Here is a 72,089-nt window from a genome sequence, read left to right on the forward strand (position 1 = left end):
TAATCATGGCCATAGTTATGTCTTTGGGGCCAGTCAAAGAGCGTGCAACACCAGTGTGTGGGCACTTAGTTGGGTTGTGCAGGTGTCACAGAAGTTTACTGTCTTGGCCATCAAGGGATGCTGTGGTGCCACTTCCAGTCACTTTTGGATGAGTATGCCACATCACGTGGGCCCCCGCATGACTTTGTCATTCATCTGGGGGGGAGGGGGTAGTGATCTTGGCTTGCTGAAAGGCCAGGCCTTGATTTTGCAGGAAGTTGCTGATCTATGTTTTCTGCTGGCCCATTAGCCAGGTTTGTTGTAGGGATGTGCACGGAATGAGTTGGAGGCCCTTTATGAGCCTCCGAACCGGTTCAAATGGTGAGCAGTTCTGCCGGTTTGAAGGCGGGGGTGCATCTTTAAGGGCGGGGAGGGTGCATTTACCTCCTCCCTTGGCTTTCCCCCCGCTGGTGCTCCATTTTTTCAAAGTACATTTGAGCGGCACCATACCTCCCTGCCTCTCCATTGCCTCCTTTACTGGAAGTATCCAGAAGTATTTGACGCACCTATGTGCACCAGACACGGGCACGTCGCACCATGTGCACACCTGCCTGCAATGTGAGCATGCCCATGCCCAGCGCGTGCAGGCACGTTGGATACTTCTGATTACTTCCAGTAACTAAGTGTGCAAATGGACCCAAAAAGAACCCACCACCATCTAATAGCCTAAAAGGTTATGCTTTAAAGGTATGCATGGAACTTGGAAAACTATCAAGATATAAATGGTGGAAGTATACAATACTTCCAAATACCATGGAATAAAAATATAAAGAGAAACATTTAATAAACAATCTCATTTAGCACATCAATGTGAGCAATGTCTATAAAAAAGGACATGTAACAACAAAAAACATGAGTATAGAACAGTTTGTATAATGAGAATTTACGGTCAACCTTACTACTGAGGTCCTCAAATAAATATAAAAGGAATGTCACAACTTGCAGATCAGACCTCTATAAGTTGACCTTCTGGGCATTTAAATATCCAATGTAAATTAAAGAGGAATCCAGTTGTCCTTGGATAAGGTAAGAATATGAATGCTGTATCTTATGGGGAGTTAACATCAACTGCAAGTCTCATATAGGGAATGTCCTTCCTTATCTAATGTAGCCATATGTGTTTTGGCCTTCTTCAGTGGCATTATTATAAAGGAATCCTTGTAGTTTATTTATGTATTGTTCAATTTATATACCCCTTTTCATTAAAATAATCTCAAAGTGGTTTACAATATAATTTAAAAAATGCATAATTAAAATACAAAAGTACAGATGATCTCAAAAATTAAAATACATAATGCAAAAGTACAGATAATATAAATATAAAAATAATCTCTATATAAAAATAGTTATTGTTTCCAGGTAGCAGCTAAGCTATCATGTGGAACCAGGTACTTCATTCATTCATTCACTTGATTTTGAATTGGTATAATTTCAAAATTTCTCTACAGAAATGATAATACATGCTTATAGATTTTGATATCCTGCCCACGTGGCTGTGGTGTCTAATCCCTAATAACTCATAAAATACTGGATGAGTTTTTTTCAAAGCAACATAAGATTATGATTCAGCATATACCTGAATTTTTAAAAACAGTGAAAGGGACATTTAAAAAAATAAGGTGTGTTTTCTAGAGTTTAAGGATCAGTTTTTAAACTGCTGTATCTAAGCCATTTTACATCAGATAAGCAGCAGATTTGGAGGGATGGTATCACATCACCTGGCTAATGTCTGCAAATGTTTAGGCAGATTGGAAAGGAAGTTTCAGTTTTGTAATCAATAGAATGTTCAGGGCTTATAATGGTAGAATGTTGAAACAAGTCCTCATCTTAACTGTGCTGGGACTACTGTGCCAGTCACTGCCCTTGGTAAGTGGGAAATGCTGTAGGCATGGGAGTTACACCAACAGAGAGTTAGTCCATTCAATTAGAAGGTAGAGATAATTTATTATTCCCCAGAAGATGATCCTTTTAATCAATACAGCAATTTAGGTTTTTAATTAAACAACTTTTTACAGCACTTCTTGAGTTAGACTTGTTTCACTCTTTAGTTATACTTTCATAATGCCTCTGACAGATATAAGCAAGAGGGTTTGACCTTAGAAGCTGTTCAGAAAGTGAATATAAAAGACTTCACACTTCCTTCCACCAGCTACTTTCCTTAGCTCCAGCCCACAATTACTTCTTCTGCCTTACCCTTTATATTTTAACCAACTAATTTCCTTGTCAATCCATCAACATCTTATCCAAACTGTCAGTTGCTTCCTTAGCCACTGTCAATTAACAACCAAGTAATTCTCTCCTGCAGCTGCCGGCTGCTGCCCAGTTCTGAAACCCATGGAATTCCTTCCATCAGACAAATCCAGCCAAGCCCCCTAGAGATCATAACTAGCATGTAAACTAGCATGCAACACCACACTCACCTTCCCACAAAACCTCCAAACTAAGCAGCATACAGAACATAGACAATTTTAAACTAAACTTCCCCTCCTTAAAGTCCATTCTTCACCCAGTATATTCACTCCCTAGATACCAGTCCTGGACACTACTATACAACTGTGCAACAGACAATAAACGCTACCTTGTCAGAAGTCCACAGAAGCCCACAAAAATTTACATGCTTTTAGCTTCCATCCAGAGCACACAACACATGAGCCATAGCTTACGGCCAAGCCCTATGATACAACTGTATTTGTTCCAACTCCTTGGACATTAAGTCATACCTTGAGGACTTATATTATACTTTTAGGCCAAAAACTACAATATCCACCCCATGAACTGAAGAAAGGGTCAGACTGATAATTAGGAATAACAAGAGGCTCAGAAGAGAAAGTGCCAGAATACAGTGAGTTGACACCTACAGCTTCCACTTAATCCACTTCAATGCATTATCAGTTATCTACAGTCCATCCTGGAAATGCTTCTTTCTCCCAGGCCTTGGGTGGTAGGCCTGTCGTTGCTTATAGGGAGTCTCCTAATCTAAAATGGTTACTCAGAAGCAACAGCAGGACTCCTAGAGACACAAACCCAGAGACCAGGACCTGCAAAAAAACAATACAGTCTCCATCAGTAGCGGCTTGTGGGTAGGATAGGAGGGCAGAAAATGAGTCGTAGGCATCACTAGTTCCCACTCTCTTCTCTCTGCCCCAGCTGTCTTGCTCTCCCTCATCTCCTCCACAGCAATGTTATCCCACGGTGCAGGCTGGTCTTTCACCTGCTTCCCCAGCCTGGGCAAATGACAAGCCTGTGCACCTGGGGTTATTGTCACAGTGGGGGACACATGGGATTGTGAGGCAGCCAGGGCAGCAAGAGGAGAGTCACACCTGTGGCTCAATTAAAATTATTACAGAAGATCAACCATAACTTTAGAGACTTAATCATCTGCTCATCCTCCAATGTGATATATACCATCACCTGCCAAAAATGTTATTCTGCTGACATTTTCAATTCAATCTTTATTATGGTCATAGGCCAGCATATTCTGGTGACATAGGACAAACAGGGCAGCCTATGCAGAAGAACAAATGGACACAAATGGCAGCATTCAAACACCAGTGGGAGAACATTTCATTTTCCCAGGACTTCAGGAACACACTGGTGTTTGAATGCTGCCATTTGTGTCCATTTGTTCTTTTGCATAGTCTGAACTGTTTGCCCTATGTCAGCAGAACAACAACATGTTGATCTTTAAATGAATACCGTCAAACCTTTGATAAATTCTAGTTCAGCAGTTTCATGATGGAAGCAGGCACCATTCTTCAGCAAAAGAACTTCAAGGGTATTCCATCATGAAACTGCTGAACTAGAATTTATCAAAGGTCTGACTGTATTCATTTAAGGATCAACGTGTTGTTTTTGCCCCACTAAAGGCATATAATTAACATAGCAAAGCTAGGAAGATTATGTTATCACCAATGATTGCTGTTGTAAGCTTTCACTGTGTTTACACCATAATTCATCTATCAGTCTTCAAGGTATAAGACTTTCTTGTTTTTCTGACAGCTTAACATAGCTACACTTATGGATGACTATCACTCTTATTTACTCGGCTTCCATAGTCTAGGTTTTCAAAGAATTTAGAATGATTTGGCAAAAAACAGAGAAATCAAATGACAAACGGGTATAGAAAATAACAGGACAATGTCATGTGAACAGTTATGTCTGTTCTGCAGTCATGTAAAGTCATTAACATTCTTTAAGTCCTGTATTCTTCACACTGCCTAATCATGCAACAACACTGGTGTGCAGTATGAAAGTAAACAGTGATCATGTGAAAATATTCAAAGATAGCACGATAAGAATTACACAATATTAAAATTCCAGCATATAAAGGGGAAGCTCATAGGATATCCATCCTAGGATATGGAGACCATAGACCACTGCATTCTGATTTTTATCACTGACAGTAAAAATATTTTATATTAATACACCTACAGTAAAAGACATGGTATAATCCATGATTATAAGAATGTTTTATGTATTACAAGACTAAGAAAATAAGTTAGAGTGTGAATAAAAATGCCATGAAAAGGTTTAAGATATAACTAACAAGCTTCAGTTAAGAAGATTATAAAATGTCAATTCTCTAAAGCCTATTAGAGTATTTGCCCAATTATTTCAGAATAAACACCGCAGCTGACATCTGCACCAGCATGATGCTGGTGCCACAGTGCTGACATCCACACAAACATTATGCCATCATGTGAGGGGGGAGGGGCAATTTTCACCTATCTCCCTTTCCTCTGAAACACAATGTGCCGCCAGAAAATTTCCCTGAGGATCACTGAGCCCTGAGGGACATATTTTCAGGATCACAGTAGGCTTCAGAAGGAAGGAGAGATTCTTCATTCATTCATTCATTCATTCATTTTTTAATTTGTTACATTTATATAACATCTTTCATTAAAAAGTCCCAAGTCGGTTTACAAACATTTAAAATAATCCACATAAAGCAACCTTTCCCCCCTCACATGATGGCACAGCATTAGTGTGGATGTCGGCACTGTCGCACCAGCGCAGTGCTAGTCTGGATGGCAGCCAGCCCAAATTATCTATATTTTTGCATTACATTCTTACCCTACCCCCTCAGACAAGCATATGCAGTTCTCTTCTGACACTTTTGGCCTCACAACAAACCTGTGAGGTAAATTAGGCTATAAGATAATACTAGGCCGAGACTCTCTTGCCAGAGTTATCTGGCAAGAGCAGGATTTTGAACCTTGGTCTTCCTAGTCTAAGGATGACTCTGTGCTCATTACACACTTTGACTCTCCTCAGGGGCGTAACTACCATTAGGCAAGGGGAGGCGGCTGCCTGGGGGCCCCCACGCCTCGAGGGCCCCCCCAGAGGCAAGTCACATGTGAAGTGAGTGTGTGTGTGTATCAGCGAGGGGCCCATCTTAAAATTTTGTCTCTGGGCCCACTCCAGCCTCGTTACGCCCCTGACTCTCCTTAGGAGTGAATTTCTTATGAAAACCTCCTACTAACTATACAATACTAACAGCCTAATAATAATCTTCATTTAGCATTGTTTTTGATAGTGTTTTGAGGACTGGAAGTTATTATCTGGTAAGTCATCCTACTGTAAAAGAAAGCCTATAAATTGGTGATCTGCAGGTTCAACTTTCAACATACTGAGGCATCAGAATGTAGTTATGCATGTTGACATACTGTATATTCATAAATTGCAATATTTGTAATGACATTTTATTCCAAGCATTTCCTGGGCACTCTGTCATAGCCTAACAGTAATGCCTCGCCTCTCACTGCTTAGTAAGTACCGTTAGTCCGGCTTCATTCCTTGTACTCTCAGGACTAAAAATGGACAGGAAAATCCCTCTTATGAACATTTGTGGCTGCATCATAGGGTGCATCCACATGGTTTTATTTTCAAGGTTTAGTAGCATTAATTTAATAAAGCATCCTAAAATACGCAATCCTAAAGTACATAGTACATAAAATCCATAAAAGCCAAGAGACATTCAAAACAAAAAAGGGGTGCTACACCAATGTGCACAGCGTCCCAAGAGCACACCAGCAAGCCCCACCCCACCCCAGCTCTGATGGACTGAGCCTCACCCTCCACCCTGTGCTCTCCATGCTTATGGTGTTTGTCTGAAGAGGCAAAAACTACAAGCATGGTGGACCTTGTTTCTAAGCTTGTTGTATGCTAAGGCATCCATGTGGATACAGCCACATACCATATATGTGGATATGATAGCTGTGTTAAGCCCCATAACTGGGAAAAGGAACACCTTTAAAGTGATGGTTTTCTTATATTTAGCAGGGGGAGAGCCCTGCATAGCAACCCTCCAATGGTGGTTGTATCTCCTTTGTGTTTCCTTCTAAACTATGAGCCATTTGGACAGGGAACCATCTTCATATCTTTGCAATGTGAAAAGTGGAATATATAAAGGTAAAGTGTGCCGTCGAGTTGGTGTCGACTCCTGGCGACCATAGAACCCTGTGGTTGTCTTTGGTAGAATACAGGAGGAGTTTACCATTGAGAGCCAGCGTGGTGTATAGAGAGCCAGCGTGGTGTAGTGGTTAGAGTGCTGGACTAGGACCGGGGAGACCCAAGTTCAAATCCCCATTCAGCCATGAGACTTGCTGGGTGACTCTGGGCCACTCTCTCAGCCTAACCTACTTCACAGGGTTGTTGTGAGGAGAAACTCAAGTATGTAGTACACCACTCTGGGCTCCTTGGAGGAAGTGCGGGATATAAATGTAAAAAATAATAATTTTTTAAAAATCTCCTGTGCAGTATGAGATGATGCCTTTCAGCATCTTCCTATATTGCTGCTGCCCAATATAGGTGTTTCCCCATAGTCTGGGAAACATGCCAGTGGGGATTCGAACCGGCAACCTCTGGCTTGCTAATCAAGTCATTTCCCCACTGTGCCCTTAGGTGGCTACGATATATATTTGTTTGTTTGTAATTTCTATGTGTAAACTGCCCTGAGCCATTTTTGGAAGGGCGGTATAGAAATCGAACAAACAAACAAATCGGATAAACAAATATATATGAATCACAATATAAAAATAATGGGCCAGTTTGGGCAATACTTTACAAGCCCATGCAATTAGGAAGGGGGCATGTTGCGAGCGCATGTGTTGTGCCATCCTCCACAAATGTACCTACTATCAACACCCTTCCAGCATGTCCCTTTATTGCTTGGGCAGGGTTGTTCATTAAAACATTATTTAACCAAGTATTTGGAGCCTGTATAGAGGGGCCATGTGGATGAACAGCCCCATCCCACATACTACTACTACAACTACTACTACTACTGATTTATATATCGCTTTTCAACAAAAGTTTCCAAAGTGGTTACACAGTGAAATAAATAAAGGTGGTTTATCTACATACATGAAAGGGATGTGCCAAGAAGGCATTGGGACATCTCCAGACATCCAATGCGCTCTCAGCATATTCTCTTCCTAATTGTATGGGCTGGTAAGGTATAATCGAAACCAGTCCAGCCCAATATGTTGACTAAAACAGAATTTTTTGATGCAGGTCTAGCTATGAAGTATGTATCATCTGTGGCTGTGTGGAATCTTCTTTAGGCAGGGCCATGTATGTTAAAATCCATTCTGAATCAAGAAAAGCAAAATTATTTTCCCTAAATAAATTAACTAAAATATTTGGGCATGTATCTTAATTTGCATTTTGCTTCTGCTGTCTGTTTACAGGAAGAGTTATGGAACTGTGCAGAGCAAAATGGGGGCGGGGAGAGTTGTCAACATCCAGATTAGTTAGTCATGACTAAGCACCACTGAAATCAGACAAGTTAGCCTTGACTAACTGAAGTCACATTAATTTCAATGGGACTTAGTCATTACTTTGAGCCCTTTCTCACGATCAGTGAGAAGGGCTTGGTGGCAAGTGGCAGGGAAAGCAGCAGAAACTCTCCTTCCCCACATACAATATGGCTGCCGGGGCTAGGAAGGTCAGGATGTGTGATCCTGTGCGCTCCGACGGTCTGCTGTTTCCCCCAGCTGTGTGGAGGTGCAGGGATCAGGACGTGTTGTCCCAGCCCCTGGAACTCCCACAAGGCACCATGCAAGTGCGCAGTGCATTGTGGATCCCCCAGGGGCTTGTTGGGAGTCTGCTCTTGTGTCAGTGCCACACTTAGCCTGAGTAAAAGGTGTCCTCGCACCCTTAACCCTAGCTAAGCGGCAGGCTCCCTAAGTGGGTTTGCCACTGCTGAGAGCCGCACAGTTCCCGGCGGTTCTTGTGCTCAGACAAGACCAGGCTTGGCTGCCTTAGTCCGCTCTTGGCTGTGCGTGAGAACAGCCTATTTGTCTGGATGTTCCCCAGTATTTTAATTATATATACCTATGCCAAAAGGCACAAATGTCTTTGCTTTAATTTAAAAGGGGTGTGTGTGAATGTTTAAACTACTACTATTACTACAGACATTTATATTCTGCTTTCCAACAAATGTTCTTAAAGCGATTTACATAGAATTATGAAATAATTAAGTAAATAAGATGGTTTCCTGTCCCAAAAGGGCTCACAATCTTTTTAAAAAATAGACACCAGCACCTGAGCAAGAGAGAGAAAGAGGAGGGAGGAACCTACCACAACTCAAGAGGAGTGGCTGAGTGGTGTGCACAGAGGCCTGAAATCGGTCTGATCTGCTTCATTTGGGAGGAAGGTGAATCTGGGCAAGGGACTCTTTTGCCGCCTTCTCTCCTACTTTCTCCTGCCTCAGCATGTCTGTCGCCAGCGCACCAGCCCCGAGCCCCAGCCAGACTCATATAGTTTGGGAGGCGGGAGAGCTCTCACCGCTGTCCCTGCTCTGGCGCCACACAGCAGCAGCCAGCCAGCCATGATGGTGGTGGTGGTGACCACCACCAGGTAAACGTGCCTGGCGCCTGCCACCTGGGGCCAATACAAGCCCCACCCCTGTGGCCTTGCCCCCACCCCCTCTCAGTGTCCCGTCCTGATTTCAACCAATGCAATGTTGGCAACCCTAGCTTGGAGCAACTCCTCACTTAAATTGGGGGTGTGGGGGAGACATGTTTTATTAGCTTTGGAGATTGAGAAAGACACTTTTGGGGAAGAGATGGGTTACTAGAGTCTGAGTTGAAAGAAGCTTTGGTGGGGGGAGATATGGGTTATTACAGTGGCACTTTTACTCCTGGACTTTGGGGCCAAAGTCGAAGGACTCCACACCCCGGGGAGGGGTCTGAAATCCTTTTTAGTCTGTCCTGGGTGGTGTGGTCACCGCTGGCCCACAGTTTGCTGGGTGGCAGAGTGTGATTATGACCTGTGCTGTGTGCTTTAGAGACAGAGGGGGGAGTAGGAAAATAAATATGTGGGATGAGAATATGTTAAGTTCTGTGTTGAAATGTCTCTGCTAATGCATATTTGCATAGATATACCTGTATTGTAGTCTTACATTCATGTGAGTTCAGTTGCTCTTTGTGCCCTCAAGAAACGATGTATTAAAAATATTGTGTCACAGCGTGTGAATAGGGACAATACTGGAATCGTGGGGGGGGGGGGGGGTTGGTCCAAAGGCCTTTAGGTCCAGACTGCAAAATTATCTAAGTGCACCTCAGGGTTATATGGTTTGGCAAAGGCAGGGCAAGTTCAGTAAAATTAGGAGGAAACTTCTCAAATGCTTAGTGGGGGGATCTGCACCACTGACTGAAGTCTCTTCCTACACCAAAACAATCCATAATAATTGTGCCCTTTGCCTTTGAGACTATTTGTGCTGAAACTTATAAACAAATAATCAATCAATCAATCAATTAAAATACCTAATCATGCGTATTTGGGTTGTGTGGATACTGTTTGGGTCAGGGGAAAATAAAGATTTTCTTTTTCTTTTTTGAGGGGGTAGGTGGGCTAACTCTTTTAATAAATAAATTAAAGTTCTGAATGGAAGGGAAAGAAATAACAATAGGAAAAGGCCCAAGGTGAATCATATGGGGAGAACCCCAGACCAAAAAGCTAAGAACGATGTGTGACGATGATAGTACCGATGATGCAGGTAGGAAGAGAAGAAAAGAATCACGTGCTCATTTGCAAGGCTCACTGCTCGCACAGCGCCACCTAGAGGTTCTGTGTGAGCCCCGGACGGAGTTGTTGCAGGCAACTTGCTGTACGCGATTAAGCAGCTGCTGTTCAGGCAGCAGCTGGTGTCACATGTCGGAAAGTCCCTACTAGCCGTTGTGTGTCTGAGGATGTGGAAATCCCCAGCACCGGGGCTTTTTTATGTTTGTTCCGCATAGTAAAACAGGGAAGGGGGGGAGGGAGGAATATACTCACAACTTGGCGGTATCTCATTCCAGCTTCTAGCCAGCAGCAGGAGAAACAAGGTGGGGGGCAGCTGAGAAAGGCGAACCCAGCCAAACTTGCCCAGTAACCGGAGTCCTACAACGAAAGAGGATTGCAGCAAAATCCGGGTTTCGTCATCCTCGGAAAACGGGGTAGGAGTCATGGCTCGCCTGAGCTGCATTGTTCAAAGCGCAGCTCGTACGAACTGAGGAGGATTATTATTAGCAGATTCGCGTTTGCCAGGAGCTTCCCTCGAAGGAGGTACAAGTAAGTCATTTGCTGTGGACTGATCTTTGCAGTTTTAGGTTGCTTGGGAGGTTGGTGCTGATGGCTGCCTCGGGCTTTGCCTGCAGAAGCAGATGCAGGTCCGACTCCGAAAGGCAAAGATTCACACAGTCCTGTGGTAAAGTTCTAGCTGGGGTAAGCAAGGGTGGATTTAGCAGCGTCCTTTATTTTTTGGAATTAATTTCCCCGGATTAATTGAAACAGAGGATAATGGACTCCTTCGTGCTTCGAGAGTTTCGTTCCACATGTTGTTCTTTGTGTGTTTTCCATTTAAAAAATTATGTCGCAGTTCTCAAGACTTTGAAAATGTCAGCATTATTTACTAAAAATGCCAATTGTGTAACACTAGGAGGGTGCAGAGTACCTTGCGATCCCTGCTTTATTTATCCATCCTTTCTCAGAACAGCTTTGTGAAATGGGTTTTTAATGTGTCCGTTTTACAGACGGAGAGCAGCATAGTCAGCACACACTGAAGCGGGTTTGGACAGTTGATAGATAACATTTAGCCGCAAATTAAGTTAAGGCCTTTGCTCTGTTTCCTTGGGAACAAAGAGGCAAGAATCAATGGCTGATTTCTTATAAGAAAGATGTACAGAAGCCACCCTCAAATGAATGTTAAATGCTCTAGGATCTCTATTTCTTTATCCTAAGTGTGTAGGGAAAAACTGATTCCTGGTGCTGATGGATTTATTATAGATATTACTTAACATATTCCAGCACTTTACTGTGAAAACCAATTTCAGAGCTGAACCTAGTGCAAATTAGGCCCTGGCCACAAGCCCTGCACACATACAAGTAATACTTGTTTGTTGCATAAAGTTATATAACTACATGACAGCTCAGCCAAATAGTTATGAAATTTGTATTATTCCCACCTTTTAAAACAAGGTATGCATAAGGGATGTGAAGGATTATGTGTTGCCATGTCACAGCAAATGCATTTCTAATAAGGGCAACAACTCTTTTGATACCATAACACACTGACATTGAGAGAAAAACATGGTCACAATCCATTCATCCTTATTTCTGATTGCTTTTTAAATGCTTTTGAGATGGATGCACTGCTGAATTGTCAGCTAATAAGAATTCTATGTGTAATACTTTGATCCAGATTTTTTCTAATAGGGATTATATTAATAAAGGTTTGGACATTCATTTTAGGGCCAGTTCACTTGAACACCAACCCAACATGCGAAGGGAATGGCAACGTGCTGTGAGCACACCTGCCCAGATGTCATCTGAAGAATGTCCTGGTGCGCTGTCAGGGCATCCTTCAGTCGTGTGTGGCAGGGGCGTAGCTATAATTGAACGAAAGGGTTCAAAGAACACGGGCCCCCAGCTCCACCCCTCCCTATTTTCTTCATTGTCTCTCTCACTCTGGGGGCCGCCCGAGAAAGGGATGAACACGGGCCCCCTCTCCCCTAGCTACGCCCCTGGTGTGTGGGCAGAGGCACTCTTACCCCTGGACTTCAGAGCTGAAGTCCGGGACCTCCACATACCCCGGGGGCGTCCAAATCCTCTTTAGTCTGTCCTGCGTGGTGTGGTCAAGCGGCCGAGTATGATTGTGACCTGCACTGGGTGCTTTAGAGACAGAGGAAGGAGTGGGGAAAAAAATATATGGGATGGGAATATGTTGTGTGTTAAAATGTTTCTGCTAATGCATATTTGCAAAAATATACTTGTTTTATAGTCTTACATTCTTGTGAGTTCAGTTGCTGTTTGAGCCCTCAAGAAGCCATGTGTTAAGAGTAGTGTGTGTGTGTGGCGGGGTGGGGGGGGGAGATGATGCTTAACTTGCTGAGGGGTGGAGGGTGCGGGCTCCAAAGGCATTTATGTCCAGTCCCTAAAATTACCTAGGTGCACCTCTGTGTGCTGTTCATCCAAACAGCCCCTAAACCTGTTCATCCAAACAGTCCCTAAAACCCTCTTTAAATAAGAGTTGAGAAGACTGGGTGCTTCACAAGTAATTCTCCATTAGTGAACTTTAGGATATACTACTGTATATTTTTAAATAGATCTCCAGTCATGACTGTTGTGGAAGGAGATGAAGCTATTTTACTTGCATCTCAGGGGCAGAGGCGTTCTTACCCTTGGACTTCTAGGCTGAAGTCCAGGGCCTTCACACTCCCTGTAAAGTGAAGCAGTCATCTCCCCAAATCCGTTTTAGTATGTCCCGGGTGCTGTGGTCACATTAAAAATGTGTATGGGGGGCGGGGGCTCCCAAAGCCTTTAGATCCAGGCTCCAAAATGTCCTAGGTGCACCTCTGCTCAGGGGTTGGAAATTTCTCTAGTAGTGTATGAAAACACTTTTATGGACATATTTATTATGTCTTTACAATAGTTTGACACAAATGTGAGAAGTGTGAACTGTGAAGAAGGTCCTGTTAACTTTGCATTTTCCTTGTAGTTATGTCTGGCTGTTCCGGCATTATAGAAATGTGCATCTTGGTTGTCTTATGGCTGCTTCTCTACATAGTTTTTCACAACATAAGGATGGAAACGTTATATTTCCCAACAGTTTGTCTCAAAACAAAAGCCCTGTTCAGTCATTATCAGAACTGGGGACACTGTACTCACATTAAAAGTCTCCATTAGGGTGCTTGGAAGCCCTGCCCCTCACTGACATGCTCGACCACCCACCACCCCATTGTTCACAGTTGCAGCATTGGTCTTCAGAGACAACTGCTGCACTCATGGACAGATTTTTCCTGTGATGCAGAACACTGGGGCTCCCCAGCATTCTAATAACAAGAAGAATCTCTCCATGGGTACAGCATTTGTCTCTACAGACAAATGCTGTAACAGTGGGCATCTGGGGAGGGGGCTTCTGAATGCATCAGTGGGACCTTCAAGTGGTCTCTCAGGGAGCTCTGAGCAAGGACTGGTTCCCCAGCTTTGATATACAGTAGAACAGAGCTGAAGGAAAGGTTTAATCCATAGTTTAGCAAAATATTTGGGAGCTACTCTGCTACACAGCCTTAGATGGTAGTCCTAGACACACTTGTCAGTCAATTCCATTGACATCAATAACACCTTCCATGTATAGGTACAGGCTATAAAGTGTGAGGTATATTTTTGCATGATGTGAACAATTACACTGAAACTGGAGCCTCATTCTGCATAGTGATAAATTTTGGAATTCCTGAAACCGCGAAGTCAAAACCATGGGTGGGTGGGTTGGTTGGGGGCAGAATGTCAGCCAGAGGCACTGGGACAGTTCAGAATAAGGAGTGAAGGCCTGAGGCAGTCTTCCAAGGTGAGAGGTAGAATTGCCTGGTGAATTAGCAAATGTATAATTATGCTGATGGACTTCCCTAATAAATGCTTGAGTCTTCTTGATACTGTCTGTGCAGGGTAAGACTGTACATCCAAATCCAGTTCTACCCCTCCCATTGAGAAATACACATGAAAAGTGCATGGTCATGTGAATTTTGAAGAAGACTCGCAAGTGGGTTCCTGCCTGCTTCTCATAGTTCTTTCTCACAAAATCCATGTAGCTGGTTCATTCCAAATAATGTTTTTCATGTGTAGTTCTCCTTGGACTTTCCTCTGGTGAGGAACAAACAAAGGTATGTCAGTACTAGTACTGTCAACTGACCAGAAGAAATTTGGCTGACTTTCTCTTGGATATTAATAGCAGCTTGATATGAAGAAATTGGGAGTTAATATTTTTACATCATGGAGATAAATGTTACCACCTATACCACTAGTCTACTTTAAAAAGCATAGCTACAATGGCTGCTTGAAAAGTTGGCAGCCCAAAATGCTTCTATTCTACACCAGGTTGGTGAAATAGTTTGAAAATGGCAGACATCTTGCATTGTCATATCCTTTTAAAGTATTACCTACTGTTTAAAATAGTCACAAACAACAACATTCATTATTAGTATTATTATTATTAGTGCTGGTGGTGATTTTCATGTTAGTTAAGACTTCTGTAGGTGAGATGGTAAAATACATGTATTTCACAAATTAAGTGGCTGTGATCCTAAGCATAAGTCTCTGAAAGCAAGTTGCATTGGAATGAATAGGACTTACTCATGAGTAATGCTCAAGATCAGGCTGACTGTTGGACAACTTCTTGATAGACAGCATTCTCCAATCCATGGCATAGGTTATGCTGAGGAGGAGAAGGGCTGTTGGCAGAATAGGAATGCTAATTAGTGTTATAATTGAGCTTAACAAATTGGATACTCCATTATTACTTAATACTGGGAACAACAAGTTGTAATCCCAAGCATGCATCCCGTATGGATATAATCATTCCCTCTTCATGTGAATTTTCCCACTGACTCAAAATAGTCTTTTTTCATTAGGGACTTGCAGTATCAGACTTCTAATCTGAAGCATATACTACAGCTGTTTTTAAGAGTGTTTCTCAACTTTTAAAGAAGCAAATATTTTCAACCACCTTGAGATTGTTTTAATGAAAGGTGGTATAGAAATTTAACAAATAAAATAAAGTACTGTCTGACTTCTAAAAAACTGAAGTACCACCTCAGTTTTCCAAAGGATTTTATGTTTACTGTATTGTGTGTCATATATTGGAAGAATGCCCAAGATATGATAGTTGTTTGACCCAGTGTGGGTAGGCTTCAGTAGCAGCAGCTGGTGGGCATTGGAGCAGTGAGGGCAGGGAACCGAGGGAAGAACTTGGTCACTGAGGTCGAAGCCTACCCACCCCCCTTCCTCCACGCCAGCCAAGCCTGCTAGCTTGGAGGAAAACAGAAAAGGGGAAAAGGCAGAAAACAGGAAGAGCTTGTGGAGTGGGGCGGTGGTAAGGGGAGGCAGAAGCAGAAAATAGGGATGTGCATGGAACCGCGGCTGGGCGGTTCAAAGGCGGCAGAGGTGCCGCTTTCAGGGCAGGGGAAGGTGCACTTGTCCCTCCTGCCGCTTTCCCCTCGCCAGCACTCGTTGCTGTTACAAGCCTTTGGGGCAGCAGCATACCTCCCTGCCGTCCCGTTGCCCTCCTCGGCCAGAAGTGGCCAGAAGTACCCTTAAAGCGGCACCCCCCTCCGTCAAACTTCGAACTGTCCCGGTGTTTGAACCTGTTCAGAGGCCCGTAAAAGGGCCTTCAAACAGGTGTGTGCACATCCCTAGCAGAAAAACCAGGTTAAATAGCAGGGAGAACGGCAGAAAAGGAAGGACAAAAAGCAGAAAGAGAAGTCAGGGATTGCATTCCCCCTCCCACCAAACAAACAAGCTAGTAAACGATCAGATTTACCGGCAGCCAGGGAATCCTCTAGAGCAGGGAGTTTCTTCCAGCCTCTCCTTCCCTGCCTGCAACTTCCTCTTTTGGTCTTACTGGCTGGAACTACTACTACTCAAGCTGCTCCAGCCAATCTGATTCCTAGGGGGCTCCTCCTGGCACTGCCTCCAGGAAGAGGGGGAAATACATATTAAAGATATACTCCCTAAAGCAACCAGGAAGTGCAGTTTTTACCCATTAATTTAGTTCTTCCTGGGGCAGTGCCAGGAGGAGGCCCCTAGGCCTGGAGCAACTTGAGTAGCAGTTGTTTTAGCCAGTAAGACCAAAACAAAAAGTTCCAGGCAGGGGAGGAGGATGGGCTGGAGGAAACTCCCTGCTCTAGAGGATTCCCTGGCTGCTGGTTAGTCTGAACTTTCATTAGCATGTTTGTTTTTGTTGGGGGGCGCAGCCTCTCCTGCTCTTACTGACCAGCAACCACTGGTAGGCTTGCACCTTTTATACCAGGAGTGCACAACTCAAGTATAGGCGTACCCATTACTCGTGGGCGTTCTGTTCCTCACCTACTACCATGTGTTACAAGGCATTGTTCCTATGGAAAACAGAGGGTTAGGTTTCTGGATTTTTAAAAAAGGTCAAAGGGGAGGGCACTCTGAAAGTAATTACTGTACCATGCTCCACAGTGTCTCCTTCTGCCCAGAAATCCCACACACACACACCACAAAAAATGGGGGGGGGGCTTTTTTCTTTTCAGAAGAGCAACAAAGTGGCTGCGTTTCTTAAAATGGTGGCCATAAATGACCTCCGAAGTCATTTCCAGCCGCCGCCACCCAACCCGTGAATACACAAGTCTTAACCTTTTGTGTGCCGTTTCGTCCCACAAATGCTGAGGTTGGGTATCATTCATCTGACCACATATACACAAACCGCGGATGATGGAACCGCAGATAACGAGGCTTGCCTGTATGCACTTGGGCTAACTGCCTCTTTGAATGGGCCTGGCAGGATGCCAGATTATTGCTGGGAAATATAAAGTGATGCACAGTGTACTCTTCTTCTTCTTCTTCTGAGGTGGAACGTGCACAAAAGATGGGGAAAGAGGGTAAGAGAGAGGCAGTAATCTCTCTCTTCTCATTATAGGCAGTAACCTAATATTACATATTAAGAAACTACTAGCTTAACCCACACAGAGCATCTGCGCGCTAGTACTTGATTGCTCCCCTCACCCCCTGCCACAGCCCCCCTCGCCTCAGAGATCTCTCCACCCTTACCTGAGCTGTACTCCTCCTCCTCCTCCTCCATCCAGTTGCTTCCATCCTCCTCATCCCTCTTGATCACTCCTCTCTTCCTTTACTCCACCCCCCTCACCCCTCTTGGTCATGGCTGCTGGCACCTACTAGCCAAGCTGCAGCCCCCTAACCCCACAGATGACCTCACCTGCTCCTCCCCACAGGAGCAGCAGCACTTGATGGCGCCTTTCCTCACTACCTCCATGGCTGCTCATCCCACTCAGGCTGCTGACAGGCCGAGGCCCATCCCTTGCCTGCCTGCCTGCCTGCCTGCCTGCCTCCCTCCCTCCAACAATGGCCTCGGTAGCCCCAAACAGCAGCAGTGGTTGAATGGGCCCTTCCTTGCTGCCAATAGGTGCTGCCATGGCTGCTCATTCCCCTCAGGCTGCTGACAGGCTCAGGCCCATCCCTTGCCCTTCCTTCTTTCTCTCTTTCCCTCCCTTTTTTCTCTCTTCTGTCCATTCACTCTTCCCCTTTATCTTTCTTCCCCTCCTTTTTTTTCTTTCTCCCTCCCTTCCTGGGTTAATAGATCTTGTTCATCTTGTTTTCTCATCTAATTCACACAACGGCAGCCTCCTTCTCCTGAAGAGGCTCTTTCCTCCCTTTGCAGACCCTTGCCCACTATTTCATGTATGTATGTATGAAAGATTCCTCTCCTCTACAATCATTCCTCTCCTCTACTGGTTATCTTCGGACCAGTAACAGTTGTATTCCAACTGTCCTTAACCATCACAGGCTCCTCCCCCTATCTGCATATGGAATCCCCACTGCCCAATCACCATTGTGCTTCTGCTCTCACAGGCTTCTCCTCCCTATCTGCATATGGAATCTCTGCTGCCCAATCACCACGGTGCTTCTGCTTGCAAACTCTCGCGAGAGCTTCCACACACAGGATTAGCCACGGGTATGCCTTAGAGAATTGATAGATAGATAGATAGATGGTTTACCCACACATTCACAACAGTGCTCCTGTTGTTCAGTGGGCCTAAATTTACATACGGTTTTAAATGATGATTACTGTTCCTGGAAGTAAAGTCTTGTGAAAAGGAGAACATTGGAATTGCAGCTACATTCTCTATTACTGTTTCTATATTTTGCTAATGTGTTTTTAACATTCATTCTACAAATTGCAAGGTCAGGGAATATACACACAATATAAACTAATATATATCATTGAAACTGCAATCAAATAACATGCTCTAACCAAGTTAGAACACCTTTCCCCCATTATATTAAGCAGTTACGCTGCGTTTTTGCTCAGAATTTCTTGATATTTTTCACTTGTAGGACAGAGTGCTCAGTTCTAAGTGCTTTTTGTCCTATTATCCTTTAGATCTTGTTTTTGTAGCAGTGATTGAAAAAACTTTACACAATTGGTTTTTTTAAAGATCCTGCTAACTGTAGTAATGTAAATACAGGTGATGTGGCTGTGTTTTAGGCTTTATACACAGGAAAGAATTAACTCAACCCAAGAAACCTAACTAAAGGAAAGCATAGAGAGTTCCAGTGAAAATACTGTCTTTTAGGTACATTCTTTGTTCACACTTAAGTGTAGCAGAGCAAATATGAGGCCTAGCACCCCAACGGAATAGCATTTGGATCCTACAGTTTGTTCTCCAAACTGTCCTTCATCATTATTCCACAAACTAGAAATCTGCTTTACAGAATTGTAAGGTAAAGTGTGCCGTCAAGTCGATTTCAACTCCTGGTGCCCACAGAGCCCTGTGATTATCTTTGGTAGAATACAGGAGGGATTTACCATTGCCTCCTCCCGCACAGTATAAGATAATGCCTTTCAGCATCTTCCTATATCGCTGCTGCCCGATATAGTACCAGCAGAAATTCAAACCGGCAACCTTCTGCTTGTTAGTTAAGCATTTCCCCGCTGTGCCACTTAAAGTGACTACAGAATTATAGGCCTGCAATATTCTAGTAGGTCATCTGGTCCAATTGCTCAGACTTTGAAGAAATTTCTTCATTATAAGCATGGTATCTATGCCATCCAAATTACAGTGTGTGGTACTTTGTGCTACATATTGTAAGAGTATTGCTGTTAAGCTCTGTCAGCTCAAGAAAGTAAGCTACGCCATGAGCTGCAGGGCAAAGGCCAAATTAAAAAATCCCCAGGGTCATAGTCAATCTGATAAGGGGAATATGGAATGGAAAAATATATGGGGGGATTCTAAACTAAGTGGAAATTCTTTGTCATCTGTATAAATTTACAGCTCAGTAATCCTGAGTACACTGTTGGGTACACCCCAGTGTAATTTCTCTCTGACTGACATAATCTGAATGATGTTTCTAAGATACAGATTTCCTTTCCAACAGCAGGTGCTTGTTTGCCTAGAATTTATAACAAACCATTAGCAAATATTACTGTTGTGTTTAAAAGTTTTAAGACAGCCATTCTGGCAAAGAAGCTGACCATTATTCTGCAGTACTTGTATTGGAAGTCACCTAATGGTGCACTGGGGAAGGAACTTGCCTAGGAAGCAAGAGGTTGCTGGTTCAAATCCCCGCTGGTATGTTCCCCAGACTATGGGAAACACCTATATCGGGCAGCAGCGATAGAGGAAGATGCTGAAAGGCATCTCATACTGTGTGGGAGATGGCAATGGTAAGCCCCTCCTGTATTCTACCAAAGACAATCACAGGGCTCTGTGGTCGCCAGGAGTCGACACTGGGTCAACAACAACTTTACTTGTATTGGAAAGGGCACTTCAGACAAACCTCCTGCTGCAGAGTAAACCATGAATGAAGTTTCATGTTGTGTACTGTACAAGGGGTGGGGTTTAAAAGAAGCCTACTCTTACTCTCATTGTTTCCCTCCTAGGTCTCTTCATGTAAAATGGCTGGTGTGCAAATCATTCCTCAAGCTTTATATCTGAGCAACATGCTGAAAGCTGTGAAGATAAGAGAGAGAATGCCTGAAGACCTTGTCAGGTGCTCCAATGGAATAATCCATCATTTTCAGACTATGCACCGATACACCATAGAGATGTTCAGGATGTGCCAATTTTGCCCTCAGTTCCAGCAGATACTTCAAAAAGCCCTTATCGACCAAGCAACCCAGACCTCACTAGAACGTCAGCGGAAGCTGAACTGGTGTCGAGAAGTTAAAAAACTTATGCCATTGAAGACTAATGGTGAGTCAGGCTTATTGTATCATTGCACTAGCGGTACATATACATTTTATTTATTAATGAAATTTGTGAGTGTTGTATTGCTAAAATTGTTCTTTCAGAAAATTAGAATAATGAAAGAGTTGTTAGTATTTCCTTTTTAATTATGTATAATTATGTTTTAAGTATGTCTAATTTCAAACACCTAGGTTTAGGGGTTTTTTCAACTTTCTGCACCTGTCAATTACAAATCTGTTTCACTTTGTGTGCATGTTTGCTGGTCAATGACTGAATAAACTTATAACTAACTAACTAACTTTGTGTGCATGTGCAACATGGACAGTTCCAGACTACAGTGGTATTCTGAACAGCAGTGCAGAACATGAGCAAAGTGGTTTTCTGAATACTGCAGAAGGTTGCAAGTTCCCTTCCTGGCATCTCCAAGATAAGGCTCTGAGAAACCCGTGCCTGAAACCTTGGAGAAGCCGCTGCCAGTCTGTGTAGACAATACTGAGCTAGATGGACCAATAGTCTGACTCGGTATAAGGAACTTCCTATGTTCCTAAGCACCCAGGGAGGATATACAAGTAATCTGAATATCCCCTTTTGGAGATCCCAGTGTGATCTGAAATGGTGATTCGTGCATTTCCTCCCTGGTTTTCATGGTACTTCCTCACAGCATCCAAAACTGCCCTGATTATCTTATTGGGAACTGGAACCAACTGGCTGCAATGTTACCTTTTATTAATGCAACTACTGTATTGAATTTATGTATGTTTCCATTATAGTTTTCCACCTTTCTTCCAAGGAGTCTGAGCATTGTATTTGGGCATTAGCTTATGGGACTTAAAATTAATTTGGGCCCCATTTAAGAAAAAATAGTCTCTTCAAACCAGTTTAAGAGCCAAAGGCTACTTTAAATGGCTCTATGAAGTGGTGGTGATCATGCAGTAAGCCATTCACTTTAGTGGGTCACTTTCACAACTGGTTGTGCTAGTGTGTGAATTGCTATAACTAAGTGGTGAGCCATTCTACACAAACATCTTAATTTGTGGTACTTCATACATGAATGTTTGTTTGTTTGTTTGTTTTTGCATTTATATATCTCCTTTCGTTAAAAGACAACCCCAAGGCGGTTTACAAAAGTTAAAACATACAATAAAAAGACAATAAAAACATCAAGCTAAAAAGTATAAAAACAGGCATAAAAACAATACAACAAATAAAAACACACAGAAGCAGCAGTAAAAATGATTATGTAAAAGCCTGGGTAAAAAGCCAAGTCTCTACAAGCTTTCTAAAAGCCGTGATGGAGTCCGAGGAACGAATGGCCACTGGGAGAGCATTCCAGAGTCCATGTTTACATTTGCTTAGGCCACCTTCCTTGATTTTGAATGCTTGAAAAGAGACATTTCAACATAAAGACAAACAAGCCGGTTCAAACGTTTCATGTAGATAGACCTTATGAATTTGTACACCCTATGAACATAAACTGCCTCCTGAAATGCACTGGATACGTATGTGGTTCTTGTGAAATCAGGCAGAGAACCATCAGTCTCAAGTTAAGAATATTAGATGGTGTTTTATATCTATCCTGGTAGGATTCTTTTTCACAATATTTTTCAGATCAGCACACAAGTGTTAATAGGATTTATAAGATGCCTTCAGATATTCTGTCCCATCAATGTGTTCCAGTTTCAAACGTTTAGGGACCTGTTGTGGAACTAGAATCCATTGTGGAATTTAAGGTCTCCTTCCCCCCCCCCCGCTTTACATTGAGTTTTATATCGTCTCTGACATGACTGTTCTAATATATTAAAAACAATCAGCTGCATTTATCATGATGCATGATTTGCCACTTTAGTTATGAATAGAAGGAAAGTGTTGCTGTGATCACTACTGTACAGGTATTGTCTAAATTGAATAAATGAAATGAGTCCTTCCCAGATGAATTACAACCTAGGTAAGGTGTATAGGCAAATATGGAAGAAAACTAGATCACTCATTGCAGGAAACATAGAATGTGGAGGCCTTGATGGTTCAAGATAGGCTTAAAGAAATAAAAATAGTCATTCTCCAAAGACAACACAACTAGTTCTGCCTGCCCAAGGAACTTTCTGTGTTTTGATCGGCAACCCTCCATATTTTATAACACTCCTTTTGAAACTGAAGGGATTTTGAAAAGCAGCTTGTGATATAGTATGAGGGTTTGCTATTTTTTAAGGAGGGAAATATTAAAATCCCACTAGGAATGTCCAAGGTCTTGGGCATGCCTGAAGTAACCAAGATCCAAAAAGCTAATAAGTTTGGAGGATGGATTTAAAGGGGATGGACGTGGTTTGTAAAGCTGCAGACTTCATTATATAGGAGACTTACACAGGACAATGCTAAAGCTATTTATAAATGTCTTGCAAGGTTTCTAACAGTGCGCCTATTGTACAGTGTGGTACAAAACTCAAGTTAGGCCTTACATTAGTATTGCTATATTCTAATATGTACCTGAAACCTATAGTTTTATTTTGAGTCATAGACAGATGAAAAATTCTACCTGCTTATGAAATCCTAAATTTGCATAGCTAAGTTCTTTCCAGCTATGGTAGATATTCCAATTTATCCTCTTAAATGAGCATTTTAGTGGAAAAGGGAGAGGAAGAATACTCAGTTTCAAATGTTATAGAAATACAAAAAAGATGATGTGTGTGTTGCACATTTTCTTTCTACAGTTGATACCTGTGAGGATCCATTTCCAGTTTTCCAGTATTGACTTGCTCACCTCTGGGGTGGGAAACCACCTTGAATGCACATGCACAGGTTGCTGCTTCAGACATTACATCAGAAGCATAGAAAGAGGATGTGCACAGCATTCGCACATCCTCTTTTTGTTACTTCCTAAAATGTCTGCAGTTACCCATAGATAGAAGTTTCTGTGTATTATTAGTTCATCACATTTTCTTATCTCCCAAATTTTCCAGTAGCCTAATCATGCAAACTGCTGTCTATATATTTAATTCTCTTAGCCGGCATGCATGTCCTGGATTTGGCGGCGGAAATCTCGCGACACATTGCGAGAGTTCCCGGCCTTGGGCGAGAGTTGTGGGCAAGAGGCCATGCCATCCCAAGTGAGGAGGAGGCAGTGGTGGCCCGGCCTGGCCTGGCCGCCGGGAGCAGGAGGCAGCGGCGGGACAGCCAGGCACCGGCGAGAGGGCAAGGGGGTGGGGAAGCGAGTGAGGCAGCCTGGGGCCAGAGGGAAATGGGCAGCGGGACTCCCCAGTTCGCCTCTCAGGAGGAGGAACTGCGGTGGTGGGGCCCTTTTCAGCCCTCCACCACCCAGTAAGGAGGACCCGGCAGCTCGCAGCCTAGGGTGGGAGGGAAACAGGCAGCGGGACTCCCCAATTTGCCGCTTGGGAGGAGGAACGGCTGCAATGGGCCCCTTTTTGGCCCTCCGCCGCTCGGTAAGGAGGACCTGGCTGTGGCAGCGATGAGGTCCGGCTGTAAGTTGATCAGTGCGGGTGGGAGTGTGGGGCAGGGAGGAGAGGAATGGAAGGGAAGGGAGGGCAAGATAGAGTGGGGAAGGGGGCAAGAGAGGGGGAGGGGCAGGAGGGAGGGGGCAAGAGATAGTGGGGTAGGGGGAGGGAGGGCAAGAGAGTGGGACAGGAGGGAGGGAACAGCCGGCCCCTAAGAGCACGCAGATGCTCTGTGCGGGTCGGCTAGTTTGTAATTAATATGGGCTAAATGTTACCAAAACTAAAACAAAGCTAAGAGAACTCAGGGGCGGGGAGGGAGGTGCACATGCACACGAGTGCACATGCATATGTTCCCAACTTAGTTCCCAAACTCATTGGACTGTGGAAGTATTTTGAGTGGGCTAGTTGTCAACAGTGAGTGTGAGGGAGAATGCAGCACAAGCAGTTAAGAAGGCTTCACTTCCAGGTTAAGGGTTAGAAGTTTATAACTTCCAACTTAGAACTGACAGGTGGGACCCAACGGCCTTTTAATGTGCCACATTATTTAAATGTTTGAAAGCCACTAGTCTGTAGTTCTGTTCCCTTGCTTTCCTGCATTAGGAGATCTCTTCATCTTTCAAAGCAGTGAGAGAACAACAAAGAGAGAAGCATAAAAACTGGATTTTGGGATGAATCTTGGAAAGCAGGGAAATGGGCTTGTAACTCACTAAATCTCTTGTGAAACAGTTTTCAGTATAATCCCCCCTCCACATGGTCTAAGGAAGCTTTTTTCCATGCCTTTTGAGAATGGAAAAGCAACATAAGAATTGACAAAATTGCATGATCAAATAGCATGACAAAATTGCATGGAAAGGCACCCGATCAAAGGCGTAGCAAGGTTGGAGTGGGCCCAGAGACAAGATTTTAAAATGCCTCCCCCCGCCCCCGAAGCTCAGCTCATGATGTAAAGAAATCTTAAATGAGGCTGAATAGTGGTAACAAAAAGCATAGGAGATATAGATATATATATATTTGATCTATATATATATAACCTATGCTCCTAAAAAGCATAGTTAGGAGAGAGAGAGAGAGAGAGATAACCTATGTGCCACAATAGAACATCATCCTAAATTATTTTTTTAAAAGGTTTGTAAATTGTGGACGATGCAAGTCATTTAATGGTACTAGGGAAAGACATGCTGTTCTGGTAGCTCCAGGTCTTAACACTCGCATCAGTTTCAGAGGATGAATACAACTGAAGGAAGCCCGGGCGGATGCGTGGCTGGGGGAGTCAGTCATGTGACTTGCCTCTGGGGGCCCCCCAAGGCAGTGGGCCCCCAGACAACTGTCTCCCTTTGCACTATTATAGTTACGCCCCTGCACCTGATTGCACATGCATGGCCTTCTATGTATGCAGCTTTGTAGGAACATAAGGAATCACCATCAGCTTTCTGTTAAGTCTTCCTTGTTCCTCCCTGACTGCGTATGCTTTTAGTATACCCCAGGAGGAATGGAAGAAACCGTGTAATATGGCAGTGGCTGGGTGTGCGGCAGTGCACCTTATATAGGGGTAGGCTGATTGGCTGATGAAAAGTTCTCAAAAGAATATATAATGGCAGAGCTGTGTGTACAGAAGGTTCTGTGCACTTTTTGGGGGGTGGGGGGCATTATTTATGCCATACATTAAATGTCTAAAGACATTTTTTTATCTTAGCCAAAACACTTGAAATTTTTCATTTTTACAATCGCAGATGAATCTTTAGAAGGCACATTGTTGATTGTCCTTTTTTCCAAAGCGAGGAAATAAATGCACCTATGATTTCCTGTGATTTAAATAAATACACCTATGATTTCATAACAAATAATTGTAACGTAGGTGTACAAAATGTAGTTGTGGAAATTAGGTTGATTCATGCACCGAGGATATGAGGAGGGAACATTGTTGTTGATTTTGTTTTGTTTTTTTTAAACAAAAGGATTGAAACTATGTCATTTAAAATTCCAAAGTCTACTGACTAGCAATTTCACTTCTATAATGAATAGGCATTCCAGTTTACCCTAACCACACCCACTTGGAAAGTCCAGTGTGTACTTTACAGTTCAAATGTCTCCACATCAGAACAAGAAGTACAATAACTGTTACTCAATTGCTAGGCAGTATCTTAATACTGGGGAATTCCAAGTGCTGCTTAGGGAATTTTGAACTGGTGGTTCTCAATAAAGAACTGAAAGCAAGAACACACAAGAAAAAAAAGCACTCTTATCTTTGCTCTAGATTTTGCAAAGGGAAAATTTTGGCAGGATATGATGATTGTCCTACTTGTAGGCCATTTTTTCTTCTTGCTGAGCCAGACAACTGCAAATCAGACTGGTCAATGTCATGAGTTTTTTTTAATCCTTGCATGAATCATATCATTCAATATCTTTTGTTTTTAATGTGATTGCTCCAATATGATTCAGAAAGGGAATTCACAGCAGTGGAGTGGATTTACACAGTGCTTTGTGAAATTAAGTATCTGGCTCATTATAGAAAATGTTTCGACCTTGAACTGGTTTAGATTACGTCTAAGTTATGCTCAGACATTTGGACCTCTGGCAGTCTGGTCAGGAGGAGTGTAAAAATGGGATCTTATTAAGGTACAATTCAGGCATTTGTTGTCTTGTTTTTAAACAGAATGAAAACCATCTGTATGTGTTACTGCAGTGCAAATAAATGGCTGTTTAAAAGCAGGGGGGAAATCAAATTGAGGTAATCATCTTTCCATGCTGCAAAGGCCTCTTCTGTTCCTGACCCACCTTTGGCCAAACAGCAACCCCAAAACATCCAGTTAACTTCTGTAGGCTTTTTGTGTCCCTTTTACAATCTGAGATTGCAGCTATAATGGGAAGCCCCTTTCATGAAACAGTTCACACACACCCCTCTCCTTTATGAAATGGGGCCCTGCCCCCACTTTTGTGATCTTTACAGGAGGAACTGAGCAGGGTGAAAAGATTCCCCTCATTGCAGCTACTTTTAAGGGAAGCTTTCCACAGTGTAATATGCTGGTTAAAATTCTCCCCCTCCCTCTTATGCAAAGTTACTCTTATCAGAATTGTGCTGGGGATCTTTTTGATGTCACTGCAGCAGCAACATTAAAAGGGGGAGCCCTCCCCTTTGTCAAGAAGTGTCCTGCCAAGAAGCAAGGGAGATTCCAATTCTGTAGTAAAAGGCAACTTTTTAAGGGCAGAATTGCTCCTTTGAAACAGACTTTGGACTCCCTTTCTGCAGTCCCAGCCTCCATTTGCTTATCTCTTCACACACTTCAGGCAATCCTTTCCAGGGGGAGGTCATTATGTCCTTTGCTTCAAGATTTCCCCCTGCATAAATAGTTCAATAGTTTAGGGAGGAAAGCCGGTCTTGTGGTAGCAAGTATGTATTGTCCTCTTTGCTAAGCAAGGTCTGACCTGGCTTGCATTTTAATGGGAAACTACATGTGAGCTCTGCAGGATATTGATGGGGCCACTCTGGGAAGAGCAAGAAGGTTCCAAGTTCCTTCCCTGGCATCTCCTTCCTGCAACCTTGGAGAAGCCCTTACAGTGCATACATAGTGCAGCAAGAGTGATTGTATTGGGGAAATACTGCTAGACCCAGGCATGCATTACAATCTATTTTGTGGGGATTTCCTTTGCAACCATGAGAGCTAGAAACTTGCATGTTTGTATTATATAGGAATTAGAAAACTGAAATTCTCAAGATTCCAAACAAATATCTTAATTAGCAAGAACAAAAATGCCTAGTCCTTGGGGTGACTGGTCAAGAATATTTGCCTTTTTATTTCCATCATACTGAGGCTATAATGAAGGAAAATTTAAAATGACAATTTCTTACAAAGTATTTGATTTTTCTTTTGTTTACCCATTTGTTGTAACTCCTCTGGAAAGGAAATGCAAAACCTGTATAGACTAGTGCTGATTATGTGCACTCTGAACACCTTAGAGGAAGCTATGTCCTTGTGGCATCCAGGATATTTTCAGTCCCTACCTGCTGGGCTAGTGTAAATGGAATTGAAGTATGGGGAAATACATCTAGCCATGTCACTAATTAAATGGCTTGTTGAGCTTTATAGTTGTGTTGAAAGCTAAGATACTTTTCTCCTTGAATATGAAGAAACCAGCATATTAACCTTTGAGAAATGGCCAAAAATTAAACTCATAGGACCTGCACAAACCGGCACTGAATGCTCTGTGAGAGTGTCTTTTATGAGGATTAACCTTTTCATCTGTAATAGATGTTAGTCATTAGAGCGTCATTGGATTAGAACAGTGATCCAGTGATTTGCATAATATTTTAATCCCCAATCTGTGTTCAGTTTAATGAAATAGAAGAATATTTGACTCTTACCATTTGTTCCCAGGCTGCAGAGGATACTGTAGTGGACAAAAATAGTGGACAAAAATAGACAAAAAAAACACTCCCCCCGCGCATGCGCACCTTTTTTCCTCTCTTGTGTGTTTGGAGAATGGATGGTCCCTGGGAAGCTTTAATTCTTTCCGTGGAACTCCAAAACCATCACTAGTTCATATGGTATGGATGCCTGCAGAAGCACAGTTGTCATCCACACAGGACAGAGCCTACTCTGTGGCTGCCCCAAGATTGTGAACTTCTCTATGAAGTCCCATGCTCCCACTGCTGCCTTGGTTTTTGCAGGCCTATGAAAACTGCTCTATTCAAATTTTTTGGCAGTAACTATTGGCCTGCTGAATGTGGTTGTCCTGCTGTGCCTGGTTTTAGCAGCTACTGTTTTGCTTTGTTGTCATTTTCTTCTTTTTAGTGGCTAACATCCAGCATAGCATTATGGGGGTGGAGCACAACCTTCGCCTTCAAAGAGAGGCTGCTTCAGAGCTGAGAACAGCAGGGTGTATGGGGAGTAGGAGTGATTGTTGCTACTCTCCCCTCCTTCCAAAAGTACTTTTTGGTTTTCAGGAATATCTCACTGAGGTTTGTGCTTCCTGGAAATTAAAAAATACTTTTGGAGAGAGTAGCTAAAATGTCCCGTCCCCCCCGTAAACTCCACAAGTGGCTGATCTTAAAGCAGCTAATCTGATATCGTAATGCTGCACTGGATGTCAGCCACTTATTTTATTGTCCTTTTTATATGTTTTGCATTTTTTAAATGCAAAATTTAATTATGTTTTGCATTTTTAATGCAAAAAAAAAAACTAATGCAAAAAAATACTGCCTGGGGTCCTGGACGAAAGGCAGTTTAAAAATATATTTATTCATTTTTTAATTTGTCATATTTCTATACCTCCTGATATGTACATCTCTAGGCAGTGCACTCTAGGCAATAACAAATTAATTAATATAGAATGGAGGTAGTGCTCTGCAGCTCCGTGGCAGAATACATACTTTGCATACAAAAGGTCCTAGGCTCAATCCCTGGCATCTCCAAGTAAAGTTGAGAAAACCCCTGTCTAAAGAGAGCCCTGAGGATCCACAGACAGTCAATGCAGATCTGTTTGCTTAAAATATTTATATCTCATCTTTTTGAGATACAGAGCCAGACAGACCAATGGTCTGACTCGTAATAAGGCAGCTTCATATGTTCATATGGAGCTCTTATCTTTGAAGTATCTAATTTGAAATGTGTACACTACATATGACCTGTGTTTTGTTGTTTTTTAAATGTATATTTAAATCTATCCCATTGTCTTTTTTTACAGGTGATGGAAATTGTCTGATGCATGCTACATCCCAATACATGTGGGGTGTCCAAGATGTTGACTTAGTCTTGAGAAAAGCCCTGTTTAGTGCACTTAGGGAAGTTGATACACGTAACTTCAAACTGCGTTGGCAACGAGAGACACTAAAATCACAGGAGTTTGTGGCAACGGGACTCTGCTATGACACTAGGGTAAGTCAGTCTGATTTTTGTAGCAAAGTATGTTTCAAACCTTCATATGGTTGGGTTGATCTTGATTTCCTGTGTATAATTACAGGATGGGAAGCAATTATCAAAACAAGTTAAGAAAGTAAAATTGCAGGGCTGTCAACCAATTAAAACATTTTATTGCATTAACTGTACTGCATTGCCCAATCTATTAACAAAGAGTTTCACTACTGTGGAGTTTCCAAATTAAGTAACCTTCACAGAGATGGGTGATTTCCATGGACCACCCACGTCTCCAAAAGATGGCATATCCCTATTCTTCCTGTTATGGAAAGATGCTCTTGGGAAAACTTCATCTCCTCTCTTAGGCAAATGTAAATAGGCATAGACTTTTCTGCAGAGAATCCTGCCATGTGGTGCATCTTCCTCTTATTTATTTATTTAATTTTATTTATTCGATTTCTATACCACCCTTCCAAAACTGGCTCAGGGTGGTTTACACAGATAAATAATAAATAAATAAGATGGAATACTGTCCCCAAAGGGCTCACAGTCTCTTGGCTTTTGGATGCAACATGCTGGTTAAAACAGAAATTGCCCTCTGTATATTTAGTCCTGTTCTCTTCTGTCCTCACTAACCTACCCTAAAGCAACAGCCCAAGTTGACAGTAAACCCTCCCTTCTCTGGCAGAGTGTAACAGAAGTAAAGATGGAATAAAGTTCAAGCAACAGAATTGCTTCTCAGTCCTACACTTTTTAAGCTTGCAAATGACTACATACCTGGTTACTGTGGTGAGGCAGAATCTCCTTCAGGCAATCAGTTTCAGAAGCTTTTGTAAACTGGAAGACCTTTTGAGAAGGGGTTTCTTTCCCTTTTAAAGGCATGTCATATTGAAAATAGATTGTGTGGGTAAGCAATCAAGTAAACCTTGTTGTGAGCTAGTAAGCTTGGGGGTTTATTTGCCAGGCTGCAACAGGGGTAGTTCAAAAGCCCATATGGTTGGCTCTGATTAAAAACTCCTGGTTCACATACCATGCCAAGCAACAAACGCTAAAATCATGCAAGGGAGTTGCACAATCACATTCATTCATTCATTCGATTTCTATACCGCCCTTCCAAAAATGACTCAGGGCGGTTTACACAAAGATATAACAAACACATAAGATGGAACCCTGTCCTTGAAGGGCTCACAATCTAAAAAGAAACATAAGATAGACACCAGCAACAGTCACTGGAGGTACTGTGCTGGGGGTGGACAGGGCCAGTTACTCTCCCCCTGCTAAATAAAGAGAATCACCACATTAAAAGGTGCCTCTTTGCCAAGTTAGCATGGCCATTGGAAATAATGGCTATGTGATCATACAACTCCCTCACATGATTTCAGCATTTGCGCAAGTGCTATCTAGCACAACTTGCATTTGGAAGACATAGCAGCGTCTGCGGTGCACAAAGCACCCATGGAACACTATGCCATTATTGAGCCACTGCATGATTTAATCTGTAGTTATGCCACTAATCAGTTATAGTCTTTCAGGCTCCATACAGCTAGAATGCAGGTAATATAAATTAACTTAATTCAGAAGCAGCAAAGGAAAAATACTTTTGCAAGCTGTTTTGGCATGTAGGACTCTAATCTTGCATAATAACTGATATCTCTTGTTTTTCCCCATTAGAACTGGGAGGATGAATGGGAGAACCTAATCAAGATGGCATCAGCAGAAACATCAGTTGCCCACAGGGGGCTTCAATATAACTCATTGGAAGAAATCCATATATTTGTCCTTGTTAACATCTTAAGGCGACCTATCATCATTGTTGCAGGTAGGCACTCAAAGATTTAACAGGAAACATTAAGATTGCATCTTTTTTTTAAAAAAAACTTCACATTTTTGTTTTATTTTTATTGCCTATTTTTTGTTTGGCCATATCACACTGACTTCCCTGAATGATGCTGTTCAAAAAGATTATTGTGTTCTAGAAGTACTAAGCCCAATGGATGGCACATTCTAGTGTGAGACAGGCCATGCCTCTAGGAACAGAGTTTTAATGCCGTTTAACTATGGTAGAAAGGAAACTGACAGCTTGGCAGAAGAACCTGCCATTCATAGGAACAGGAAGACACACAATCATTTAATCTGAACACACATTTGGGCTGGATAGGGCCAGTTGCTCTCCCCCTACTAAATAAAGAGAATCACCTCTTTTAATAGGTGCCCCTTTGCTCAGTTAGCAGGGAAACAGCAATTATTTTTATAGCAACTATTGTAGCTTTAATATTTTCTCACAAAAACTTGTTGATGTTTTTGTGATAATGTAGACATCAAAACAGAAATATCTTATTTGGTCTATTACTGGCTGCAGACTTGTCTTTAACTAAACTTCTTTTTTCCTTTTTCAACTGAAATAGATAAAATGCTTCGAAGCTTGCAATCGGGTTCGAGCTTTTCACCTCTGAATATTGGTGGGATTTACTTGCCTCTTCACTGGCCAGCAGAAGAGTGTTACCGCTATCCCATCATCCTGGCCTATGACAGTATGCATTTCACACCACTGGTCATTCTGAATAACAGTGGCCCAGGTAGGTCTCAGAAGATTATTCCTGTGTTCTGTACTTTTTTGTTCACTGCTATGTTATGTCTGTGACTGTCCCCATTTCATTCCATAAGAACAATGTTTCCTTTTCCACAGAATTCCGGGTAATCCCATTGGTCAGCTGTGAAAGAGGCCAGTTTGAAGACTTGAAGGTGCACTTTCTAACAGACTCTGAAGAAAGGGAGAAAGAAAAGCTGTTAAGAGACTACCTAATGGTGATAGAAATTCCTGTGCAAGGCTGGGACCCTGGGACAACAAATCTCATTAATGCTGCAAAGTGAGTCTAATGCTTTGAGTAATGTATTCAGTCTCTTGCTTCCAGGTATTCTTTGTGTTCTTTTCAGAGAGTGAATTCTCTGCATTTATTTATTTGTTTATTTGTTTAGTGCATTTTTATACCGCCCTTACCCAAGGTCTAAGGGCGGTTCACAACAAATAACAAAACATTAAAATCAATTAAATATTAAAAAACAGCTTAAAACAAATCAATAAATAATCCAAAATTTAAGAAGTTACAAAGTTAAAAAGCTAAAAGGCCCGAGTAAAAAGATAAGTCTTTAGACTCTTTTTTAAAAGCCGCTTGAGATGGGGAGACCACGCCCCATGGGAAGCACGTTCCAAAGTCTCGGGGCGACAACAGAGAAGGCCCGTCCCTGGGTGGCCACCAGATGACATGAAGGTAGACACAGAAGAGCCTCCCCTGATGTATGCAGTGGACGATGGGGATCATACAGTGCCACATTTAGTCCTGGAGAATTCAAAAGTGTCCACTACCAAACACGTACAAAAAAACTTTGATTCACTCTTGAAAATACAGTTCTAGTGAACATTTCAAAGAAAATCCAGATCTAGCGAACATTTCAAAGGCCTCAGCTTGAAAATTATATGATTTCGTTTATATAATGTATATAATATATAAATAATTTTTCAGGCAATTCATCACATTTGTATCCTATCCTTCCACCAGGGAGCTGAGGGCAGGATGAGGTTACTCTATTTTCTGCTCACAACATTCCTATGATGTTGGATCACTGATCCAAGTCCAGCACTATTCACTGCAGTATATCCAGTGCTTCACAAAGCTAGTATTCCCATGACTAGATCATCCTTTTTGCTTCAGCTGTCTTGTGTTCCATTGTTTTTCTGGTGCAATATGGAATAGCTTCCTGTTTTGCTGGCCTGTGGAAATTAATAAGGTTTTGTATTAGTATTTGAATAGCTTCCTACTCTTAATTGCAGTTTGGGAACTCAAAAGAGAAATTCAAGGCTAAGTTCTGATCTAGGCTGATGAGCATTATGCCTGTTTACTTCCAGAATCTGATATACACATTACTAACTAGCACATGAGTGAGGAGAAGAGAAAAAGGCTTAGCTAAACACTCTTTCTGGATGTGTTATTTTTAAAAAATGTGTATATATATTTTTTTAAAAAATGTTTACTCTGCCTTTCAGCACCAGCTTTCGCTGCAGAGAACAACATGAATTAAAAAGAAGTGCTCACATTCTCTGCACTGCTACTGCAACAGAAGTGGCTAGAGCCTGGTTGCGCTTCTTCCTTCTTTCACAATCCAGCAGCAGCAGAGGGGCATGTGATTTTTGCTACTCCCTGCTCCCTCCTAAAGGACTAGTCACTTGCAGGAATATGTCCGTGCGGGCTGTCAACGCTGGGTTTTGATGGAAAATGCTTTCCATGTAATGGGAGAGAGATCCAGCAGTTGGGAGAGGAGTGAAGGAATGCTTCATGGAATCACAGCATTTTAGAGGTGGAAGGGACTTTGGAGGTCTTCCAGTCCAGCTCCTACTGAGTGCAAGAATGAGTGAAGGGCCCTTTAAAAGGACCACACCCTGCTTATCCCCAGCCTAGTACTGAGACAGGGTGGTGTTAATTACTAAAAGTTACATGAAAGACTAGTGCAGGCAGTTTTCCTTTTCCAGAAGCATGGAGATGGTACCCTCTCCCCTGCTCCCCTTTCCCCGCTTATGTTAGGTAGCAATACCCTGCATTTAAAAATAGGAACTTCAGCTTTTAATGATACACTTTTGATGATATAGGAGAGCAGCTATTTCTCCTTTCTAGTTTTCTTCCAGTATGTTAAGTTTGTTACCTTTACCAGTTCCTTGTTTCTTTGTCTTGAAGGTTGGATGAAGGCAACTTGCCCAGAGAGATTAATCTTGTGGAGGATTACTTTCAGCTTGTGCAGCATGAATACAAGAAGTGGCAAGAAAATGTTGAGCCCGCTGGAAGAGAAACGGGTGCAAGGAACAGACTGGAATTGTCCTTATCCCAGCTCTCACTTGTGGAGGCAAAATGTGAAACTCCCAACTGCCCTTTCTACATGTCCGTAAGCACCCAGCCCTTCTGCCATGAATGTTTTGAACAGAGGCAGCAGAGGAATAAGATGAGGAGGCAGAACTTCCAAACAGGGTCTGAGAAACCCCTGGCGAGTGGATCCAGTTCACCTAAGGGGGAGCACCGTGAGCTTAGTGTACGGACACCTGAAGACCCAGTGACAGGGCCTCGCTCTGCGCCCCCCACAGCCCCAAGCCTTTTTCTGTACAGCGAAACCACTGCAATGAAGTGCAGGACCCCAGGCTGCCCATTCACCTTGAATGTGCAATGTAACGGATTCTGCGAACGCTGCTACAACTCCAGGGAACACGACCCTTGCAATAACCCAAATGACCCAGGACATTCAGGCTGTATGACATGTGAATTCTGCCTCAAGGATACCAATAGGACCTTCAATGGCATGTGCAGTACTTGCTTCAAAAGGACTAGAGACCTCTTGTCAAATGCCAGCTCAGGTGTTGTGCCTTCAGGTCATCAGAGATCCTCATCAGATCCTTCCCATCTATCACAGAGCCTCCTTCAACATTCATGCCAGGTAACAGCTGGCAGCAATCTGGTGGAAGCACCCCCACAAATTCAGCCCCAAAGATTTGAAGAGTGGAAGGGGAGCAGTAAATGTAGGAAACCTGCGTGCCACTTTTTTGGGACTCCTCAGAATGAAGGCTTTTGCACACTGTGTTATTTTGAGTACCGGGAGAATAAAGGTGAGCAAGTGAATGCACTTTTTATTTTACCTCATGGCATCCAGGTGGAAGGAGCTTCTGTTCCACCTGAAATTTCAAAGGAAGGGCAAATGCAAACAGAGTGAAGCAGCATAAATTGTCCCTTTTGCTAAGCAGGGTCCACTCTGGTTTGCATTTGAATGGGAGACTACATGTGTGAGATGTGTAAGCACTATAAGATATTCCCCTCAGGGGGTGGGGTTGCTCTGAGAAGAGCACCTGCATGTTGCCTGCCAAAGGTTCCAAGTCCCTTCCCTGGCATCTCCAAGATAGGGCTGAGAGAGGCTCCTGTCTGTAACCTTGGAGAAGCCACAGCCAGTCTGTGTAGACAATACTGAGCTAGATGGACCAATGGCCTGACTCGGTATAAGGTCGCTTCCTATGTAATGTTTGTGATTCTGATAACAATGTGGAACATGAAGCTGCTGCAGAAATGCTTGTAACTTCAGACTATTTTACAAAACATCAAATTCCAACCCTTTTCAAAAGTTTCTGAGATAGACAAGAGAATCCCAAATTGCACACACTTTGTAATACTGGGGATGCATTTTGTTACTGGGACACGTGAGGTTGATTCTGGTTTTCTAAGCCAGACTCTTGCTTGAACAAAATATGTAGTTTGAATTCAAAAGCGAGTGTGTCACTATAGTATGGGTTCTGTGGTATCCTGTGTAGCTGCTGTCTGATACAGTTAATCCATTACTTAAGCCAGCGTGGTGTAGTGGTTAGAGTGCTGGACTAGGACCGGGGAGACCTGAGTTCAAATCCCTATTCAGCCATGATACTTGCTGGGTGACCCTGGGTCAGTCACTTCTCTCTCAGCCTAACCTACTTCATGAGAAACTTAAGTATGTAGTACACCGCTCTGGGCTCCTTGGAGGAAGAGTGAGTTATTAAATGTAAATACGTAAATGGTCAGTCTGGTATTGAGCACAACAAGCATTTAAACTGCCAGGGAAAAATGGTCCTTCTCTGAGAGATCAGTGCATAGGGAGGTGGAAATAACTTCCTGTGGCTGAGAGTTTAATGTATAAAACCTGGCAAATTTTGTGGGTCTGGCTTGGTCTAGGGAGGAAATCCAACAAGACTAGCTTCAGATGGATGATCCATTTATTTGTGAGACTCTGGAATGCACTCTCTTTTGATAACTTTTTAAAAGTCCCTAAAGACTCTTTTTTCCCCCACCCAAGCTTTTTTAATTTGGCTATGGTTTTAAATTGTTCTAAGCTTTTCATTTTTTAAAGTTATTGTAAACCTCCCAGAGATGGAATTTTGGGGCAGTCTACAAATTTAATTTAAAATATAAAATTAGGGATGAAGCAAATATGAGTTTTCTGTTGGATGTGCGACATCATCAGCTGTGCCTTTAATATTTTGAGCACAATTGATCTGCTGGCAAACCACAAACTTGGAGGGAAAAATTAAAAGACAATTCTATAAAAATTCATAGCAACTCTAAAGATATTCTATGTCTTGTTTATTTTTTTACAAAGCCTAAAAATTGTTGGGCAAAAGCCTCTTAGATTAGTAACATAATCATTCCAAACATCTTTCCAACCAGCTAATTGGCAACACTGCCAGTAGGTACTCTTCACCCAAAAGAAACCATCTTCTGTTTAAACATATATCATACAAAATATTGATTCAAATCTTCTGCAGTTTTAGGAGGGTGGAACAGGATCTTCATGTTCACAAGGGGCTGCTACAGAGTCAGCAAGAGCATTGCTGAGCTGCATACCACGTACAAAGGAGGGGAGAGCAATTTTCACTGATCTCCCCTCCCTCTTAAAGTGGTGTTTGGCATCCAGAAATATGTCCCTGAGGGCTGCACAGCCGTCAGGCATATATTCCTGGCAAACAAATAGGGAAGGGAGATCAGTGAAAATCACTCACCCTCTATGTGCATGTTTGGCTACACTTTGGTTGAGCTCTGAAGTAGTCTTTTGCGAGCACGGAACTCCTGTTATGCTCATCTAACAGTACAAAATTCAGGTTCTAAAGAAGGGGAAATCAAGCATTGGAGTGAAGCAGGACAGTGGAGGGAGGGAAGTTTGAATTAGGTGTAGATTGAAGAGTTGGAAGGCAGGGGTTTTAAGGAGTTAGGGACTACTCATGGATCAGAAATAGAGAACTGTCACTCGCATGAAAGCAACCATTTATTGAGTAACTTAGTTCACCACTATTCAACAGTGTTTTGAAAGTGGACGTTGTTGCTTGTTAGGGTTGTCATCTCTGTGTGTCTGTCTGTCATTCCTGTAGCATCATCTATGTCCATTACATTTTTCAAAGAATTAGAGAACAAGTCCCTGTCCTGACAGACTTACAAGCTAGATACTGACACAAGAGAGAAAGGAAGGGAAATGAAAGCAGGAGGAAAAGAGGAAGACTATTTTACTACTCATATTTTACCTTAGTTACAATTAGATATGGGGACTAGTGGTGTGCATGAACCGGTTCGGCAGACCACTGAAACGGTTCGAAAGACTGGCGTTTGAACTGGTTCGGAGGCAGGGAGGGGGTTGCTTTAAGGCACAGGGTGGGTGTCCTTACCTCCCCCACCACGTTTCCCCTGCCAGTGCTGCCAGCCATTTCCAGTATTATGCTGACCAGGGTGGCAAGAGGGTATACAGCCGCCTTGCCGCAGCAATTTTGGCAGCAGCGCTGGCGGGGAAAACATGGTGGGGGAGGCAAGGACACCCTCTCATGTCTTAAAGCAACCCCACCCTCCCAGGAGTGCACGAAACTGGTTTCGTGCACATCCCTAATGGGGATTAGGGCTTGTGCCAAAGACTTAATGAAAAGTGAGCAGCAAGAGAGAGCAGAATTGTTTGAGAGCAAGAGACCTTCAGATAGCTGAGGGTATTGGAGCTGGAGGAGCGAAGGTCATGAGCAGAACTTGGACAGGTTCTGTTGTTTTCTGTTTTAGTTGCAGGACATGTAGACATTCAGAAGGTGGAACTGATCCCATCACTGTCTCTCCATAAAATGTTTGCTCGCCACAGCTGTTATAAGGTACAGGAGCCCTGCCAGGGAATACACAGTCAACCTATTATCTCATATTTAAAAAGGGATTGTGCTTTTGAATATTGCAGCTTATGCATCATTGTATTTTAATGATAGTCAAGGGATGGGGAACACAGGCCACTTGACTCTGTGACTGCCTCTGCCTTCAGAGTTTGCTTGATCATTGAAGTGAACATTTTTCTTCCTGTTCTGTCATAACAGATGCTTCACTACTTCATCACCGAAGATCTCTGCGGAATTCTCCTACCTCAAGGCATTCTGGAACCTCAGCTGCTGTATACCAGAACACAGTTTCCTGCCTGGGTCAAGAGTGTGGCACCATAGGAAGCACAATGCTTGAGGGATATTGTCAAAAATGCTTTATTGAAGCACAGAGTAAGCGGCTGCATGAAGCCACAAGGACTGAAGATCAACTAGTTAGACAATCAGAGGTCAGTGAATTTATGGAAAGCATTCCTCAACTGTTAACCTTCAACCTACCTTCTTCCCAAGAAATGTTCATTACAGGTCGAGTACCCCTTATCCAGACATCCAAAATCCTGAATGCTATAAAATCCGGACACCATGCCGTTTTTTTGGTTTTTTTAAAAGCCTCAGCTTACTTTAAAACTGCAGTCAAGCCGCCTTCCTCAGGGCCAGGCCTGTTCACTGCCTTCTGCTGGGCCAGGCCATCCTGTCGCCACCAGCGCCTCCCGCCTCCTCTGCTCGCCCACCTCCTCGCCGCTGCCGCCACTGGTGCCTCCCGCCTCCTCCACTAGCTTCCTCCACTCGCCCACCTCCTTGCCGCCGCCGTTGTTTTTTGCCGCTGGGACTCTCGCGAGAGTTCTGCCTCACTGTCTGCATTTATGGACGATTCCAAAATCCGGAAAAGCCCAAAATCTGGAACCTATCCGGTCCCAAGCAGTCCGGATAAGCGATACTCGACCTGTAATCCATTAAACATTCTAAATTTGGGAACCATCCATTTTTAAGTCATTAATTTATTGTCTAGGATTCTAATGTGAAGACTACACACACACACCCCATCCCAATCTGTTGTTGAGTCAAAATAAAGCTACAGCCATATCAATTACATGCAATTGTTTCTGTAATGATTTTCAGTGACTTATTCCTAGTTCTGTTTTCAGTAGTCAGTGAATCACCCCATTACTAGTGGTACCTTGCCACAATACAATGGGATGGAAAATATATGAGTTTTATGCAAGGGGGAAACCCATCCTTTAGTCAATTTGGAAAATTTGAGTTTTATTCAGTTTGGTTAGCTGAACACTGAACACATTTAGAAAACCTGGTCCATGTGACTGTGTTTTTAATGGTACCACTTTCAGAACTTTCAAGAAAAATCAAACATATTTATGATGCACATTTTATTATCTAATTAGAAGGGAACAGCCTCTTAGTTATATACACACACTGTAAAGATTTGGTCTTGTCTAGACAATTGCATGATGCTTGTATGGTATAATTTAAAATGTATATTTTAAACTATAATGTGTTTTTATCTATTATGATTTTTATCTTTTTATGATTTTAAATGTATTCTATTTTATGTTTTAACTTTATACACCACCTAGAGATGTTTATACTAGGTGGTATATAAATTCAATTAATAAATAAAAAATAATAGTATGGTTAGAAACAATGTATATCTGTTCTCTACCTAAAAGGACAAGCATCTACAGTTAATTTCCCCTCCCTTGCTTTATCAGGGTAACCTCCCTGTCAATCAAAGCATTAGCATTCATTAAAGTAGCAAAAGTATAGCCAGAAAGCCAGTAAAGGCCAGGGCTGTTGCTACAATTAGAAATGATAATGTGTTTATTATTTTCAGCGAACAGGACAAGGCAGAGATTTACGCCAGATGACTCCAAGCTCTCAGAAACGGAAGTGTGCCGTAGCTTCTTGTAGGAATAACATGGTCTCCAGAAATGGGGAACTGTGTCAAGAATGTCTCCACACCCATCAGCGGCCACCACCCAGGGGACTTCGAGGAGACCCTTCAGCAGACGAGCTTCCAAAACAGCAGTGCCGAGCCCCTGCCTGTGATCATTATGGCAATAACAAGTGTAACGGCTACTGCAATGAATGCTACCAGTTCAAACAGATCTATGGTTAGTGAGAGTGGAGGAAGAATAATTGCTGGTTGGTGCTACATCCAAAACACTCAATTGTCCTGCCATGGCGCATGGTCTGTTCAGTGTGTGAAAAAGACATGTGACTTTGGGAGGAAAACAATAAGCTGAATTTTGTACACATATACATAAATATGTATGTACATATGTGTACACACACACTCTTGCACAGATTGTGGCACACAGAACAATAAATTTTGTGCTCCAGAATTCTTCATTCTGGGAAAGAAAAGCAGTTTGATTTCAGTACAGATGAATACTGCAGGAAATGCATACCGAATACTTGACAACAAACTCCTTTTCCCCGTTCTCTTCAGACTTCGTTATGAGCTGAACATACAGTCTGAAGCAATTAATATAGACTGTGCTTTGCTTTCCCTTTTTGCTGCTACCTCCTTTTTTCCCCTTCAGATTTTTATACTGCCTAAAACGCAAGTTCTCTGCAACCTGTTCCAAATACTGTGTGTTTGGACTACAAGGAAACCTGGCCAAACATCTGGAATGAAGAGCCTGTTGCATGACAACCATCATACAGCATGAAGCTGGTTGCCCTAGAAAATGCTGATTTCTCTTTAATGTGGAATCTGGTAGAAATTAAGAATTAAACAAGGTTATTACAAAACAGTGGGACAAATATTTAACTTCTCCTTGGTTGCCTTTTTAAAGTAGCTGGTTTGTTTTTTAATATTCCCAAACCAAAGCCAACCCTTTGTGTATGCGGGACAGCAATAACCCCTTAAGAACTTGATTAGCTAACAGTGTTGATCAGTGTCTCTCCAATCAAAAGCATGTACTTGTTTGAACAAGATTATGAGGCTGTTCTCACACATGGCTCCTGGGTTACCCCATTCAGCTCCTGTCATCTGGAACGCCAGGAGTGGAGGGCTCCCAGCTGTTCTAGACTGCACTAGCCTCACTTTGTAACCTGGCATTTAGCTGAGGTTAAGCGACTCTGTGGTTTGCTTAACCTCAGCAGGCTATCATCTGGGCAATCACTGCTTGGTGAAGAGACTTCCCCCAGACCTGCCACCATTTCCAGCAGCAAGCTGGGGGAAAGGAGCAGCTGTGCCGAGTGTGGTGGTTGCTCTAAGGAGAGCAGCTGGCACACTTTTAGCGTGGGGCACCCTAGGATGCAGTGAGGGGAGTCCTCCCACTCCCAGATCTTGCCATCACCACGCTGCCACTCATGGGTGTGTGGTGTGGTAGAAGGGAGGTTGGCCGCTGCTTGTCCACTGGGGAAGGCAGGTGAGCTCCTGCCTTCCCCACAGCCCTTTGCGGTGGCCACCAGAGGTCATGAGTATGACCTCATTATCTGCTGATCCAGATGGTCAAAATTTAGGAAAGAGCTTGGCTATGTTTCTGTTCCTTCCAAGTATCTCAATATGGGAAAGTAATCAGAACATATCAAACACTTCCTTAAATATAGCAATAGCACTAGCAATAGCACTTACATTTATATACCGCTCTCTAGCCGGAGCTCTCTAAGCGGTTTACAATGATTTAGCATATTGCCCCCAACATTCTGGGTACTCATTTTACCGACCTCGGAAGGATGGAAGGCTGAGTCAACCTTGAGCCCCTGGTCAGGATTGAACTTGTAACCTTCTGGTTACAGGGCGGCAGTTTTACCACTGCGCCACCAGGGGCTCATTATGTGTGTTGACACATACTGATTTGAATAGAACAGGGCTGACAGAGGAGGTGGTGGTCTGGTCTTTTTCTGCATTGATAGGTCCTTTCATGCCAAACATCTTGAGTGAATGGGTACGTTTCCTGTGAATGGTTTTGTTTTGTTGCCAAATAAAACAATATCAGGGGTACTCCATGCTGCTTTCTCCTCTTTGTCTGGCGTTGAAGTTAGGATCCAGTTAGGAACTGAGCTGTCCTGATCCTTGCAGGATTCAATTGGGAAATCAGGCGGAGCACCTGCTGCTGCACTCAACGCTCATACTGTATTGTCCAGCTGCAAGCCTCTCACTGTCCTGGCTAGGCCAGGAGCTGGCAAAAAGGGACCACGGAGCTCAGCCCAGTTTCCTCTTTGCTGCCCTCCTCTATATCTGACTGCTACCGTGACAGATGTCTGAGTGGGTCTCATCTGTTATGGGAAAGGAGTATATTGAGTGCCATTTGCAAAGTGCTGCTCCTGCTCAGAACCCATTTATTTCAATAGTATTTGGGATCAGCTTTCAGTAGATTGCCCTTCCACCATCATCTCAAGGTGTGCTGTCTGCCAGATCTGCATGTGTCCTTCTGTGTTGGGTACTAAGAGAAACAGTTATCACGAGCCCTGCAGTTCAGCTCTTCATTTCTTTCCTTGCCCACAAGCCTCATACTTCTGGAATGGCTTATGAAAGGAGTGGACATAAATTGACACGTGTGTGTGTGTGTGTGTGTGTGTGTATATATATAATTATTCTTTAGATCTCTCCTTAATCACAAACCATTTTAAACCTCTGCCTATTGCTATTGAACTTTCTAGATGTAATTTTGTTAATTTGGTTAAATGTGAATGTTAAAATATTTATATTATTTCTAAAGTGCAATTTGAAATTTGCACATTTTTAATACAATAACTTACTCTTGTTTCGTTTCCCCCCTCAAAACTCTTGTGTAATTGTATAACTGCAAAATGAAATCCGATAATAAAAATAAATTATTTAAAGAATTGAATTATTTTATTTACAGTTATTAGGAAAGAACTACATCCACCCCTGTCCAGCAAGAGTGGCCCACAGGTGCCTGCTCATGCATCTGCCCTGCTAGGGAGGGAGGGGCAGGCAGCACCACTCCATAACAAATTATTAATGATATCATGTCCAAAAGCACTGTTCATTTGTCCAGACAGAAGGAAGCAGGTAAAAGATTCAAGCCAAGAATATGTTTTTATTACTCTGACCTCTTGATCATGTTTTAGGTGGGAATTTGCAACAGTGAGTAAGGAGGCTTCATCTCTGCTCCTGGGTTCAGGTCCATAAAGTTCCAATTAAGAATTTATTTGTTGTTTGTTGGTGTTCCTTTCTTCGGGCTCTAAGATAGAGATCAGCAACTGAAGGCCTCAGAACCAAATCAGCACCCCCACACCCCCAGTGAAGAATAGAGGAGCAGATAGGAACAACATAGGAAGCTTCCATATACTGAGTCAGACCATTGGTCCATCCAGCTCAGTATTGTCTACACAGACTGGCAAAGGCTTCTCCAAGGTTGCAGGCAGGAGTCTCTCTCAGCCCTATCTTGGAGATGCCAGGGAGGGAACTTGGAGCCTTCTGCTCTTCCCAGAGTGGCTCCATCCCCTAAGGGGAATATCTTACAGTGCGCACACATGTAGTCTCCTATTCATATGCAACCAGGGCGGACCCTGCTTAGCTAAGGGGACAAATCATGCTTGCTACCACAAGACCAGCTCTCCAGATCTGCCATGCCAACCAAAATCATGAGCGAGAATGTGAGCACACAATTGCTGTATCAACATGACTCTCTGTTAGCTTACTTTGAGAGGCAGGAATAAGACCTGGCCTACTGCCCTCTGATTGCTTCTCAAAATGATTAACAGGGAAACCTCATTATCTGCAGATTTACGTATCCATGGCTGCGGGTGGGGGGAGACACCAGACCTCAGCATGCACAGGAGAGGAAAAAGCCCACGCTGACCTTGTGTATCTGTGGGTCAGGGTGGCCAGAAATGATTGTGGAGGTCATTTCCAGCCACCATTTTGTTTATTGGAGCCTCAAAATGGCTCTAAGGGGGAAAACCCAAACCCAGCTATTTTCAGCTGGTTTGGGGGCATTTCGAGGCATAATGCACCTCAGGGAGCAGCAAAGCATAGTAAAGAGCTCCCCCTCATGCGTCCCCCCCCCACCAAAAAATTTCACCAATGTTTAGCAATTTTCAAGCTAACCAGGAACCTAACCCCAAAATCCCATAGCCCCCAATGTCTCAAAATTTGCAGTTTGGTTATTCATGGCTGCAGCCGGGAACAGAACCCCCACAAATATTGAGGTCTGCCTGTACTTGACCTTGTTGCAGCATTAAAGGGTAAAGTGTCGTCAAGTCCTGGCACCCACAGAGCCCTGTGGTTTTCTTTTGGTAGGAGGGGTTTACCATTGCCTCCTCCCGCGCAGTGAGATGATGCCTTTCAGCATCTTTCTATATCGCTGCTGCCCAATATAGGTGTTTCCCATAATCTAGAAAACATACCAGTGGGGATTTGAACCAGCAATCTCTGGCTTGCTAGTCAAGTCATTCCCCACTGTGCCCAACGATGTTATAGCATTGGGATTCCCTTTTTACCTTTATTGAAATAAAATGCCTTTTATAGTATCAAATTATGTTTATTTTTTAAATGCTTAAAACCAAGGCACTGTATTTTCCTTTCCATTCATCAGCCATACTTCTGGCTACTGTTGTTTGAATTGATTCTTCGTCGACATCTCTACTCTCTCATCTATCTTCTTTTCTCTCCCTTCTTTCAGATTTTGGGTTTTTTATGCTTCTTTTTAAATCCCATGTTAAAGTAGTAATTTGCTCCTATTTGCAAACTTTTATACCATAATGTACACTCCTCAACAAAGGAGCATATTGCACATTCTAGCCATAATACAGAACAATCAAATGCATAAAGCACATCTAAGAAAACAGTAACAGAATAACTCTTAATATAAAAGTTACCATAAAAATAAAATATAGTAGGTCTGAACTGCACACTCCCAAGGAGATACAGGCAATGTTCTCTCTAAGGAACATTGATAAATGTGATTAAAAAAATCATATTCATGATTTGATAAATGTGATAAAAATGAGTGCATGTGCATGCGCCCACACATATTTTGATGGCTGCTCAGTGAATTTTAGATCCCGCTCAGGTTTAATCAGGAAGGCCTCACTCTGAATGCATGTGCGCACATACTGCCTTGATACTGCCACCCAGAACAAAATTCATTCCGCACACAGATGAAAAAAATTGGAGAGTATACTGGATACAGGGCAGGTTCACATATAATGGCGGCACCTGAGGGGTGTGCCCCCCATTCCCCCTCCACATATCAAAAGGTTATAGTATATCAAAAGTTGTAAGTTTGATATGCCAAGATTGGTTATGTCGTCCAACTTCAGCCTATCATCAACTTCAGCCTATTTCCCTCATGGAACTCAACATCTGTAACTGTAAGTGGCAGATTTCAGGTTCTCTGAGGGGGTAGGGCAGGATATGCCAAGAACCCAAGATGGTTTTGGACAACACAAGCAATTTCAGTGTATCGGGACCTGCAACAGAAGTAGAGTCTTGCAGGCACTCCTAGGGTGCTCAGGAACTGCTGTTACCTCTGAACCTGCCCACAACCTCAAAAGTTATTTACAATGTCCTTCTTAAAAAGGAAATCCGAAATTATTTCATTTAGTATATATCCATTTACCAGAAACTGCCAGCATTGATTTAAAATTGCATTAGCCCAATAAATGCTCCAAACTTTGAATGATCACAGTTGCTATTACAGTACTAAAAGGTACTGGAAAGGAAAGGAGCTCAAGCCTGTGTGGATAAGATGCAATGTGCTGATGATACTGCTGTTCATATCACAAAGCATAAACCTTGGATTATATCAGGGTTCTGCAATGAAAATGTCCTCACTACTCCAAGTTTGACAGCAAAGAGGAAAGGGGAGATTTTTTAAAAAAAAAAATCATTGTTCCTTCCTTTCACAATGGTACAGCATTCATTTGGATGTCAGCCACTATTAAACTAGTGCACTGCTAGTCTGGGATGTCAGCCAATGAGTTTGTAAAATCAGAATGGATTGTTAAAGCTTCATCAGAAGCTAAACAATTGTTGGATGTACCAGTGTTGTATCCCAATCTATTGAATAATTTAAAATGGTTAATTTTTAAAAAAAAAAAACTTTGAACATTAAAGGACTTAATTCAGTAATAAAACCATTAACACATTCTCATCTATTGCATAAATAAAAGAATGGTATGGTATTTTTACAAAAAACGTGTATAAGAGAAGGAAGAGCACCACTTTGCTCAATTAAAATGAGATGTACAAGAGACCCTTGTTATTTGCATGGGTTCTGTTCTTGTCTACATTCATGAATACAGTAACCATGAATAAAGAAACCTTAATTCTATGGGAATTTGGGGGTTACGGTCCTGCAGTTTCCCGCCCCCCGCCCCCCACCCCCACTGCCAAAAATCACCAAAAATAAAAATGCTAGGGAAGCAGAAGTAAAAGTAGAACAGCATAGTACCTTACTTTCCAGCTCTCCAGCAATGCCCCCCCCAACCTCCAAATTGGCTGATTTTTTGCTGATTTCATGGGTTTTGTGTGTGTGTGTTTGTAAACACAAGCCACAAAATGGCTCCATGCTGTCTCCATGAACAGTAAATGCCACCGGAAGTCACTTCAGGTGGGCCAGGAACCGCGAATAGCCAAAAATTGCTTATTTTTAATACCAAAGATAATGAAACAGGGTCTCTAAGATCCTTCTGCAGATATGTGGAAACCATGGATAAGGAGGGCCATCAGGGAGTCAATATAAGAAAAGGGGGTTGCAATAGTAAAAGGTTTTTTGAAACTTCAAGAAAAAATCAAAGATAATCAATGGAGATAATATTATTGTGTTTGGTAATTTAGCAGGTCAGAAGGTTGCATTAATGAATCAGATCACATATTCTATGCACAATTAATGGCACTTGTAGAGGAAAAAAGCAAAGGGATATATTATCTTGGAAGGTGATTTTAATGGAGTACAAGATAAATTCCTAGATAAAAATAATGGCAATGTAACTACAGCAATGCTCCCTAAAAAAAATTTAAGGGTCCAGAACGGAACACTTTAGTTGCTAATCTGGAGACACTGAGTGATATCCTGACTAACACATATATCTTTCCAGTTACAGCATGCAAACAGCACTAGCCTCTGAGGTGTAGGCACTCTTGTACAAAAGCTCAACTACTTTTTGGCATGATTCCTATGCTCTGGAAGTGCTTTGTTGTAGACCCTGTCCCTTCAAAACCTAAGAGTCAGAGCAGCAGTTTGGGGGTCTGTTTTGGATCTTACCCAATTCCAAAGAGGCCTGCACTGCCCAATCAACCACATAAATGGATTCTCAAGAAAGAACTTCCATTCTATCCAATCCTGTGTCCTCTACCCAATGGAAGACAACCTTCTGCTCTTCCCATGATCTTGGCTGCACCAAGGAAGCGCAACAGAAAAATTTAAAGGACAACAATGGAGAGCTATGTTATTGGTTAGTGAACCCTGAATACCGCATATGACAATCGATGAAAAAGAGATGTTCATTGCTGAAAGAATTTTCTTTACATCAAATCCCCTTGACTTTTATCTGCTCAGCCATGCAAAAGGGATTACTCATATCTCTCAGTCACAAGACAGGTTCCATATCATGCTGAAGTCCCTCATGCAAATGACGAGTCTGAATAAACCACAAATCAAGCATTTTAAATATGCTGGTATTTCCCTTTCTCTTTGGGAAAGGGTGCACTTGAATGACTGGTATAATAGAGAATCAGGTTTCATACACCCAATTCAGACACCTGAGCTGACAATCCTGTTTTTGGAAAGGAGGGGAGGAGTCTTGGGAACCCACATGCATAGAAACCTGAATCACACAATTATCCCTCCAAAAAGTGAGGGAGACATTTTCATAATTGACCCTGTGCTGGTACGGGTACTAGTGTGAGTGCCTGTACCATATATTCTGTACTTATCCACACCCACTCCATCATGAGAACAGGTTCTTCAGTCTGGACAGTATCTGACCTTGGCCTTTGTTTCTTTTGTTGGGGTTTGTAATTATTTTGTAAAGCACCAAAAGAAGCTACCCACTCCAGTTACAGAGTAGAGGGCTGAGTTCAGTTGTTGCAGTCATTTAAAGAACACACATGGAGATTGTTGTACAATCTAAACTAAATAGGTTTATTAGTGAAGTACATTTGAGATAGGAAAGACCTAGTCCTATCTATCAGCTACATAATGAATAGGTAGGGAGAGAGAAATGTTTCCATCTACTCTCTAAGAGTAAAGGAAGAGGACTAACTCACGACAGAAAGTACCTGAGGAGTCAAGTCAAGGGTCATAGAGTAGAGGCAAACAGGGACAAGTAAGGAGACCCTCATTGACTACCTCTGCTTCCAATGCCCCTAGTGGTCATTAGGATAGTTGGTGCAAAAGGTCGACGCACTGAACTGAAACTCCATCTCCAATATCTTTTGTACAGTGCTTCCGAAAGAAGAAGTGTACTGTATGTAAGGTTTTTTGTTTCTTTGGGACAAGATCTGTGTGAGAACCTCATGACCCATCGCTTCCAGTGCATTGCAATCACATTTTTTCCAGTCAGCCATGCAGCCTTTTTGCCAGAGAACTGATTGTGTGAGTTTTGCTGTCACATTCCCAAGGTCAGTGCAATTTTGCTTTTTCCCCCCATTCCATTACTCAAAAAACTGCTTGTGCGATAGCATGCAAAAAAGCCAGTTTGCCCACAACTTCAGTGCAGAGTTATTGTACCAGAAAAGGCCATTACATAGCAGCTAGAAGTCACCACTGACTGACTTTAGTACTGACTTTAGTGTTGCAGCATTGTACAAGACTGAGCTACAAACCAGCAAGTCCCAGTTCAACTGTTGCCTCTGCTAGGGTCTGACTAGGCAACCATAGGCAAGCCATGCTTTCTCAGTCTCCTACCTGCTTTATGGGGATAGTGGGGGCCAACATGATGGTCAGCCCTACATTGACATTAGGGACCCATCAGAGTTGCTGCACAACTTGAAAGGCAGCCCTGATGGAGTATTGCAACGGGGCTGGTTGTGGAAGGACTTAAAGCCACTTCCATGCAGCTCAGTGAAAGTAGTGATTTTATGTCTTTCCTCAGCAGGGCACTTTCCAGATTAAACCCTACAACAGTGACACTGCGGGTCTGCTAAGTGTGCTTCCGTACTTCCGTGTGGTGACACCACAGTCCCTGTGCTGACAGCAAGGTACCATTCACATTTCCGATGCCTTATTTCAGATTTTATCTTTGCGTTGTATTACTACAACATTGCATGTGCGTCGCAAAAAAGTAACTGTATTCCCGTTGTAGGAGTTTGAGATTCTGGGGATTGTTTTCAATGTGATCTTGCCAAACCGAAGCATTTTACCCCTGATGTAGTGTGTAATCTGGAAAGTGCCCAGCCCACTCAAACTACACCAAACTACACTGCTGGGCGGCACGTTGTGGCTCTGAATAGCGTTCAGGTGCCACGGAGGTGAGTCCCGAATTACTTTACTCTTAAGGCTGCCTCCCACCGCCCCGCCCCCTTGTAGGCACATTCACGGGCTGCCACTGCCCCAGCCTGACAGTCTGAATGTCCAATTTTGGAGGAAAATGGGGCGAAATCCCCCTCCCCCAAGGCACGTTCAAGGGCCGCCACTGGGCAGGGGGCATTATGATTGGTGGACTCAGGAAGCTGGGAGTGGGCGGGTGGGCTGTGTGCAAGGAAGTGCCAGGCTTAGGGGCTGCTGAGGAGTAGATCTGTGATTACAAGATTTGGTGATTAGTAGGCAAGTTTACAACAGACCCATATTTTTTTTAATATTTTTTTTTTATTTTACATTTTATATCCCGCTCTTCCTCCAAGGAGCCCAGAGTGGTGCACTACATACTTAAGTTTCTCCTCACAACAACCCTGTGAAGTAGGTTAGGCTGAGAGAGATTACAAGATTTGGTGATTAGTAGGCAAGTTTACAACAGACCCATATTTTTTTTAATATTTTTTTTTTAATTTTACATTTTATATCCCGCTCTTCCTCCAAGGAGCCCAGAGTGGTGCACTACATACTTAAGTTTCTCCTCACACCAGCCCTGTGAAGTAGGTTAGGCTGAGAGAGAAGTGACTGGCCCAGAGTCACCCAGCTAGTTTCATGGCTGAATGGGGATTTGAACTCGGGTCTCCCCGGTCCTGGTCTGGCACTCTAGCCGCTACACCACGCTGGCATATATCACAGCCTCATGAGGAAGTGAGCCCAGAGACTAATGGTTTGTCATTCCATGAACAGGTATTGCACCTTGCCATGTCATGTTAGCTTTTGGCTGTGCACACTCTCTCTTCACATCTAGAATGCTTTTTTATTCATGCATATTTTATTATAATAAAAACTAACTAAAAACAAGTTAGTTATATTAATATAAACCTACCAAGCGTTCAAATGTATCCCTGGCCCTATTCTCTGGTCTGCCACCTACTCAGCTTGGACTGGAAAGTAGATTCAGGGTTTTTTCAGTGGAATGCTGTGTCTATGGGACTCTCTTGCTGGGAGGGGCATCAAGCTCCCACTTTTGTAAGCTTTAAGTAGGCTTTTAATATGGCTTTTACTTAATACATGTTACTTAATACATACAAGTAATAATATTATTATTACTTAATAATGTGTGGTTTTACTAGGATTCCATGCTTAATGTTTTTTTTTCTTCATTTTAATTTTGTCTAGGCTATAATTGTTGTTCTATTGCTTTACTGTTTTATCTACTCACCACCTTGTGAAGAGTTTTTCTTTGAAAAGGTGGACTCTATATATATTAAATAATATGTATTATTTTATCTTGCCAAAATAGGGAAGGAATTAGGGTTACCCCATGTCCAGGAATCAGATGTTCTGACCAGAATGTAGAAAAGTGTCAACCTGGACATGAAATGTCCAGAAATTTGAGCAGCAAAATTGCTTTAGCAAATGTTACCCATTTTTTCTCATGCTTCTCTCCAGGCATTGTAACTACATTGGGATGTGCACGGGTGGCTTGGGCAGCTGCCGGCGATGCAGGGAGTAGTTCCCTTAAAAAGCAAGTAAGTAGCACCTGGAGTGCCCTGCTGCGCTCACTGGGCTCTCCCCGGGCCAGCTGCCCAGCTCCTCTTTCCCCCTCTACCTGTCTGGAGAGTCCCATCTCCTTTCCTTCCGATTGGTCGTGAGAAGCAAGCTCGGACTGCCCTACAGGGGAACAGGGCATATTCCCAGTGCACCCTCCCCCGCCCCAAACCACCCAGTGCACCCCACCCCATCCGGTCCACCCCACCCCACCCCACCCCTGTGTCCCGACTCCCACCCTTAAGCACCCATTCTGCTCAAAACCCGGCACCCTCCTCACATACATTCCACCACCCTCTCAGTGCCTCCAGGGGGACGAGCAGGTAAGGAGATGCTTACCTGATTTTTAAGGAACTGTTCCCCCCACTGAACCGGTTTGAATGCCAGCGCCAGTTCAACGCTTCCCAGAGGACACACCAAACCGGCTCATCCACATCTCTAACTACATGGAGTCAATATTTAAAAGCTCCATATTCTTACCCTTTAACTGGCACCAGTGCTGCTAGCTTGCTAGGTTGGCTCTCTGTATGGCTCAATAAACCCCTTCCCCTCCTTTCTGGATCACCTCTAGAGTTAGCTACTGCTGGGTTAGCCTTTAAGTATTGGGACAGAGAAAGCTCCCTTTTCTCTAGTAGCATTGTTGGGGTCCCACATCTCTAGTACACCCATTGCCTGGTGTACCTAAGGGCCCCCCTCTTAGGTAACAGGAAGTATATCCTGTGTGGAACAGCAGGAACAATGCAAGGAACAACAAGCCTTAAAATACAACTGCCCTTTATGGTTACAGCATTAAAGGTAAAGCTCAGCAGAAGCTCCACCCCCAACTTCTGCTCCCAAAACTATAGGCGCTCCTAATTCTCTTCTGTGCAAAGAAAACTATAGGGGGAAATGCACAAAACAGCTGCCAAGCTCCACTGTTGAGCATCCCTTCTAATCCTGGTTCTTAAAAAGTAGGGTTTTGAAATTTGCACCTCTCCTCCTTTGCCTGTTGTGTCCAGGAATCTCTCAAATGAATGTGAAAAACCCCGGAATATTTAACCATACAGTCATACATTTGCTAACTTACATAGTGAAAACATAGGTAATACTCAGTGAGGCAGTCCCACGATCAGTGGGAACCGCCGAAATGGAGTTTGCGGGGAGAGCAGGCTTAGCCCACTCTCTCCACAGATGAGCAGTCAGTCTGCTCCAGGAGGCCGCAGCGGCTGCCCACACGACTGCCGGCTCAGTCACGGAGCCGGCGGGGGCTAGGGAGTTCGGGGGCTGCATGGTCCCCGGAAGCTCCAGCATGCCCTGCGCAAGTGCGCAGGGCATACTGGAGAGACCCCCGAGCTGGGAAGTGGCTTTTCGCCTCCCCTCCAGGGGTCTCCTCGTGAGCAGCCATGCTGCGTCTTCTCACGTTGGCCAAAACCAGATTTGCAGAGCTCTCTGCTCTGCAAACCCAATTTAAGCAGCGGGCTACTTAAGCGGGTGACCTGCTTAAGAACCACCAGGCTCGCAGCCAAGCCCGGTGGTTCTCACAATGGGAGAAAAATTGGGCTAGCCTCCACTAGCCTGAATTTCTCCCATTGTGTGAATAGCCTCAATATTTATTACAAGAAGATAGTCAACTCAAATCCACCTGTCTCAACATTTAGCAGAAACTGTGCAAATTGCAAGGCTCAAGGGTAATGGAAGCATCTCAGGAGTTCCAGGGATGAAAGGAACTCCTTTCTAACTCCCATGAGCCATAAATAAAACACCAAATCCAAAGTAAAAAAATACACTTCAGAAATGCGTTTGTCTATCTCTTTAAACAAGCAAGGTTCATTGCACACACTTTTTATTTATTTTATTTATCAGATTTGCATGCCGCCCCAAACATCTTTCTCTGGGTGGCTCACAACAACTTAAAAGTTAAAACACAGAAATAAAAACCTTACAACAGTTTAGAACCACAATTAAAGTAGAAAGTAAAGTAAAGTAAAGTAAAGTAGAAAGCTTGGGTGAAAAGGTAGGTCTTTCCGGATTTTTTAAAAGTTGTCAGAGAAGAGGAGGCTCTCATCTCAACAAAGAATGCATTCCAGAGTCTTGGGGCAGCAACAGAGAAGGCCTGCCCCCGCATAACCAACAGACGGTGTCAGGTGCAGACAGACCTCTCTGGATAATCTCAATGTGCGATGGGGCTTGTGGTGGAGGCAAAGTTCTCTTAAATACGCAGAGCCTAAGCTGTTTAGGGCTTTATAGGTTATAACTGGCACCTTGTATTTTGCCTGGAAACCTATTGGTAGCCAGTGTAGCGCTTTCAGTATAGGAGTAATATGCTCATTTGATTTTAGCACCAGAAATTAAACAATTTCCGTTGCAACAATGCCATGAATAAGGTTAAGCCAAATCTTTAAAATCCTGTTGAATTTCTTTTTGGATACTGTCTCAGAAACTGGAATGTAGTATTTGATCTCATAATGCACCCAACCCATCTCAGGAGATTCCCACAAGTTTCTTCATTCCCCACAGTCAATATGTTTACGGAATGCAGGAGGTAGTTCCCCTGATTAAATGGGGTTTTCCCCCTATCTCATCCAGAACAGGCATGCAGTTTACCAGAGGGTAGGTACCTTTAGGTTAAAAAAAAGCTCTAAATATTTCTTAAAATTGATTAAAGTATATTTATTTCTTCTAACAAGTATTATCAAAACTACAATATGCCCTTGGGAAAGTGGAAAAAATAGAGTTCCTAGGAGGAATCTAGTACCGGCCAGTAGGGATGTGCACAAACCGGTTTGTAGGCCATGTTGGAGGCCTCCGAACCAGTTCGGAAACAGACCGGTCCGGCGGTCTGGCACTGAGGGGGGTCTACCTTTAAGGGTGGGGGGGTAGAACTTACCCCGTCTGCCGCTCTTCCCCCCCCCGGCGCTGCGTTTTAAATTGAAGTTTTTTGGGCGGCAGCGTTCCTCCCTGCCGCCCCTGCCCCCGTCATTGCCCGGAAGAAGGAGTAAGACGAGCACGCATGCGCGTGGCGCGCGCGCGCCTGTCGCCACCATGAGCGCGCCGCATACGTCACACACACGCTGCATGTGACTATGCGGCGCACGCACGCACAGTGGCAACAGGCACGCGTGCACCATGCCGCACGCATGCGTGCTCGTCTTACTTCTTCTTCCGGGCAACGACAGGGTCAGGGGCGGCAGGGAGGAACGCTGCCGCCCCCAAAACTTCAATTTAAAATGCAGCGCCGGAGGGGGAAGAGCGGCGGGAGGGGTAAGTTCTACCCCCCCGCCCTTAAAGGTAGACCCCCCCTCAGTGCCGGACTGCGCCGCGTGGTTCCGTGCACACTACTACCGGACAGGTCCAGCAGAGGAAGTAACAGAACACACCACTTATCATCACCAGCAGCCCCCAGCTGAAGCATTTTCAGCACATCAAGGCTGTACAACTCATCCTGGAAGATAAAACTTCCTTCTCACGCTGCATGGAAAGCCTTCCTTGCTTACAGATACATCTCCCAATGCAAAGCAAGTACTTAACAGCAACGATTAACCACTCATTGGGATATAAATCCAAGAACCAGCCCTACAGCAAACCCAAGGGGCAACTTTTATATATCATTCAATTAAAGCAAAAGACCTTTGGTTTACAGGATAATTGTGGGTGTGGCCGCTCCAACTAAACTCCTAAAAGCAAGGAGATTGCTCCAGTACACTTCCTGCCATGTGATAGCAATGTTTAAGAAGAATTTGTTAATGTGTGCCTCTGAGCTTATGGTGAGCACTGTTACCTATGCAGCCTATTCAGATAGTGCTGGTTAGCCACACATACCTCGCATGGATGTGTCCACAAGTAATACTCTCAGAAGAGAGCACGTTAAGTTCTTGGCTTCAAGGGGTAATGCAGTGCTGAATAGGGGTGGGTACCTCCATGTGATATGAAACATCAGTTATGTGGAGCAATCCTCCCATGTTCTATGTTGCCCTTTGCAGATCAGCACATGTGCAGGTGCATGGGATTCTGGTTAGTGGGTGCAAGGTGTAGCTAGTTGGCATATTTCCATTTCCCCTTTCATATGTTCAATGAATGGGGTGGGGGGTAACTTTTGAACAGGATTTTATTATCAAATGTATTGGGTCAGTTCAGATGATATGTTCACCAGCCCTCTCTAATACCTTGGGAAGGAGCATGAGCATACACATTCCTCCCATCTGGTATACCCTCCTCCTGCCAGCTAATTGCATGGGAGTAGTTCATCTAAATCTAAATAAAATCCTACTTTGAGTGGTATTTCATATTACTTTGAGAGGCAGTTCAGCTAAACCTTTCCCCTTTGATGCTGGGTGGGGGAAAGATGTCCATGGTCACTTTGCTTGCTCACACATTTAAGAGGACTGGCAGATGTATTGTCCTATCTAACCCATTGTTTGTTCTATTATTCCTCCTCCTCCTCCTCCTCCTTTCTTAGGCTGTTGGCTCTAGGGGTATGTGTGTACTGTGTTTTGGCAATTGAAACTTTGGAAGAGATTGCCAACGATTGATAATTTCCTAAACAACCAATTCCTAACTACAACCAACAATTTATTGTGGCTGGGGAAGATGTGAATTGTAGCTCAAAAATAGCTGGAGGGTTAAGTTTTTCCACCCCTGACCTAACATTCCCTGACAGGGATTTTCTTGAACTCCAGACAGTTCCCTTCTTGAATGTTCCCTGACAGTTCAGGAAAAAAAGAGAAAGTTACATTTGGGTGCTATGAGCTCATCAGTGGGGAGAAGGCTGAGGAAGAAATGGGCTTCCTGAAAGTTCCCCTCAAGAGGCAGATGAGCAGTGGCACTCAGCCTTTTCAGAATAGACATGACAGAACCATGCAGTAAAATGAGTATGAAATACCCTTGCAGACTCATTGCTTATTCTCTTTACAAGAGACACTGAACGAAAATATTTGCATAGGGCCACTTTCCTTATTAGCAACGGAACAACATTTTGGAATCCCTACTCACTTCTAGTATTGGTCTTCCCTAGAACTTACTGGCAAACAGCAATAAAGGGACAAAATGCTATTAAAAACAAAATCACTTCAATGCTTGAGAAAGTTCCCTACAACACGCTAATGTTAGTGTAGCTTCCACTTTACATCATCTTAAATACATACTAATTTAACCTGTCTTGACATTTATCACCGAGCAAATGCTTCTGCATTCCATCCCCCATTCAGGACCGCAGGAGAGGCTAACCCTTTCCCGCGATGCAATTTTCCTGCCTCAGATTGCTCCCTCACACTGCTATTTGCCAACCAGGCATGGTAAATAGCTCTTTCAGAGAGCACTCCCCCTTAAGGATCAGATACGTAGCTTGGGAGTGTTTCTGGACCCAGGCCTCACTCTGGTTTCTCAGGTTGAGGCTATGGCCAGGAGCGCTTTCTATCAGTTTTGGTTGATACGACAGCTGCGTCCATTCCTTGAGGATAATTATCTCACAACTGTGGTGCACTCTCTATTAACCTCTAGGCTTGACTAGTGCAATGTGCTCTACGTGGGGCTGCCTTTGTATGTACTGTAGTTCAAAAACTTCAGTTGGTCCAAAATGCAGTGGCTAGATTGGTCTCCAGGGTTTCTTGGAGAGCCCATATTATGCATGTTTTAAAACAATTGCATTGGCTACCAATAGTTTTCAGGGAAAATACAAAATGCTGGTAATTACCTTTAAAGCCCTAAACAGCTTTGGTCCAGGTTACCTGGGAGAATGCCTTCTTCTGCATGATCCCCACAACACATTAAGGTCATTGGATGAGGTCTGTCTCTGTATGCCGCAGGCTTGTCTGGCAGTGACTCAGGAGCAGGCCTTCTCTGTGGTTGCTCCTGGGCTGTGAAATGTGTTCCCTATAGACGTTTGTGGGTTAACATTTTTACCAGCCTTTAAAAGAGCCCTTACGACACAATTTTTTAGCCAGGCTTTTAGTAATATTTGAATGTTTTACATTGTTTTAAAGTGTTTTAACAGTTTCATATTGTGGTGTTGTGTGGGTGTTTATTTTTGTGAACCACCTAGAGCCTTTGGAGTCAGGTGGTACATAAACTGAATTAAAAAATAAAATAAAATAAATGGGGGGGGGATAGAACTCTTGGTGAGCAATTTTTGGTGAGAAAACAGTGCTAGGGGGAGGGTTAGTTCCCTCTGCAGTACCTATCTCAGTTGGTTTCCCCACAGCTGTTTCTACTGGGTTTAAAGGAAAAAAGGAAAGATTGTGCTGTCGAGTCAGTGTTGACTCTTGGCGACCACAGAGCCATGTGGTTTTCTTGGTAGAATAGAAGTGTGGTTTACCATTGCCTTCTCCGCAGTATGAGACCTTCCGATATTGCTGCTGCTCGATATAGGAGTTTATCATATTCTGGGAAACACACCAGCAGGGATTGGAACGAACAGCCTCCTGTTCTCTAGGCAGACTGCTTTCCTGCTGCGCCATTAGGTTTAAACATGCCTCTTAAAAATGCAGTTAAGCAAATGTGTAATTTGAACCTGTTCATCTTTGCACCTCAGCTAAAATTCTGGTTAATGCTTTGGACCTCTCCTGCCTTGACTACTGCACTGTTGTCTGTCAACCTTCTTCTCATTTCTCTCTAAGCCTCTGTTGTCAAGTTCTTCCCCAATCCTGACCGCTTCATCCATGTGATGCCCCACCTCAAATCCCTTCACTGTTCAGTATAAACTCCATGAGCTGTTCCAGGTGGTGATATATTCGAGTTTCAGCAGAAATTATGACAGTAGATAAAACGGGAGAAATCCACATAATGTTTCAGGATGTTGCGTAGTGTTCATAATGTATTCTGTTGGCAATCTGTGATAACAATCCACAGATTGTTATTCTAGCCTGGGGGGGGGAAGCCACAGCTTTTTCACAGATTGTGAACAGCCAGCACTGAGAATATTACATCACGTCCTTGAGTGTTATGTGGATTTCTCATTTCATCTTCTGGCATAGTGTGTGGTGGAAGCTGTAATATATTGTGTCTGAAGAGCCCCATATCTTTACTTTAAAGCTATTAACTTGGCCCACCCTATCACAGCCCCTGTTTCTCAATATATCCCTGAACATGATCTCCACATCACCAGATCTGTCACCATCAGCCAACAGAATGTCTCCTGATTCCTTAAATAACTTTCCTCATTCTTTCTTCTTGCCCCCTCTGCATGGAACTATCTACCTGAACATGTATACTGTGCCACCTCTCCCTTCAATCTCTCCGAAAAACCCACCTTTTCCATGTGGCCTTAATTCTCATTCTCAGGTGAAGCCAAGCTTTGATTGATTGTTTAAGTGGCGTCAAGTCAATGTCGACTCTTAGAAACCACATAGATTCTCTCCAGGATGATCTGTCTTCAATTTGGCCTTAAGGTCTCTCAGTGGTGCATTCATTGCTATTGTAATGGACGAGTCCATCCACCTTGCTGCTGTTCGTCCTCTTCTTCTCTTTCCTTCAACCTTTCCCAGAATTATGGGCTTCTCAAAGGAGCTGGGTTTTCGCATAATGTGTCTGAAGTATGATAGTTTGAGCCTGGTCATTTGTGCCTCAAGTTTCACTTTACCAAGAAAACCACATGGTAGCCAAGCTTTAAAGGTAAAGTGTGCCGTCAAGTCAATTTTGACTCCTGGCGCCCACAGGGCCCTGTGGTTTTCTTTGGTAGAATACAGGAGAGGTTTACCATTGCCTCCTCCCATGCAGTATGAGATGATGGCCTTTCAGCACCTTCGTATATCACTGCTGCCTGATATAGTAACAGCGGGAATTCGAACCAGCAACCTTCTGCTTGTTAGTCAAGCATTTCCCCACTGCTGTGAGAGTCAACACAGTGTAGTGGTTAGAGTGCTGAAGTAAGACTGAGGAGACCCAAGTTCAAATCCCCATTTAGCCATGAAACTCACTGGGTAAATCTGAGCCAGTCACTTCTCTTTCAGCATAGCCTTACCTCACAGGGTTGTTGTGAGGATAAATATAACCGTGTACACTGCTCTGGGATCCTCAGGGCTTTTCAGATAAAGGACTGGATTTAAATGTAAATCTTGTAAAATGTAAAGGAGCATACAAGCGAAAACAGATAGTGGAAAAACAACAGAGGGGAGAAGAGGAGAGAGTTACTTCTGGGATAGACTAGGACTGGGGAGATTATTTGTTTACATACTTGTATTTGTAAATACTGAAAGGTCTGAGAGAATTAATAAGGTCACACTCCCTCATCTATCTCCTGGCAAAGGTAATATATATCGATAACATATATTGGCTTCATTATAGGCTTTTTGGTTTTCTGTTTTTGGCTCTGCTTCTGTACTTGTGTAACAAGCTTCATGACAAGTAGACCAGCAGGTGAAGCTTTTATTGACATGTAAATGTAGTGATAGGAGTGTGCAGAATCGGTTCAATTCAAACCAACTCAGTTCAACTGGTTCGAGATTGAACAAGACCGGTCCAAAAGGGGGCTGGGCAGTCTGAGTTGGAGGCAAACTGGGCCTGGCTCTAGTCTAATAGAACCAGTTCAGCCCAGTTCAGCTATGCTTATAAAGGAGAATCCAGTAAGGATTCTCCTTTATAAGCAAAGGGGATTCCCTACAAAAAAGGGGTTCAAATGGCGGGCAGGGCGGGCAAGAGGGCACCTTACCAGTGATAGTGGTGGTTCCTCTGCAGCGGCAGCGGCTCCACAGCAGCAGCCCCTCTTGGCCCTGCTGGCACTCCCCCTGCAAACTGCAGGCCGAACCCAAGCGCCATGGATGGTTCCATGCCCACCCCTAGCAGTGACAGACGCTTCAGGGGCTGAATATCTGCTTAACATGCAGTTGTTAAAAGCACAAGGGTCCAGGCAGCCAGAAAATAAGAACGGCAGGCAAGCCGGGTCCCCCCCCCCCCCCCGCTCTTTCCACAACCTTATCTTAAACCATGTCAGTGCCTGAATGCTTTTCTTTCTTGTCTCCACCTCTGAGTTTCTGTTTCATTAAGATAAGATGAGTCAAGAACATTTAGGACAGATACTATCCTTTAGTTGCATTTCACCCTACTTCCTTTTATAACCCTGTACTGCCATCTAGTGACAATTTCAGCTTATAAACTGTATTCTTTAAAACTTATTAATCACCACCACCTACCCCCCACCTCCCAAATTCAACCATTTTGGGTATAAGAATGTGGATTTTAAACAGTGGTACATAGAACACTGAAGCTGACATATGTATGCCAAAACGTATGTTGTTTGTTGCAACTCCCCCCCACCCCTTTAATCTACTACTACTACAAAAATTTAATTTACGCAATAAAAAGGTCTGGAGAGAAGTATTGTTGCAGATCCATTATGCATATTGCATTACCAGTATATCAACTTATAGTGCATCATTAGTATACATGGAACTTTATAAGAGGACAGATTCCTGATCTGAGGATCTTGGCTAATAAATTCCTGTTTAGGTTTTAAGAACATAAGAACAGCCCTGATCAGGCCCAAGGCCCATCTAGTCTAGCATCCTGTTTCACACAGTGGCCCACCAGATGCCACTGTAAGCCTACAGGCAGGAATTGAGGGCATGCCCTCTCTCCTGCTGGAGGTGGCCTATAGCCCTCTGACTAGTAGCCATTGATAGACTTCTTCTCCATGAAATGATCCAAACCCCTCTTAAAGCCATCCAAACTAGTAGCCAACATCACATCTTGTAGCAGAGATTTCCACAAGTTGATTACGTTTGTTGGACCTAATTTTTTTTTTTTTTTAAAATTATTTTATTGATATAAGAAAAGAATACAGGAATACAGAATACAGAAAAAGAAAAATACAAGAGTACCATCTCATATATGTTTTTGTACATCAAACCGGAAAACAACACCTCCTCCTAACCACCTATCAACATCTCCTCCTAATCACACGTATTCTAATTAGATCTTTCAACCACCAATCTTAAATGTTCATACAGAACATCCAACTGAATAACTATCAAAATATAAATATCAAAATTAAACAATATCAAAATTAAAATAAACTCAGTCAAGGATTCATTTGCAGAGAAAATCTTAATCTCGGATGAGGTATCTGACCCTGTGACAGATTATAACGTATAAAGGGTTCCCAAGTAAAGCCAAATTTATCTTCTGATTTATTTTTTTTATATGGCATAATCCTAGCCATTTATGCGTTTTCCCAAAGTTTAAGATACCACTCTTCTAACGTTGGTAACAAATGAGTTTTCCACATTTTAAAATTTTATTGATTTTAACAATACCTTAACAATCAAGTTGCACTTAAGTAAATATTGACTTCCCGCTTACCAGTCTGCGCGGTTCTTGTTAACTATACATATAAGCCATTGCTATAATAATACAAAACATATATATTCAGTCTTACAATTCAATTTTACCCTACCCAACCTGCTGTAATTACTAAATTTCAAACCCTGCTGAAAGGTCCATGTTAAAAAAATAGTTCTTTAAGTAAAGCAAGAAAGGTTCCCAATCTTCTTTGAAACATTCCAAGTTTTCGTCCTTTATAAATGTTGTAAGTTTTGCCATGTCCACATGTTCCAAAATTTTTATCAACCAGTCTTCTTTTGAAGACTGAAGGCATTTTATTGTCTTTCCATTTCTGCTCATATACTATTCTAGCTGCCATGGTTGCATACATTAAAAAAGTTAAGTTTCTTCTAGAGAACTCTCCTTGAATTATTCCCAGCAAGAAGGATTCTGGCCTCTTAGGAAATGTCATTTAAAAAATTTTCTTCAACTCATTATATATCATATCCCAAAAGGCCCTTGCCTTCCCGCATGACCACCACATATGAAAGAAAGTTCCTTCACATTGTCCACATTTCCAACATTTATTTGAAACATTTGTATACATTAATGCTAATTTTTTCTGTGTCAGATACCACCTGTACATCATCTTATAACAATTTTCTTTTAAAGTATAACAGGCAGTGAACTTTAAATCGGTTTTCCATAATTTTTCCCAAGCTGCCATCTCTATATTATGACCCACATCTGAGCCCATTTTATCATAGTCGTTTTAACCACTTCGTCTCTTCTCTCCTCCAAAAGCAACAACTTATACATCTTAGAGACTAATTTTTCATCATTTTCACACAGCTCCTTCTCAAATCTCGACATCTGATCCTCAAATCCAGCTTTAAGATCCTTCTTGTAAATTTCGTTTAGCTGATGGTACTGAAACCAGTTGCTAACCAAATTTTGGACTTCAGCTAGATTTTTTAATTTACAGCCCTTATCTTGAAAACATAACAAATCTCTATAGGTACCCCATTCAGACTGCATATTTATCTCTTTACATGCTAAAGCTTCAATCGGGGATACCCATAATGGAGTTTTAGGTTCCAGCCATGTTTTATATTTTACCCACACTCGCATTAGACTCCTTCTTACATAGTGATTAAGAAAATCTTTATGCACTTTAGTATTATGGTACTACAAATAAGAATGCCATCGAAACCTTCCATCAAATCCTTCCAAATCAAGTATTCTGGGATTTCTTAATGTTATCCATTCCTTTAACCACGTCAAACAAATAGCATCAAAATACAACCTTAAATCCTGCAAGGGAAGACCACCTCTTTCTTTAGCATCTGTTAAATTTTTAAATTTAATTCTTGGTCTTTTCCCTTGCCAAACAAATTTAGTTATGTCCTTTTGCCATTGCTTAAAACAAGTTAACGTATTAATTATAGGAATAGTCTGAAAAAGAAACAACATTTTAGGTAAAACATTAATCTTGACAACTTAAATTCTTCCCATTAAAGATAAGTTCATTCTAGTCCATCTTTGCAAATCAATTTTTACTGTATTCCATATTTTGACATAATTGTTTGAAAACAACAAAGAATTTTTATTTGTCAGCCAGACACCCAAATATTTAATTTTCTTCTTCACTTTCAATTCGCTTATTTCATAGAGTCTATCCTTAGATTTCTGGTCCATATTCTTTGTCAACACCTTCATTTTAGTCTTATTTATATAAAACCCAGCCAATTGGCCGAATTGTTCTATTTTTTCCAAGAGCCTTCCAATCTTCTCTAATGGAGTTTCAAGAAAAAACACCACATCATCCACAAAGGCTCTAAGTTTATACTCCTGCTTCCCTATTTTCAAGCCTTGTATTTGATCATCTTCTCTAATATTTCTACAAAGGACTTCCAAAACTAATATAAAAAGTAATGGGGAAAGTGGGCAACCTTGTCTGGTTCCTTTTTTGTATTTTACAATTATTTGATAGTTCGCCATTTATAATAATTTTAGCATATTGCTCCAAATATATTTTCTTAACCACTCTAGTGAAATTCTTGCCAACTCCCATTGCATCCAGTAGCCTCCACATAAACTGCTAGGAAACATTATCAAATGCTTTCTCTGCATCCAGAAAGATCATAGCTATTTGTTTATCATTGTGTTTTTCATAATACTCCAGTGCATTTGGGACTGTTCTCACATTGTCTCTTAATTGCCTTTTTGGCAAAAAGCCTGCTTGATCTTCATGAATAAAAGCTCTTAGTACAACCTTCATTCTCCTTGCCAAAATGGCAGCAAAAAGTTTGTAATCATTATTTAACAGTGAGATTGGCCTGTAATTCTTAACTTGCGTTAAGTCTTGATCCGGTTTTGGAATTACTGCAATGTTGGCATACTTCCAAGACTCCGGCATATTTCCTCTTTGCAAAATATCATTCATCGTCCATTGCAAAGGCTGTAATAATTGATTTTTAAAGGATTTGTAGTATGAAGCTGGTAGGCCGTCGGGCCCTGGAGCTTTATTGGATTTGCTTGAGTTTATTACTTCCGTTATTTCCATTATTGATATTGGTGCATTCATAATTTCTATATTTATTATTATTATTATTATTATTATTATTATTATTATTATTTTGCATTTATATCCTGCTCTTAAGTTTCTCCTCACAACAACCCTGTGAAGTAGGTTAGGCTGAGAGAGAAGTGACTGGCCCAGAGTCACCCAGCTAGTATCATGGCTGAATGAGGATTTGAACTTGGGTCTCCCCGGTCCTAGTCCAGCACTCTAGCCACTACACCACACTGGCTGATCCTTGATATGATCCTTGGAAAGTTGTGGGATATTTTGTGTCTTCAGAAATTTATCAATTTTTATATCATCTACTTTGTTTCCTTTGTATAATTCAGAGTAGTATCTAAAGAATTCCTTTTTTATTTCCCTTTCATCATAGGAAAGCCCATGTTTTGTTGATATCTTGGATATGTGCTTATTCTTTTTCTCATTTCTAATTTTCCAAGCTAATAACTTGCCTGGTTTGCAAATTCGAATGACTTTTGCTTTGCATATTTTAAATTCCGTTCAATTTCATTTAATAGCAACATAGAGAGTTGCTGCTGAAACATTTTCATAGCTTGAATAATCTTCTGCTTGCCCTTAGTCCATAGCAGTTCTCTTTCTTTTTTAGAAATCTCCATCAGTAGTCCCTCTTTTTTCAATCCTCTTTGTTTCTTAAGATATGTGTTCTGTTGTATAAAAAAGCCTCTCATAACCACTTTTCCTGCGTCCCAAACTGTTTTATTGTCCATTCTTTGGTTTAAATTCAGTTCAAAATAGTCTTTTAACTTTCTTTTGGCTTTCTCCACAATTTCCACTTTTTTCAGCAAATATTCATTGAGTCTCCAACAAAAGGATACCATTCCCGTCTTCTTCCATGTAAAGCAAATTGCATTATGATCTGATAAAGTTCTAGGTATAATATCCATTCTTTTCATACACAACATGATAGATTTGGATGTCCAGACCATATCTATCCTTGAGTGGGATTTGTATCTTTCAGAGAAATAGGTATATTCCTTCACGTTTGAATTTTTAATTCTCCACAAATCATAGAGATCCATGTGTTCTACTAAATCAAAAAAGGCTTTTGGTAGCCTACCTTCCAAAATCCTTTCAGACGTATCAGATTTTCTATCTAAAGTTGTAGAGACAACCCCATTAAAATCTCCCAATAGGACTAAGTTAGCATTAGATAACTCAGCCATCTTCTGTTCTAAATATTTATAAAATTCTACTTTTTAAAAATTGGGTGCATATATTCCGATTATCACCATTTTGAGTCCAGAAACTATAATTTCCAAAGCTATCACCCTGCCTTCTTCATCTTTAAAAATTAACTTGGGTTCAGATTGTTGCTTCACATAGAACACTACCCCTCTTTTTTTTCTTTTTTCTTTTTGTCAGAGGAAACAAATTCTTGTCCCAAGGCCTTATTAACCAAATATTTTCTATCTTATTTTCTAATATGTGTCTCCTGTAGGCATATAATGTCCAAATTTTGCTTTTTAAGAAAATGAATTTATTTATTTATTTATTTATTTATTTTTGCCCTTTTGGTTCTATTATTTAAACCATTGACATTCCATGAGACTATTTTGTAATCCATTTTGACTAGTTGGAATTATGTGTTGAAGGCACTGGGTGCTCTGGAGTTAAAGTCTTTTTGTATTTACGCCAAAATTCTTGCGCTTTGAGGAGCTCTGTAAACCTATTCCTCTTCCCTTTGTAAAAAAAGGAGACCCCTTCAGGCACTTCCCATCTGAAATGTATTCCATTGCCATTTAAGGCATCTGTTAAAAAATTGTAATCCTTACGTTTCGTTAAGATTCTGGATGGTATTTCTTTCAAAACTCTAACCTGTTGGCCTTCAATGGTAAGGGCTTTAGCAAAATGTGCTTGCAGTATCTGCTCTGTGATTGATTTGGAGTTAAATTGAACCATAGAATCTCTTGGTACCTTGTTCGTTGTGGCATATAAAGAATTTAGATGAAAATCTGAATCTATCTGCTCATCCATCTCTTCACTTGAGGTTCCCAAAAGAAGTGCAAGTTCTTCCCTAAGCACTTTTCTAATATCTTGCCCAGTTTTTTCTGGGATTCCTCTATACCTCAGAAAGCGCTCTTTTTGTCTCAGTTCTAGCAAAGCCATCTGGTCTAGTAATTTTTCCCTATAATCTCTTAATGATCCCAGGTCCTGCTCCAAACTTTCTACCCTTCTTTTACATTCTTTATTGTCATCAGCTAATTTTTTCACTGTCTTCTCAATATTTGATGTTCTCTTATTCAGTGTTTGTATGTCCTGACTTACTTGTTGTAAGATCCCAGAGTTAGCTTCTAGTAGCTGTTTCATAGCAACTAATGTCTCATTCAGCTCTGAGGACATTTTCCCTTCCCCCAAGCCTGGGTTTGGGACAGAAAGCCTTCTGGCTTGTGTTGGATTCTGTTGTTTAACTTTTTGCATTATTTTCAACTCTTCTTCACATAAAGCAGTATATAAATAGTCAAACCCAGAAACACAACTCTTAGAGCAAAATTCAGTCTCCTTGTTATCAAAAAATGTACAGGCCTCCGATTGTTTCCAAATAGACTCAGCTCCAGACCGCAGCCCTTCTGTCTTATCACCGCAAATTTATTTTCCCACGGTTCAATGGACTGCCGCCTTCATCTAATTGGTGCGGTTCTGATACACATATTCAACAGCAAATAGCACTTGCTTCTTAAATTTTACTCTCTCTGGAGAATTCACAGAATAGTCCCAACTACTTTACTTTTTAAGTTTTGGAATTTTTAACCATCAGTTCAATACTTGAATTGCAGCATTTAATACACAGATTCAGTTCCCAAACTTAATTTATGGTTGACAGACTCACATGGAGTCTGTCAGCCACGGCTTGACGGCAGCCCAATCGTTACAGCAACAGCAGGTAAAATTCCAGCAATTTATCACTGATCACGCTTCGGGGTAAGCTTCTTGACCTATAACCATTAATTATAATCCAAACCAAAAGAAATTGGATGCCGGAGAAGCTTCTGTCCTTGGATTTCTAAAGGAGGAGTATAGCTTGATGAATCCCAGCCCCCACTGCTTGACTTAAATCAAAGCTGTACTTTCCAGTGCAATTTGAGATAAGGAGCAGGTTCCGGGGGATGCAGTGGGCAATCTCAGTCCAAACCCTTTAATCCAGGGTAGTGGTGGTGGGGTTAAGAAGGCTCAACACCCCCGCCCCCAAAACAACTCCTCCTTGGTCTCCCCTGTCGGGAAGCATGCAGCCTCTTCAGCCATCCAACTGGAAGTCCACAAATGAGTTTTCCAGTAAGAAGCATAAAGAATTCTAGCTGCAGTTATCATGTATAAGGACAACTCCAAATATTATGCAGGTATATAAGGCTTAGTAATATTTAACATAAACATCTCTGGAGAAAAATGAAATTCTATTTTAACACTTGTTGCATCCTACTATGCATTAACTTTCAAATTTCTAAGCTTTAGTACATGTTCCCGGCTGATTCATACACTTCCAGCAATTTCCAGGATACTTATTGTCTATCTTTGAAATCATCATTGGAGTAAATATCAACAGAAATAAATTTTGTACAAATTTTCTCTTAGCATACTATTCACTTTAAATTTAATGTTCACTTTCCTTTGATGTTCCCATTGTTGCATATCAGTTGTTTTATTCATATTCTGCATCCATTTAATCATACAGTCTTTAACTTGTTCTGATTCTGAGTCATATTTCACTAACAACTTATATATCAAACCCAGTAAGTGTTCATCATTTTTAGTTATTAATATTTCAAATTCTGTCAGATCTCTGATGTTTCCATCTTCCTTTTGTACTTCCTTCAGTACTATGATATTTGTGAATATTGAAACCAAGAAGGCTTACTTGTCCATTCCGACAGAAGAACCTGAATAGATTTCATTTCTGTTTTTCCTGTAGTCAAACTTTGTAAGTTATATGCCATCTCTCTCCAGTGTTCAAATCTTTTAGTATGTTCTTCTTCATGGAAAAAAATGTTTAATATTGACACCAAAGGAGATAAAGCTGGGCTTATTCTTTTTTTTATGTTTATCCCAAACACTTAATAAACTACTTCTAATGGAATGACCTTTTATATCCACCACCAATCTTCTTATATCAGTCCATAAATATTTATGCAATCCTTCTGAAAGACCTGTTTCCTCCGTGGACATAATCCAGCCGCATGGTTCTTTAATCCATTCTGTAATCCATGTAAGGCTACTAACCTGATACTATAATTTTAGGTTCAGAATTCCCAATCCTCCACATTCCTTTACATCTTGCATTATCTTGAACTTAACTCTTGACTTTTTAGAGGCCCAGATAAAATAATGTATATTTCTTTGCCACTCATTCAATGTCTTTTCTTCTGTTTTTATTGGGATTGTTTGAAATAAAAAAATTATCCTGGGAAGAATGTTCATTTTAATTGCTGATATTCTTCCTAGCCAGAAAGATTTAACTTCTTCCATCTAGATAAGTCTGCCATTATGTTCTTCCATGTTGGCAAATAATTATTTTGAAATAAATCTTTATTAGAAGCCAATTTTATCCCCAAATATTTAATTGGATTACTAGTTATATGAAATCCCATCTTTTCTTTCAAATGTTGTAAGTACGATTCTGCTAAGTTTCATGTAATGATCTGCATTTTATTTTTCTTGATCTTATATCCAGAAACCATTCTATAATAATGTGTATGTTCCATTACTGAGTCTAATGAATCCTTGGGTTGAATAATTGTAAGTACCATATCATCTGCATAAAGCTTTATTTTATGTTCTTGTCTGGCCATCTTAATTTCAGAAATTTTATTCTCCAAGTGAATTCTCCTTGCCAATGATTCAAGTGCCAGAATAAACAATAATGGCAAAAGCGGACATCCTTGTCTTGTGCCCTTCTGAATGGAACACAATTTGGATAATGTCCCATTCACTATTATCTTTGCAGTTTGTTCCTGATAAATACTTTGAATCTATGAAAGAAAGTTCACCCTGCAGTTCATCCTTTCCAAAACCTTAAACATAAAAGACCAATCCAAATTATCAAAAGCTTTCTCTGCATCTAGAAAAATCATCGCTGCCTTCTTGTTTCCCATATCATGGGATATAACATACATACATATACAGTATATAGCATCTATGGCAGTCAGTATATACCTCAGATTATCCTTCATGTATTTCTTCGGCACAAACCCTGCCTGGTCAAAATGTATCAAAATCAGTTAAAAATCCCTTCATTCTATTTGCCAAGATAGCAGAGAAAAGTTTGTAATCCACATTCAGTGAGGAAATAGGTCTATTTGATTCTGGATGGGTTGGATCATTTCCTTCTTTATGTATCAAAGAGAGAAATGCTTCTTGCCACAAGGATGGCAAGGCACGACAACATTGTATTTCACTCATCACTTGGGTTAGTGATTTAATTAAGATTTTTTGAAACAATTTGTAATAAGCTGCTGTAAGACCATCTGGCCCCGGTGAATTAGGTTTTAACTTACGTATCACCTCTGTGACTTCCTCTTCGACAATTGGCTGATTCAGTAATTCTTTCTGCTGTTCTGTAATGATTTGTGCTTCCTCTAAATACTATTCTTTCCAAGTCCAGCGTGTCTTTTCTATATAATTGAGTGTAATATTTCACAAACTGATCAGTCATCTTATCTGTGGATGAAACAAATTCTTCACCATTCCCAACAGAGGTAATGGTTCTCTTCTCTTGTTCTTTCTGTAGTTGATATGCCAATAACTTATTAGGCTTATTGCCCTTCTCAAAATATTTTTGTTTTGCAAAGTTTATTTTCTTAAACATCTCTTTTGCTTCAATAAGATCTATTTGTTTTCGTGTCTTCTTTATTCTTTGTAATATCTCCGTTGACGGAACTTGCTTATGCTTCAATTCAAGGTGGTGTAATTCATTTATCAAAATCTCTTTCTGCTTCTGTAAAGTTTTCTTTCTATTTGAGGGCATTGAAATAAGGAGACCCCTCATAAAAGCTTTACTAGAGTCCAATAATGTAAATAAAGAATTTCTTGGCAACTAATTTCATGGGATGACCCTGGTTCTAGTGTTATGGTCCTTTTTTTACAGCTGCTGCACATTGAGTTGACACTTTCAACGAACTGTCCACAAGAAGCCCAAGATCACCCTCCTGGTAAGTCACTGACAGCTCAGATCCCATCTGCATATAGTTGAAGTTTTTCGTCCCAATGTGTATCACTTTACACTTGCCAACATTGAACCATATTTCCCATTTTGTCACCCACTCACCCAGTTTGGAGAGATCCTTTTGGAGCTCCTCACAATCTGTTTTGGATTTCACTACCCTATATAGTTTGGTATCATCCGTTTTGTACAGGCTATTCTAAAGAAATTAGTCTTGAAGAGGGAATTAAAGGAGTTGGGCTGGTATCAAGACTATCCCAGAGGCCAGACTGTGAAAATGCAACAAAGAAGGCTGAACCTGTGCAAAACAGAAAATGAAACAGAGTGTAGGAGGAAACGGGGTGTATGTGTGTCTTTTTAAAGAGAGCAATGAGGCACTAAAACTCACATACAAAGTGTAATAGTTCTGGTATTACTTGTGTAGCCCAGCTCTGATCATGTGGGGTTTGAAACACATGAGGCTCATATGTGTGAAGAGGGCAGAGCGGCTCCCACATGGAACAAGAAAATGTTAACCACATCAATGGAACCACTGATTCCTTTCTTACACTGGCAGTATGGAAACCGCTACATCGTTCCTTCCAGTGCCATAGGGGTAAAATAAGAAACTCTGGGCTTCATGAGGTGCCTCTGTGCTGCAGCTTTCCCTCACATCATCCAGCTTTCAGGCAAGGAGATGCTGGTGTAAGAAAGCTGTACCATATGGGTCCCTCCACCACCACGGATCCATCCAGGAGGTGCAGGAAGGAGCTACCTTGCAGCTGCTCTCAGGCTTCAGTGGGACATTAGAAAGGGGTCACAGATGTGGAATGATTGTACTATCATGGTTAAAATCAGTCCATCCAACCAAGAACCTTGCTAGAACCCAGTATGATTGTGCGTATGTGTATCAATATTATTATTATTATTATTACATTTATATCCCGCTCGTCCTCCAAGGAGCCCAGAGCGGTGTACTACATACTTAAGTTTCTCTTTCACAACAACCCTGTGAAGTAGGCTAGGCTGAGAGATACATGACTGGCCCAGAGTCACCCAGCTAGTATTATGGCTGAATGGGGATTTGAACCCGGGTCTCCCCAGTCCTAGTCCAGCACTTTAACCACTACACCACACTGGCTCTCAATACACATAATATCACACATAAGAATTTGGGGAGAGAGAGAGAGAGAGAGAGGGGGGGGGGGGAGAGACTTGCCTATTACTATCCTAACAACAATTATAGCATCATTCATTAAGGCTGTTTACTTGTGTGCAATATCATATAGAACTGGTGTACAGTTATGCTTTCTCAGCATAAGCTAACCTGACATCCTAGCTACCTTTCTACCCAACAGGGCTGTGGTGAAGATAACATAACACCATAATGAGCTCCCTGAAGAAAGAGTGGAAGAAAAATGAAATAAATAAATGGATAAATTCAAGGGGTTGCTTTCTATCCATTAGGTCACAAATGGGACAGGATGGACAGCAATTTTTTAATTACACAGGCCCAAGTTGCTTTAAGAAGTATTTCTGCCATTTTATGCACTTTTGTTCATGTGGAGGAAGTATCCAAAAGAGGGAGGAAGGGTCATGCCATATAGGCAAGTCATAACTGGGTCGGTACCTCACAGCTCTTTCACTAGTTCATCTCACTATCTTCTGTCCACATCTGGGACTACTGAGAAACAATTAGGGTTGGGTTCCCTCTACTGTCCCTCCATCTGAAGTTTAATTTTTAAAAAAAAAAATCAAAATTTTGTTGTTGCACAGTTTTAGTTTAGCACACTTCCTATTTACCAAATTTCTGCCGCATTCCTCTGCCCTCCACCAACACACACTTCTGCTGAGACTCCAGGGTGTTTTCCAGACTTTGAGATTTGCAGAGTGTGACAGAAT

The 72,089-nt window shown here is 42.1% G+C and overlaps 1 protein-coding gene and 1 long non-coding RNA gene across 5 annotated transcripts; one reads left to right on the forward strand and one right to left on the reverse strand.

The window, feature by feature from the left end:
• Positions 1–806: 806 nt before the first annotated feature.
• LOC128342124 (uncharacterized) lies at positions 807–17,820 on the reverse strand. The gene is made up of 5 exons (XR_008314784.1): positions 17,092–17,820; positions 16,678–16,886; positions 14,653–14,750; positions 10,321–11,153; positions 807–3,077 (listed from the first exon to the last, which is right to left on the reverse strand). It is a non-coding gene; the product is annotated as an uncharacterized LOC128342124 (long non-coding RNA).
• On the forward strand, positions 10,462–43,030 carry TNFAIP3 (TNF alpha induced protein 3). Of its 4 annotated transcripts, none has more exons than XM_053288990.1 (9): positions 10,462–10,596; positions 19,943–20,255; positions 29,378–29,568; positions 31,219–31,366; positions 31,953–32,123; positions 32,234–32,414; positions 34,275–35,191; positions 38,435–38,664; positions 40,065–43,030. In XM_053288990.1, exons 2-9 carry the CDS (start codon positions 19,958–19,960, stop codon positions 40,347–40,349), a joined length of 2,421 nt encoding a protein of 806 aa, XP_053144965.1. In that variant the 5' UTR covers positions 10,462–10,596; positions 19,943–19,957; the 3' UTR covers positions 40,350–43,030. The 4 variants fall into 4 exon arrangements, with proteins under 4 accessions (XP_053144965.1, XP_053144990.1, XP_053144975.1 ...); XM_053289015.1 differs by having other exon boundaries at positions 40,072–40,238; XM_053289000.1 differs by having other exon boundaries at positions 10,468–10,590.
• The last annotated feature ends 29,059 nt before the right edge of the window (positions 43,031–72,089 follow it).

Source organism: Hemicordylus capensis, chromosome 1 (assembly GCF_027244095.1).
Source record: "Hemicordylus capensis ecotype Gifberg chromosome 1, rHemCap1.1.pri, whole genome shotgun sequence".
Taxonomy (NCBI): domain Eukaryota; kingdom Metazoa; phylum Chordata; class Lepidosauria; order Squamata; family Cordylidae; genus Hemicordylus; species Hemicordylus capensis.

Excerpts from the sequence above, each read along its gene's own strand:
- TNFAIP3 (XM_053288990.1), top strand. The coding sequence starts at position 19,958 with ATGGCTGGTGTGCAAATCATTCCTCAAGCTTTATATCTGAGCAACATG. Across the intron at positions 32,124-32,233 it reads TCTGAATAACAGTGGCCCAG|AATTCCGGGTAATCCCATTG; the intron begins GTAGGTCTCAGA and ends CCTTTTCCACAG. Across the intron at positions 32,415-34,274 it reads AATCTCATTAATGCTGCAAA|GTTGGATGAAGGCAACTTGC; the intron begins GTGAGTCTAATG and ends TTTGTCTTGAAG.